Genomic DNA, 64,570 nt, shown 5'->3' on the forward strand with positions numbered 1-64,570 from the left:
CAAAATTCATTTACTCTCCAAACTCCCATATTCTCAGATCACACTAGATCTCCACATATGTGGACATCCACATATGTATACAAATCACCATATTCTTAAATCCTAATATGTATTAATCCCCCAATCTATCAATCCACAATCTTCCTACAAGTAATTCTATATTTTCAAAATGTATCTACTCTCTAAATTCCCATATTCCTAGATCATCATGAATCCTCACATGTGTGGACATCCTCATATGTATACAAATGACCATATTCTTAAATCCTAGTATCTATTAAACCCCAATCTATCAATTCACAATCTTCCTACATGTAATTCTATATTTTCAAAATTCATCTACTCTTACTCTTCTATATTCCTAGATCTCCCTAGATCCCCACATATGTGAACATCCACATATCCACATCTCCATACTTTTAAATCCTCATATCTATTAAACCCCCAATCAATCCATCATCCAACAAATAACCCTATATTTCCACAATTCATCTACTCAAAAATCCCCAAATTTCTAAATCCCTAGATCCCAAAATTTGTCAACCCTCAAGATTCAACTCTGATTTCAAAATTTCCATAAATCAAGATCTACGAATCCCAAATATCGAACAACCCTAGAATGAAGAAATGAAAATAACGAAAGGAAGAAATAAAATTCGGTCGACTGAATATTCTTCCTAGGGAAATTAGATTTGTCCCTGACTGTACACCTGCAGCAGGTCCGCTAACAATCGTCGGTTATTGATTCACCGTACCACGTCGTGGCATTACGTTGACGAGAGTTAAAGTGATACGCGTGACGTTTAAACAACGGACACGACGCGACGCAACGGAATTATGAACCGACGCGTCTTCTTTGTCCCTCGTCTCCTTTGGCCGCAGTTTAATCAAGTCTAGTAGAAAACAGGATTGCACGACCCATTGTCCCCGTGACGATTAATCGAACACCGGTGATTTAATTAAACGCAAACAGACGAACAGAGGCTTGTTTGCGGGGTGAAAAAGTGATGCTCGAATATCGCCGATCATCGTTCGAACTTTTCGGTATTTCAGAACTGTGGTTCACAACTGTTGTTCCCAATGATTTTTTCTTTCGAATCATTTTAAAACACTAGCTGATATATTTTTTGGTTGATAATTAATGAAAGTACTAGGAGAGTAAACTTGCAGATCTATCAATTATTAAATATTTAAATTCGATGGAATACAATTGGTGACGTTGATAAATAAATAGTTTTAGATAAATGAAAAATTGGTTAAAAAATTAAATTGTAAACTTTTAAACTTGTAAACTCTTAGAACTCAAACCTTGAAATTTTCTTAACCTAACCTTGAATTTTTATACTTATATTAAATTTTTGGAGGGTGGAAAAGAATTATTTTGAGCCACTAAGTACTTGTTTCTACTCAAGATTGTACAGAATAATATGATGAATCACCGCAAATTTCCAACACTATAATCAATTTCCGTCATCAGAGCTTTCAAATAATTCTATACCAACGATACACAGCATATTCTATCAAATTAAAGGCAGATCGAACGCAATGGTTATCCGATATTTCGTATTCCATCGAAGCATTACAGAAACACGGTGGAGTATTCAGCGAATCGAGTTCCATGAAAAATGTATAATAATGTCGCGTAATGTCACGAGCCCTGTCAAAAGGGCTGAAAGGAATCGTGTTGCAAGATCAATCGTTCCGCCGAAATGTTTTAAATTAACGAAAATTCATCGTGATTTTGCAATTTGTTGCTATTCACTTTTTCGCCGAACCATTTTCCATCATCGTCAAAATAAATAAAATATTTCGTGCGAGTTTAATCCGCGATCGATACGGACGCTTCGAACGTGCTTTTTTTTACCGCGATTTTTTTTTTATTTTCATTTTAATAAATTTCCAACTTCTTGCGCGAGATAGAAACGCATGGCGGAAGCACGGTTGACGCGATTAAAGCAAGTTGTCCGCAGGGAAATTAAGCATTCGCCTAGCAGCGAAGATTTTCCTGATAAAAAATAAGCGCTTTATTTTTATTCGAAACGACCGCCATTTCGGGTCGACCACCGTGACCACGCTTTTTATTCAATTCATTAAATTTCAATAGAATCCGTCGTGGAATCATTTCGTAAAAATTGGGGCGAAAATTTCGTTTTGCGATGTTACCGGATAATTAGGCATCGATAACGAGCGATTAAGATTATAGAGAAGTAATACGAAAATTTAATATTTTTGCTGAAAGTAAAAATAAATAACAAAAGATTATATGATTGAAGATCACACAATGTAATAATACTATAGGTTATCCAACCTTGTGTTACCTAACCTCAAAATATTTCACCTAAAGCGCTCAGGACTAAGGGTGTCAACAGTAGATTACATGATGACAACGACAGAAATCACAATATTCATGAAAACGGTGTGAACAACGATCATAAAACCTGTAACAGTCATGACAGAACTGACAGTAACGATGATAGAAACCATTGCAGTAATTCTGGTAATGATAATGGTGGTAATAATGATGATCACCATGAAAGTGACGTGTTAATAACAATACTAGTACTGATAACAGTAGTAATAATAATAACGATGATAGTAAAATAGTTATGATTACAGCAAAAGTAAGGGTGACATAGATTTACGGAACCCATCAAGATCTCAGATTTCTTATTTCAAATTATGAAAATTATTAAAAAGCTTTCGTCAAAATGTGTAATAACTTTCATCGAGATGAAGAATCATTGTGTAAGCTAGTTTGAGTATTATCTACTATTTATTTATTTTTATAGTTTCGTTTCAGTTCAAACATAAGTAGTCATTAAACGTCCGTAAATCTAAGGTTATTGCGGTACTGTTGACGCATCGGCGTGTTAAATCGTCGCGAATATTCTTTTTATACTGTAAAGATGGCGGGACGTCGCAGGCACCGATGTCAACCTACGAGTTGGCGTGACACAGATATTCAGAAGAGATTGCTCAGAATCCTATTCAAATTTTCAAATTTCTAATAGGTTTTGTACATTTCTGAATGTCTACATTTTCCAATTTCCAAGAGCCTGTCTACACTGTCATTATTCTGTAACTATGAAATGTACTATGAAATGTAACTATGTTCACGTTAGACTTCTTTGAGTCACCAACTCGTGGGTTGACATCTTTACCTTTTTTTGCGCGGCAGAACCCACGTCAGAGCCCCACTGTTTATACAACAGATTTAATTAATTAAAAGTTTTGCGCCGTCCTAAATCTTGCGAGCTGAACATATAACAGTTCATTTACTTAAATACATGTAATGATAAATAAAGGATCCAGCAAGTTCTCTTCGCGTACATTCGTATCTTGGAGGTTGATTTATAACATTATTTTAACTTGCACAGTTTCCCCTTGCATTTCGTGCAACTTTAATATTTACGACAGCTACGTAAAACGCTTCGCTTAATTTCGAGTGTACGAACATTTCAGATACGTCGTTTTATATTTTAATCAAATTGATCGACTAAATTTGAATATTTCTGTCGGTGGGATCTGTGTATAGATATATTCGTCGCGATGAAAATCTTGCTACGTGAAATCAAATTTCCAAAGGTAGAAAATTATAAACTTGTTACATTAATAATTCAAATAAATGGTAGAAGATAGAAAGTTTATAAATTGACCTTTTTGGAAAAGAAAAATAATTTTTCAATTTTTAGATTAGAATTTTTCTTTAAGGTTAAGTGAAGGTTACTTAAATAACCGTTACTTAAATAACCGCTATTTAAATGACCGTTACTTAAATATAATTATCAAATTTTCTTAATTTCTAAATATTTCACAGCTATTTCTGTATTATTAAATCTCGAAATATCTTAAATTGAATGAATTCAACCAGTTGAAAATCAGTGTAGGTATTTAATAAAAGCATCGATCCAATCCCAGGAACATAATACCCCGGATCGATACAATTAGTCGTCGGTTGTCTATGCATCTACAGCTGTTCGATGTACACGATAGCAACTCGAGAACCATCCGAATTAATGCAAGTACCAAATTCCGTTCGCCGCGTAAATAAATCACTCGAGCTAATGTCGCTGTTAGAGTACACTTATGAGCATTAGGGATCATCCTCTCGAAGCACGGCAAACTTCTCGTCTCTGTTCCGAGCGTTCCACGAAGACTACTTACTTCGCTCCTAAACCTCCGGCTGTCGGGGCTCTTGATTGAAACATCTTCAAAACTAACCCTGCCCCCTTCCTGGAAACTAGCGCCGGATGTCGAAACGGGGGCGTATTACGCATCAAGGATGGATGGGGACCGAGTTCTCCCTGGACTATTTCAAAATTGATCGAACGAACTCGGTGACAAGTAGATCTATGTGACGTATAAATTATCCTCTCGTGGCTGCGGGATCGTCGTAAACCGATTTTGCATTTTGTTAAGAAGATCAGGTACTTTCGATAGCTTTCTTTTAAATGTGACATGCGTTCCCGCCATTTTCCTGTGGCGTAGACTTCAATATTATTTATTTACTGAATGGTTCGTTCATTCACTTTTTTAATAATTTTTGAAGATGTTACAAATTACTTATTTTTGCGATAAACACGTAAATTCAACGCATTGAAAAAATCCTCTACTAAAAACATCTAACACCACACGCTATTGAATTTCCCACATTAAAAAGTTTCTATCAAAAATGAACAGTGTCAAACAAGCGTGAATTCGATTAGCAATCTGATAAGGCAGCCCATATTTCAATGTAACGTTTTATGAATTTTTTTTTGAGTCTCCCTTTTGTGACCCACTTTCCAGTTAATCCGATTTAAGTTCAACGTTACGTTCTTCACATTTTGTGCCATCGAAAAATACGTCAAAATCAAGTTTGACGAAATTCGTTTACCGCACGACTAAAAAAGGGTAAATAATACTCTGAATCCTGTTGCAAACATTTTTGTGACTCACAGGAATATTTTTTAATTAAAACTCGAAATTATAGAAAGAGAATAAATTGAGGAATAAAAATAACGAGGGATAATGTATTGTTGGATTTTTCATTTGCGAAAGCACGTTTTAAAAGGTTTAGTTCCCTGTACAGTAGGTAAGTTATGGTTTTGTCGAATCCGTTTGCACAGAGGAATAAATTTCAATTTCACGAGCCTCACCTCGAACTTCTGCACATGAAAATTGCGGTGCAATCGCTTGCGTTGCGGCCATTTTGCATACTATGAAACAAGTTTTTTAATATCGACTTTCGATTCGTATAGGGGGTTTTCGAAATAAAGTAAACTATAATCGATACTTGCTTTAACGAATTTTACTTCGATGTTTGCTATGTGCTTTTTGATTGAAATTCGACAAATATTTTATGGCTGAAAAAATCTTCACGGTTCGAATATTTTAATTTTACCAATTTGTTTATTTTCAAGATTTTTGTGTAAAATACGTATTTTTTTAAATATGAGAATTTTTGAAATTTCTAAGGAAATTTGAAATTTTTAATTTTGGAGGATTTCATTTTTGTAGAATTTTAGTCTGTGAGACAATAATCCACATTTGTGCAATTTGCTAACAAAAGCAAACGTGAAACTTGTTAATTACCTTAAACACGAACGTTTCAAATTAAAGACTATTTACGAGGCTCGGGCAATTATCCTGATACCTTTAAAAGTGGAGCGAAAACTTTTTTTATTAACAATTTTAAGTAGAGACATTCTTTGGTTAAAACAAAAATTATTAATATTGTTATAGGTTATCTGTCGTTTACTATTAAATATTTAAGAAGTTTTAATTTGCAGCATCAACTGTTAGACATAATCTGTATGACGAATCATTTATCTGCATTTCTAGTCAGCCATCTTGTATTTTAACCATGAATCTCAAAGCTACATTCACCAAATCATAAGCTTTAAATTAACATAATAAGATTTTACCATAAAATGTAACAAAATCTTGCTATATTCATGAACCAATCCATTATGATAACCTAACCTCAAATTACTTCAAAAGATGGCGACCTAAAATGGTTAAAATTTAAAACAAAAATTGTTATAATTTATCTGTGTTATCATTGAATATTTAAGAAGTTTTAATATAAAATATTAGCCTTTACTAATCTTTATTAGAAAGTAATTTATTGTTTTGTTTATATTAACAAGTATTAAAAATTATTAAAATTTAATTTAGATCACCAATCTTACATCAATACAAAAATTAAATTTCGTTAATAATAGAATATACAATAATGTAGAATAAATGTCACAAAATGTATGTAAAGTAAAACAAAATGGAAGAAAGTAATTTATTGTTTTGTTTAAATTAATAAGTATTAAAAATTATTAAAATTTAATTTAGATCACCAATCTTACATCAATACAAAAATTAAATTTCGTTAATAATAGAATATACAATAATGTAGAATACATGTCACAAAATGTATGTAAAGTAAAACAAAATGGAAGAAAGTAATTTATTGTTTTGTTTAAATTAACAAGTATTAAAAATTATTAAAATTTAATTCAGATCACCAATCTTACATCAATACAAAAATTAAATTTCGTTAATAATAGAATATACAATAATGTAGAATAAATGTCACAAAATGTATGTAAAGTAAAACAAAATGGAAGAAAGTAATTTATTGTTTTGTTTAAATTAACAAGTATTAAAAATTATTAAAATTTAATTTAGATCACCAATCTTACATCAATACAAAAATTAAATTTCGTTAATAATAGAATATACAATAATGCAGAATACATGTCACAAAATGTATGTAAAGTAAAACAAAATGGAAGAAAGTAAAAGATCGAAATGTTGGCGCACAAGTAAAATAACGATTGAAGAACGTTGAATAATGCATTAGATAAGTTCGCAATGATAACTATAGACGTCGCAAATAAATGCTTGCAAACTAAAGCATAAATCTATTCCCAACGGTGCATAACACAAAGAGGATTCCGAGTTTTGTCACACACTCTTGGGGCCTGCTGCCTCGTCGCGCGATAAACTGAGATTCTGACTTTATCCCTTGATGCAACCAGTGCCAGAGAGAGAATAGATTTTCTAAACTGATGGCCTCCATAATTTATATGGACAAAAACAACCCGAGCAAACACATTTTCGTCCTACGCAAAAACGAAATATTCAAATCGTTCCGCGGAAACAACTTGGCTGAAATTCAGACATGAATGTTGCACCCGAAGTTTTATAGGTTATGTTACGGTTAATACCTGCTAACTTCCTTTTGAGTTAAAAATCATGTTCAAAGATAAGTAAGTTCGTATTAATTCTTTAGAAAAGAAGTTCAAAAAACATTTGGACAAATTTTTTAATTTGGGAAGAGAGAATCATTTGACTTTGGTAGTTTCAGTGTTAAAGAATAATTTTTATTATAGAAGGTTGTTGTTATAAATTGTTTAAGAGGTATTAAATATTGAGTTTTATTCAGAATATATTATTTTCATGGAAGCACTAAATTGTTCTCAGTGAATCATTCTAAAACTGACATAACCTAACTTTCCGTCGCCATCTTGAGTCAGTATAGCTTGACCATAAATTAAGAACCATAATTTAATATTCACAATACAATGTAATAATTGCATTATTTAAGCTTGTGTAAATATTCCTCATAAAATAATTATTTTACCATCTTTTTAAATTAGTTTTCAAGGAATGGAAATGAGAGAATAAACGGGTATGCGTAACGTAAACGTATCAATCAGATGATATCAATAATTAATGAACAATGCTTGTTTGGCACTTCCCCGGTTTGCTAATTATGCCAAATTTCGTCTGTATAATCTGAACCGTGCGTTCCAGCTTTGTCGACATTACGATGCTGTATCAACGATTATCGCGTTAGATTCGTACTAAACCGTGTGCATGTGTGCTGTAATCAAAAGCCAGAGTTATGTTACGATTTTGATAGAAGTTAAAATATGATGTTGTCAGTGTGTACGGATTACGGAATATTAGGTTAATCAAGTAGTTTATGTAATACCATTTCGTACCTGCGATTAAACTAATATTATACTACAGTAGTTTATAACTTTTGTCGAGCTGACGCAAATTCTGTTTGCAGTTATAAAGTAACTTTATCGATCGGGTCAAATTGTTTATTGCCATATTTCAAACTTAAATTATTATCGAGTAAAATTAAAGAGGGACAGGTAATAATGGGTTAGTTAAACCAATAAACAAATCATAATTAAATAGATATTTTTAGTATGTTAGAAATAGGCAAATAAATAATTTGTATTATTGCAAAAATCGATTTAAAAAGTTGGGTGAAAGAGCTATCTAATAAATCTGACCTGACCTAACCAATAAATAAATCACAATTAAATAGACATTTTTAGAATGTCAAAAGTAGACAAATAAATAACTTGTATTATGTGAAAAATTGATTTAAAAAATTGGGTGAATGAGCTATCTAATAAATTTAATCTAACCTAACCAATAAATAAATCACAATTAAATAGACATTTTTAGAATGTCAAAAGTAGACAAATAAATAACTTGTATTATGTCTAAAATCGATTTAAAAAAATTGGGTGAATGAGATATCTAATAAATTTAATCTAACCTAACCAATAAATAAATCACAATTAAATAGACATTTTTAGAATGTCAAAAGTAGGCAAATAAATAACTTGTATTATTGCAAAAATCGATTTAAAAAATTGGGTGAATGAACCATCTAATAAATTTAATCTAACCTAACCAATAAATAAATCATAGTTAAATAGACATTTTTAGAATGTCAAAAGTAGACAAATAAATAACTTGTATTATGTCAAAAATCGATTTAAAAAATTGGGTGAATGAGCTATCTAATAAATCTAACCTAACCTAACCAATAAATAAATCACAATTAAACAGACATTTTTGGTATATCAAAAGTAGGCAAAACTAACCTAACCAATAAATACATCATATTTAAATTAAGAAATTTTAAAAATGTATGTGTATATATGAATATATGTAAATAAATGAATACGTATATGTATATAAATAATCAAGACAATCAGGAAAATCAAGAAAATCAAGAAAATCAAGAAAATCCAGAAAATCAAGAAAATCAAGAAAATCAAGAAAATCGACAAAATTTAAGAAACTCAAGAAAACTAAGAAACCCAAGAAATTCAATAAAATCCAAAAAATTCAAGAAAATCCAGAAAATCAAGAAAATCCAGAAAATCAAGAAAATCCAGAAAATCCAGAAAATCAAGAAAATTTAAGAAACTCAAGAAAACCAAGAAAACCAAGAAATTCAATAAAATCAAGAAAAACAAAAAATTCAAGAAAATTCGAAAGATCAAAATATCAAGAAAAACAAGAACTTCAATAAAATAATGAAAATAAATAAAAAAGATAAATACATTAATGGACCATAAACCAAGCTGTATTAACAACTGCCCTAATAACTATCTTAATAAACTACCCCAAATAATTTTTACATCAATAATCACCTTTCCCCAAATTCCCATAAATAATACTTCTACCACCCTATTTAACAACTAAACACTTTACAACACAACTGTACAACGTTCACATCAGAAATAAAACCACGAATCACAGTCGTTGAAAAAAGGGTGAAATATGATTTTCGAGAAAGAATTTTTTATCCGACCAGAGGTAGCGAACGTGTCGATCGATTCAGTCACAAGTTTACCGACAATCACGTTTCCATTTTCCCGGGCAGGTTCATCTTCGATCCGACAGAAAGAAGACATTAACCCAAAATCCCCCGGAGAAAGAGTTCAGCACTTCGTTCCACCCCCCGGAAAAACAGACGAAAAGGATAGAAACGAAGTGAATCTCTCGGTTAGATGGTGTCTACACAATATCCAGTGGAACGTACGCACGTGCACGGGCCACGAGCATGGTGAATGCTTTCCATGAATTTCATTCGTCGCTTCGTCACGCTGCCGGCTCCCATTCCGGCCAAAAATTTCCGGCCAGGCGAGGACGGGGCGAACGATGGGCACGGGCAAATGCAAATTCCGCGACAACTTTAATAGCCCAGATTATAAAATAGATCCGAATTCAAATTTCGAGCGAGTGCGTGCCCTCCGCTTGAAAATTTAAATCCTCCATTATGGCCAGAGGCAGATACGGCGGGAATTGGATCTGTGGACGAAATAAGAATGTGCTTTGAGGGATGTGGATTAGGATAGTTTTCATTCATTGTTGATTTTGTTATTGTGATGTAATAATTTATGAGTTTCATGTCTTAAAAAGTCTTAGGGAATTTTAAGTTTCACAAAATTCAAATTTATAGAAATCCTGAGTTGTCGAAGTTTTAAATTCTTCAAATACAAAAGTTCCAAACTATCTGAAATATTAAAATGTCACTGTAAGTTCGAATGTAAGTTACAATGTTCTTGAAATTCCTAAGAAAAATTCCCTAGGATCCTAAATATCAAAATTTCTTGGGTTACTAAGTTTCAAGGTTCCTTAAGTTTCAAAGTTCCCTAAGTTCCTAAATCCCTAAATCCTTAAGTCTCTAAGTTCCTAAATTACTAAGTCCCTAAGTCTTTAAGTCCCAAAGTCCCTAAGTCCTAAAGTCCCTAAGTCCTAAAGTCCCTAAGTCCCAAAGTCCCTAACTCCTTAAGTGCATGAGTCCCAAAGTCCCAAAATCCCTAAGTTCTTAAATTTCAAAGTTCCCTAAATCTCTAAGTCTTTAAGTCCTTAAGTTCCCAAGTCCCCAAGTCCCTAAGTCCTTAAGTTCCTACGTCCCTAAGTCCCTAAGTCCTTAAGTCTTCAAGTACATAAGTTCTCAAATCTGAAAGTTCCCTAAGTCCCTAAGACTTTAAATCCTTAAGTATCTAAGTCTCAAAGTCCCAAAATCCCTAAGTCCCAAAGTCCCAAAGTCCCAAAGTCCCAAAGTCCCTAAGTCCCAAAGTCCTTAACTCCCTAAGTGCATAAGTCCCAAAGTTCCCAAATTCCAAAATCTCTACCCTTCCAAGGTCCCAATAACCTTCAGTCCTAAAGTCCCAATATCACAAATTCCCAAATTTCTATCGCTCCAAAGACCCAATATCCTATAGTCCCAAAATCCCAAATTTCTATCCTCCCAAGGTTCTAATATCCTTCAGTCCCAAAGTCTTTATATCCCAAATTCCCAAATCTCTTTCCTTCCAAGGACCCAATATCCTTCATTCCCAAATTTACAATGTTCCAAATTCTCAAATTTCCATCACTCCAAAGTCCCAATATTCTTTAGTCCCAAACTTCCAATATCCCAAATCCCCAAATTTCCATCACTCTAAAGTTCCAATATTCTTTAGTCCCAATATCCCAAATTTCCACCACTCCAAAGTCCCAATATTCTTTAGTCCCAAAATCCCAAATTTCCATCACTCCAAAGTCTCAATATTCTTTAGTCCCAAAGTCCCAAATTTTCATCACTCTTAAGTCCCAATATCCTTCAGTCCCAAAGTCCCAATATCCCAAAATCCCAAATTTCCATCACTCCAAAGTCCTAATATTCCTTAGTCCCAAAATCCCACTATCCCAAATCCCCAAATTTCCATCACTCCAAAGTCCCAATATCCTTCAGTCCCAAACTTCCAATATTCCAAATCCCCAAATTTCCATCACTCTAAAGTCCCAATATCCTTCAGTCCCAAACTCCCAATATCTCAAATCCCTAAATTTCCATCACTCTAAAGTCCCAACATCCTTAAGTCCCAAACTCCCAAACGAAAATACCCTAAACTGACCACTTCATACCACATCCCAAATCTCACATTCCCAGCAACCCTTACCAAAGTCCCTCAACCGTACTGGGTCCACAGGGGTCTGAAAAGCGGCCCTGGCCAGAACCCAGCTTATTATGTGCCGGAAGGGTTAAAAGAGGCTTTGCAACACTGGGAATGCCCTCCGTGGCCCATTCGAGATGAAAGGCACCGTAACGAGTATGCAGACTGCATAATAAATCGAAACAATAAATTTCGAGTCCTTTGAGGCAGCCTCGCTGAATCTCATAGAAATTCCGGTTAATTGCTCCGCTGGCCGGTTAATGGAAGAGTGGCTTGAAACAACGTCCTGGGCTACAATTAGCCCTGGATTTGGAAATGACGACGATGGGGAATGGGATGTTCAACGGCCAACGAAAATGTCGCATTTCGCGGATCAAAGGAGTCAACGTTAATGTCAGACGACAGCACCATTTGCACCACGGGACGGGCAACGGCCTGTTACAGGGACATCCGTTTGTTTCGCGCCCTGTTCGACTGTCACTGAAATACTCCAAACGTTTTCATTTATCGTTTGTCCCATGTAAATTCGTCAAGTGATTGCCGGAATGCTTTCTGGGTATATTTGTGATGCAATGGTTGAAACCATTTGGTCGCCATCTTTTGGAGTAATTTGAGGTTAGGTTATCATAATGGATTCGTTCATTAATATAACAAGATTTTATTACATTTTATGGTAAAATAGCTATGTTATTACGTTAATTTAAAGCTTATGATTTTGTGAATGCAGCTACAATGAGCTTCATGGTTAGGTGCAATACAAAATGGCTGACTAGGAATGTAGATCAAATGATTTGTTAAAAAATATACAGGTTATGTCTGACATGAATTGATGATGTAAAATTGCTACAAAGTAGTACTACTACTTTATTAATTTACAGTTTGTAGTTTGATGAAAGTAGCCATTTAAGCTTCATCAACAGCTGCAATACAAAATGGCTGACAACAAATGTATATCAAAGGATGATGCATTCAGACATGTACTTTCAAGTCTAATATAATTGAATAACATAAAACTGTCTCAAGAATAGAATTTATACAACAGTTTAAGATATGTGCCTTGACTGAAGTGTTTCATCGACAGCTGCATTACAAAATGGCTGACAACAAATGTGTATCAAAGGATGAGGCATTCAGAAATGTACTTTCAAGTTTAATATGATTGAATAACATAAAACTGTCTCAAAAATAGAATTTATACAACAGTTTAAGATATGTGCCTTGACTGAAGTGTTTCATCGACAGCTGCATTACAAAATGGCTCACAACAAATGTGTATCAAAGGATGAGGCATTCAGAAATGTACTTTCAAGTTTAATATGATTGAATAACATAAAACTGTCTCAAGAATAGAATTTATACAACAGTTTAAGATATGTGCCTTGACTGAAGTGTTTCATGGACAGCTACATTACAAAATGGCTGACAACAAATGTATATCAAAGGATGAGGCATTCAGAAATGTACTTTCAAGTCTAATATGATTGAATAACATAAAACTATCTCAAAAATGGCATTTATACAACAGTTTAAGATATGTGCCTTGACTGAAATGTTTCATCGACAGCTACATTACAAAATGGCTGACAACAAATGTATATCAAAGGATGATGCATTCAGAAATGTACTTTCAAGTTTAATATGATTGAATAACATAAAACTGTCTCAAGAATAGAATTTATACAACAGTTTAAGATATGTGCCTTGACTGAAGTGTTTCATTGACAGCTGCATTACAAAATGGCTGCCAGCGAACTTATATCAAAGATGATGCATTCAGAAATGTACTTTCAAGTCTAATATAATTGAATAACATAAAACTGTCCCAAAAATAACATTTATACAATAGTTTAAGATATATGTCTTGACTGAAGTGTTTCATCGACAGCTGCATTACAAAATGGCTGCCAGCGAACTTATATCAAAGATGATGCATTCAGAAATATACTTTCAAGTCTAATATGATTGGCAACATAAAATTGTTGCAAAATAGTATTCATAGTATGTCAACTCAAAGCTCATTGTTTAACAAAGGTTGCTATCTAAATATTTCAATAGTTCCAATACAAAATGGCTGACCAATGTAATAATATAACAGTAGTCACTAAAATAATTGTACAAAAAAAGAGTGACGAAAGATTGTATTTATTAGAGAAGTAAAAAGAAATTGATGGGTATTATTTCGTAGTAGCTTGACATCACGAAATTGTATCAGAATTTCTGTGTTAGTAAAAGCTGCGTCTCGACCGGAGGCAACCGTCTATCTACCAGGTGACGTTTCATTCTTTTGCTCTTGTAACGCGTTCGCAAAGTAAAGCGGAACGGAGTTTTTTAACCGCAGAGGAAATCCACGGAAACTTCGGCTATGCGATGCTTAAAATTTTAGAAATTCCGCGATTTTCGTCGGGATCGCTTCTCCCTTTGAAAGAATCATAGTCCCGTAAACGCGGCAGAGAAAAACAAACGATCCCTCTGTGAAAAATCTACGGTTGGGTATATACGGACAGCAACGAAACAAACAGCGCTTTAGGAGTAGCAATGTTTCTTTTATTTCTACTTGGTTGTCATGCAACGACTGCACGGTACCATGAGTGAAAAAGAAGAAGATTGTTCTGTATATTTTATATGAAAGCACGATCTTCCATGGAATCTTTTAAATATGAGAAAACGGGCGAATTTTCCGGGACGAAGTTTTGTCCTATAACTTATTAATATATAAATATGAACGCGTTCGTTACGGTCATATAACCTCTCTCTAAACTCTAGCTGCAAAATACTTTTATATCTTGGGGAAAGTATTTGCAAATATTATTCTAACTTGGTAATTACTGTTTTGATATGGACGCCATTTTGTTGCGTGTCGGTTTGACAGAAAAATTTATTGGAGGACGTAGCAAATGATATGACGTTTATTAACAATAAAATGATACGTGTACAATATAAAAATAATATTAATCCTTCTACAAATAAATCGAGTTTAAATAAAGGAATGTACAATAAAAAGTATCGTGAGCTATGACGAACATGCGCCATTACGCAGTGAGTGATTGCGCATGCGCAGTAAAAGAGAAGGCGCTAGCGGTTATTTATCAAGCAGTCATTCACGACGCGCTCTGCAAGAAACGAATCCACAATTAATGATTAGAGGCATTCTAAGTAAAAGAACCGCACAATAAATATCCATAATCCATTCAGAACAAGGTAATGCGAAAGTAGTTCCTCCCAGCAGAGTGCAAGGTGTTAATAAAAGAAACGTATCCATAACAAGGTCTTCCATTATTTCGTTGAAACTCTGTATCGCAGAGCCATAAGGTGGAAACCAGGCCAAAGTAAGTTTACGTCCTACGTGAAAGATATCGTCGCGATAAAAACTCGAGGGACACCGGATGTAGGCGGAGAAGGAGGAGGAGAAACGAGAAATCCGTGCCGTGAGACAAAGAACAGAAGGGGTTGAAACTCGTGCTGGCGGATCTCGAAAGTAAATGTAGACGGTGGCCAGTAGGCAAAAATAATTAGAAAACGAGTCATTTATTTCGGGCATTTCTCGAGCAGCTCGGCACTCGCAATTAGTCTTTAATTCACGTTAGTTTTCTCGTGCAGCGGTTCGTTCGTTCGCTCTTTCGGCACCGCGTGGATGGCAGCCGTGGTTCACCGTTAATTGAACCCTGGATCTACTTGCAACGAACGAAGGAAAACCGCCGACAGAGAATTATTCCGTCAGAATCGAGACCGTGATTTCGGTCGAGACAGGATCGATTTTCGCCCCGACATCTTCGCAGAAATTTTCGCGAATTTTGCCGTATTTAGCGACGGATCACGTTAAGCTGTTCGCGCTCCATTTTATTTAATCGCGGTTTTATTCTGTTCAGATTTAATGCTGGATCATCGGGTAATTTGCTTTTACCGCTTGTGGACAGCTTTGCGATTCTTCTCATTATAAATGAGCTCTTTTGGGAAATTCTAACTTGATTTCCAGGTGACTGACAAGTTCGCTTGAAAAGTTTATTAGGTATTTCTATTTTGGATTTTTACCGAATATTTTCATAATAAATTGTTTATCCGGTTCAAATAGATCATACGAAGATTAGGTTATCCTTGATAGCAGATGGATTCGTATGAATGTTTAAACGTCATTTGAGAGTGACATGTCAGTATCTAGTTTTATATTTCTGGACTTCTATATTTTCATATTTCTAACCTTATATATGCACAACAAAAGAACAAACATTTTAGCAAATTTTATTAGTCAAAAATAAACTTATGTGGTCGTACATTGGACACATTTGATAATTTTTATAAGGAGTCACAGTGAAATGTTAGCAACTGTCCTATGACCTCTGACCAAGGTTATATACACACACCAAAAGAACAGTCATCTTAGCAATCTTTATTAGTCAAAAATAAACGTATGTGACAGTACATTGGACACATTTGATAATTTTTATATGAAGTCACAGTGAAATGTTAGCAAGTGTCCGATGACCTCTGACCAAGGTTATTATACACACACCAAAAGAACAGTCATCTTAGCAATCTTTATTAGTCAAAAGTAAGCTTATGTGACCATACATTGAACACATTTGATAATTTTTATATGAAGTTGCAATGAAATGTTAGCAGGTGTCCTATGACCTCTGACCAAGGTTATATACTCACTACAAAAGAACAACCATCTTGGCAATCTTTATTAGTCAAAAGTAAACTTATGTGACGGTACATTGGACACATTTGATAATTATTATAAGGAGTCACAGTGAAATGTTAGCAGGTGTCCTATGACCTCTGACCAAGGTTATATACACACACCAAAAGAACAGTCATCTTAGCAATCTTTATTAGTCAAAAATAAACTTATGTGGTCGTACATTGGACACATTTGATAATTTTTATAAGGAGTCACAGTGAAATGTTAGCAAATGTCCTATGACCTCTGACCAAGGTTATATACACATACCAAAAGAACAGTCATCTTAGCAATCTTTATTAGTCAAAAATAAACTTATGTGGTCGTACATTGGACACATTTGATAATTTTTATAAGGAGTCACAGTAAAATGTTAGCAAATGTCCTATGACCTCTGACCAAGGTTATATACACACAACAAAAGAACAACAATCTTGGCAATCTTTATTGGTCAAAAATAAACTTATGTGACAGTACATTGGACACATTTGATAATTTTTATATGGAGTCACAGTGAAATGTTAACAAATGTCCTATGACCTCTGACCAAGGTTATATACTCACTACAAAAGAACAACCATCTTAGCAATCTTTATTAGTCAAAAGTAAACTTATGTGACAGTACATTGGACACAATTGATAATTTTTATATGAAGTCACAATGAAATGTTGGCAAGTGTCCTATGACCTCTGAACTTCCTATAACCTCTGTTATATAATCAACGAAAAATCTTACCAAATTTTATTATTCAAAACTTGTCTGACCAATTTGACCAATTTGATAATTTCAGTGTGAAGTTGCAATGAAAAGTTATCTGTTGTCCTATGACCCCTGAACAAGGTTATGCTAACAACGAAAAATCTTGCCAAATTGTATTATTCAAAAGTAAACTTGTCTGACCAATTAGACCAATTTGATAATTTCAGTGTGAAGTTGCAATGAAACGTTAGCAGGTGTCCTATGACCTCTGAACAAGGTTGTACACACACGGTATACAAGTGACTGTACCCACACCTGGCAACATGCTCCGTTATCAAAGTTGTTACCTAATTTCGCGAAGCGTACCGTGTTACAGCTGCGTCGGACGAATTACTCGCTCGTGTTCCCCCTTCGTCGATATAAATTTCCCTTTAAATCGTTGTTAACTAGCCGCCACGATCGCTTCGTTATCGCGAGCGAGATTATACCCCACGGCGTTTTCTTCTCCACCGGCCTTTTGCTCGCCTCCTTATCGTCTCTTCTTTTTTCTTCATTGGATACTTTCCTCCCGAACTTTCTTTCGTTCTTACCCTCTTCGTGGTGCAAAGTTGTTTACACTTTAGATAGTTGCCGCTGCATCGCGATCCGCCGAGAAATTAGGTGGTGGTTGATATCGTGGAACAGCCAGACAAGCGTGCAAAGTGATTTTTTTTGGAGGAATATCTTTCTTAAATCTTTTACTTTATTGTCGTCTGGCAGATATTACAAATTTTTCTGTGTAACTTAAATTGAATATTATTTAGTTATGTTAATGACACTGCAATACTTCTTGTACAGAGGGGATCATATTTATTTACAAATACAAAAACATAAATTATTTATTGCAGACTGAAAATATATTAATCTCTTTTTGACTGCAAAGTGGGGTTATGTAAGGTAAAATGTTAAAGAAACTACAATTTTAATATTTTGTTCAAATTAACTCGTTTTGTGTAAAACAAGTGTAGGAATAGCACTGTTCGAATATTAATGTAACTTCGAATGATTAATGTAATTTCAAAGAGGTTAGGATTTTGTTAAATTCGTGTTGTTTAACATTTTATTCAAGTTTATAGGAATTTTATAATAGCCTCTGTGTAGTATTTATTGTAGAATTATTAACTAGCATAGTAATTGGATAATTTAAAAGAAAAATATTATAAAAACTTCTGAAATGCATGTATTAACGTATCTGCGGGCTCCCGCCATTTTGACGAACTTGTGGCGCTCAAGCAGCCATTTTGACGAACTCGTGGCGCTCAAGCAGCCATTTTGACAAACTCGTGGCGCGTAAGCAGCCATTTTGACGAACTCGCGGCGCGTAAGCAGCCATTTTGACGATCTCGTGGCGCTCAAGCAGCCATTATGGATTCATAATACATTAAATCTCTTTATTAATCTTTATTTTTGATGTACTGTCATAAAGTTATATTAATTACTGTATTATAATGTGTTATTATCTTCATTAAACTCTATATGTATACTACATTATAATATATTATTATACTTATTATATCATATGTTATTATATCTATTACTACATTATGTTTTATCCCTATATTACAATACTCAATTACATTAAATAATTCAGTATTAACAGCCCTTATTTTCACAAAAGCACTAACAATTCATATCACATGAATTAACATTCCTAAATATCTTGCATACCAGTCAGTTTACACAATCACCTAAAAATAAAACTTTTGAGTGTCATTTGCACACAAAGACATGTTATCTACAATATCATAAATTTTAATCAGGATACAATTATCAGAAGATTCTTCCACTTCTTACGATCGATCAATCATCTTAGAATAATTTAGAACGATAGATGAGGACCCATCTGGTATACACTGAAATTGTGGTGTTGTTTTCCCAAAATTGGGAACAGGTGCAGCATTTCAGCGTCATATACATGGGATTCCCATACATCATGACTCCAAAAAATCGCATAAAAATTTTATGATACTGCGTGGGAAATACTATCAACCTTTTTACAGTTTTCCATTTACCGGAAACCACGTCTTTTTACGCCCTTGTAGCATTAAATATCTGCAATGTTTTACGAACGGTCGTATTTTTTTTAATGAGTTTTTAACGAATACATTTTTTCAGGCAATTTAAGAGGTCGGTTAAATAAAATTAAATTAATATATTATTTTACTAATTTGTGTGTTTTATCCGTATAGTACTTGAATGTAATGTTACAGAGTTTTGAATAATTAAATGAAGTGAAATGAAATTAAATAAAAATATTGAAAGAAAAAATAAAACTATTGATTGCAAAGAAAATAGTAAATGAATATCTGAAGCATAAAATGTCAGATAAAATAACTTATAAAATTACAGAAATATTACATTTTATATCGAATACCGATTGCAAGTATTAAATACAAAGTACAGACACTAAATAAAATCAAACACTGCATAGTCAAAAATTATTGATACGTTAAGCTCCCGTAACACTTCTATCGCACATTTATCTGTAATTAATTAATTTTTCGAGTACTAGAAGATCGGTATCTGTACACTTCAAGTGTCTCGAAATCGAATTTTCCAAGAATAACAATTACAAAAAGATATGAAACTATAGCAGTTATAAAGCATCGACAAATATTTGTAGACACATATAAAATTGCATGTTATAACAATGTCACTGCACATATTAATCGTGTACGATAAAATATAGTTTGCGTTTTCAAAGAAAAGTTCCGATAACAGAAAGAACTGCTATCGCGTACAAAGCAAGATAACGAGACGAATAATCTCGATAGAAATTTTGATCACGCTGGAGTACGAGCGATCGATATCTTTGATACCGCTGTTGACCCTTTGAATTCTTTCAAAACATCAGAACTACGTGCGTCGATCGTATTGCAGTATATCACGCGTTCAATTCTCCTTTGAACGCTTTTCTAAATTCTTTCGTCTGAAAATTTGAAAATTTTTACTTTTGGGTCGAGGATTTTTGATTGTGCATTTCAGATGTCAGTTTAGTTTCTTTATTTTATTTAATTTACAAGGTTACAGGATGATAAATTCATGAATTTGAAAATGTTACATCAAGATTTTAAAGTACTCGAATTTTAATATTTCGAAAATGTCAAAATTTCACATATCTCAGAATTAAATCTCAGCATTTCTCTAAATCTATAAAATTCCCAGATCAATCATTTAAGATTTGCTAAATATTAAAATTTTCGAAATCTCAATATTCTTATATGAGTATCAAGATATTTCAAATCTTAACATTAACTCGATGCACTTAAAATCTGCTATACAGAGATGACGCACCAAAAGTGGATTCGTGACGCACTTCAAATCGACCTACGATGTACTTAAAATTAATTTGTGACGCATCGAAAATCGGCTCATGACGCACTTGAAGTACAATCGTGACGCACCTGAAATGCAATCGTGACGCACCTGAAATGTAATCGTGACGCACCTAAAATTGACCTGTGACGCACATAAAATTAATTTGTGACGCATCTAAAATCGGCTCATGACGCACATGAAATACAATCTTGACGCACTTGAAATGCAATCGTGACGCAACTGAAATGTAATCGTGACGCACCTAAAATTGACCTGTGACGCACATAGAAGTCAGCGTTTGGCGTACTTAAAATTGATTTGTGACGCATCGAAAATCGACTCACGACGCATCTGAAATAGAATCGTGACGCACCTGAAATAGAATCGTGATGCACCTTAAATTGACTTGTGACGCACACAAAAGTCAGCGCTTGACGCACCTAAAATTGATCTGTGACGCATCTAAAATCGACTCACGACGCATCTGAAATAAAATCGTGACGCACCTAAACTTAGCTCACGACGCACCAACAATCGACTCATGACGCACCTAAAATCAGCTTGTGACGCACCAAAAATCAGCTCGTGACGCATCTATTATCATCTCACTGTACATCTAACCTCAGTAGACGACGCACCATATGCGTCAAGACCCACACTGTCTGTCATAAAACAGCCATATTGACAAGCAATTACAGTACCCACTAAGTTGTCATCCTGGAGAGTAATATCGATGCTATCGTTCGACGAGGCAAACTTCCGAGTCCACGTACTTACAGCATTCGACAAGGAAGGAAAGAACCGATAGCTCCACGTGACGGTGTCACGGCGATCTTATAAAAATGCATGGAACGGATAATTCAGGATCGAGACGCAATTTAGCGGAGCCATATTCGGCGCAGAAGAAAAAAGCTGATCGATCGGCGGGGAGACGCGTGTCGCAGTGAATTGCTGGGAGACCGAGTGAAATTCTCATTAGCGCGGAGCGCAAGCCGCACTCTCGTCGCCTCCGCATTCCCCATAAGACGCGGTACAAGCTCCGTAGACGGCCGCACGATATTGCGACGGGACACGGAATTCCTCGTACCGGAGATGTTCCATCGCATTAATTAGAAGGTAACACGGGATTGTAGCCGCTACATTCGCCACTTTTCCGTGGGCAGACATGTACCCGATAATCAGAACGCGAGCCTTGTCGCGCTGATGTCCACGCGGTCTGTTACGCTGCGCGGAAATTCGACCCTGTGGAAATTTGGCTGGTTTCGAATTTTGGGTCTTCTGAAGTCATCAGTGCTCTGCAACACGGTACTCGTTTTACGTTTTACGGTTAAGCCAGTTATATGCGGAACGTTATGCCCGAACCAGAGGAGCAGAAGAAAAAAGTGGCTCTTCGAGGATGAAATCGCGGGCGGGTTACTGGACGACCGATCGGTGGCTTATTGTTAGATGACGATCAGAATAAATTCCAAAGCAGGAAGTGTCGGTTTTATTTAACAGAAAAAGGATCTTTGATGTCAAAGTTGGACCACGAGGGTAGGCCTGGCGCAACATTCTTCTGGGGACCTTAACGCAAACTTTGCTATTCAGGATTGCGGGCCCATGAACGTTGGTTATTCGATCTGATGGCCTATGGAAACCTGTAGGAACTGACCACACCTTCTGTTCGATATCGAGTGTCAGAATGTAATAATTTGAGTCGCCAGCCTCTGCTGAATGGTCTGATAAAGTTATACCAAGTGACGAGTCACTTCAAGTTCCTTGTTGCAACTTCAAAAATTATCAAATCTATTTTATTATAATGTTGAAGAGTCCTGTTTCTGGATGCGGCAGAACAGAGGATGTGACTTTTCTAGGACAAATTTGGCAACCGTGCAAGGTTTTTCGCTGATACTTTAGAGATACAGTGATCATGGGTTGGGTTAAGAATTTTAGAACGGATTGAAAAGTTGAGAATTTAGGAATTAGAATTGAGAATTTAGGTTTATGAATTTGGAGATGGATGAAGTCTTTGGATATCATTTTTTGGGAAAGTCTTCATCAGCTGTTCACAATTTAAAAATTGACAAAATATTAAATAAAAATAAAAGTCTGACACATAGTGTTACTTTTATAGTATATCTCTGTAACTTTGAAGATTATGCTTCTCAACCCTTAATTTATAACGTGACGCACTTCTGACGCACAGTACAATTCAGCTACAATAAATTAAAATTATATAGCAAGATCAAGAATCCGAATGAAAAGAGCAGCGAAGCGAATTTCGTTAAAAAATTCCGAGTTAATTGCCACCCTCATATTACCGTAGTTATCCTTGGTCGAAAGTTAAAACATTACTTCGAACCGTTGTTCGCGCGGTATTAATTTAAAAAGTTGAGAGAACGAAAAGGTAGTTCGCAGTTGTTACAAGGTGTATTGGAAAATATGAAATCGTAGCTCTTCGTTCTCCACTTATTCACCCGGGCAAGCTTCCCCGAAACTTCCATGCTGAAACTCTTAATTGTTACTCGAGTTAGTTCGAACCGAGTGAATAGAAAATGCGTTCATAAAGCTCGCGTATGGCGGGAAAATCAGGATGCAGTGTTTACAGGGGAAACATTTAAACTTTAAAGCCAAGAAATTAACACGTTCGCTACCGGCGTTCGTTTTAAGAAGTTCATCTAGCAACGTCAAACAACATTGTTCACGCCATACATGATTTATTATTATACTCTTTTTCAGACATTTTAGGTTACGTCTTTCGAGTTAGGTTAGGTTTACAATATTATTCTTTTTAGAGATATTTGCAATGTTTTTAGGTTAGAATATTATTAATTTCGTGGGTGATTTAGTATTACAGTTTGTCCACCATTTTAGGTTCGATTTTAACTCTTTGAAGGTTAGGTTTGTAGTATTATTTTCTTCAGAGATATTTGCAATGTTTTTAGGTTAGAATATTATTAATTTTGTGGATGATTTAGTATTACATTGTTTGTCCACCATTTTAGGTTAGATTTTGACTCTTTGAAGGTTAGGTTTGTAGTATTATTTTCATCAGAGATATTTGCAATGTTTTTAGGTTAGAATATTATTAATTTCGTGGGTGATTTAGTATTACACAGTTTGTCCACCATTTTAGGTTAGATTTTGACTCTTTGAAGGTTAGGTTTACAGTATTATTTTTATCAGAGATATTTGCAATGTTTTTAGGTTAGAATATTATTAATTTTGTGGATGATTTAGTATTACACTGTTTGCCCACCATTTTAGGTTATATTTTGACTCTTTGAAGATTAGGTTTGTAGTATTATTTTCATCAGAGATATTTGCAATGTTTTTAGGTTAGAATATTATTAATTTTATGGATGATTTAGTATTACACAGTTTATCCTCCATTTTAGGTTATATTTTGACTCTTTGAAGGTTAGGTTTATAGTATTATTTTCATCAGAGATATTTGCAATGTTTTTAGGTTAGAATATTATTAATTTTATGGATGATTTAGTATTAGATTACTTATCCACCATTTTAGGTTACATTTTAAGTCTCTGATGTCTGAAGGTTGATGTTAGATTAAAATGGTTTTAAGGTTAAGTGAGATTAAGTTTATGCCAGATTAGATTTATAAAATATCCGTATCATAATTTATCAGCACAGTATTCATCGACTTCACATTAATCCTTTCCGCAAAAAAAATTTTTGCAGATTATATCTAAGCACCTAACACCGATAGCGAACGTGCCAATATCCGAAACAGAATATTGTGTAAAACCATATAAAATAATTTTATTGAGTTTAACAAACTCTCGCCTTTTGTCTCACGTCGCTTGTTCGTTTTTGACGGTCGCCGTAAAGGGGTCCTCGTTGTCCGCATTTTTCCCGACGGCCGGTCCCCACGTCTTCGCGGGTCGAAACAAACTCCGGTCCCACTGCGGACAATTAAACCGAAAGTCAGATTCTTTGAACAATCGCCGGGTCGGGTTTATGCAAACAGATAGAGTAAACGTTTCAGCGTTTTATTTGAACTACGCTGTAGAACCGTAAACTCGATGAAAGATTCCACGGAGAACGGTGAATTGTTCGCGGACCTCCTGATCGATCGAATGCTTTTTCGAATCCATTCGTCAACTCGTTCCATAAATAATAAATTACTCGACTAATTTATGACCGGGGAGAAACCGGTCATAAAAATCCTTTACTACTTATCGATTCATAATTAATTCTGATCTGCAAACTTATCGTACTCTATTGATAAGGGACACTTGTAAGTTACTATGTATTTGTGTAATACATAGAGATGGTACCAAAAAAATATGAAATGTATAAAAAAAATAAGATCACAGTATGTATTCCTTCATGACGCAACAGGTGCGTCACCTTGTGCTTGATGGCTGCTCATAAATCTGTATTTCCTTGTATTATGTATTCATATAATATGTGCAAGTGATACTAGCAGAAAAATATACAAAAAAAAAAAATTACATGACAGTATGTGTAAATCAGTGTCGCACCTGGTGTGTCATCTTATATTCGTTGGCTCCTCATAAATTTGTATTTCCCTGTATTATGTACCTGTATATATACCAGTGATGCTACTAGAAAAATATACGTATAAAAAAAATAAGATCACAGTATGTGTGCTTCGATGACGCACCTGGTGCGTCAGCTTTATTCAATGACTACTCATCAATCAATGAATTTTCTTGTGTTAGGCATTTGTATAATGTATACCAGTGACACTACCATAAAAATATGTAATATATAACAAACATAAGATCAAAGTAGGTGTACTTCAATGACACACCTGGTGCGTCATCATATATTGATGACTGTTCGTGAATTTAAATTTTCCAGTATTTATTAAAGAAGAGTTTAAGCTAATGTAACATACCAAATAGTGAAATAAGAAGATAAGGAATGTAAAAAAAACGATAACCTTTGGAATAGGGTATTTGCGATCTCCTCGAAAGGCAATCCAAAAAACGATAAGAAAAGATAGGAATTGAAATGATCGTAGCTGTATTTGTTGAAAATTTTCCGCAAGAGAAAGACGATTAAAGATCCGAAATGAAAGCAACACGATAACGTTAACCGTTTATCGAAGAAGATCGGTGTATCGAGAAAGGCGAAGTTTCTTTCGGGCTATCCTCACAGGTGATTCTCTTTTCTTTCCCGTTGGCCTGGGTCATATCTCCGCGAACCGCACAACTAGTTTCGAAACTGTGCGGGCAGTCGAAAACAGGAGGGAAGAAGATAAGAGTAATAGTAAATTTATCGGCTAACACAAAGCGGAAACGGTCAAGGGAGAACAGAAGTAACGGTAGAAATAGTAGGTTCGATCCGAACGATGGAGCGTGAACGAAACTTTTCGTTTCAAAGTACGATTACCTACGTACCGTGGAAAAACTTGTATTAAGACGTTGAAAGTTCGCGAGATTTTTACGGTTGAGGGAGCGCAACTTTTTAAAACGGTGCACGCCTCCCGAGGCTACCGCAACTCGAACCTATGCAGTTCCTTAAAAAATTCCCGATTCGTCGACGCCCGGAATTATTATCGAGATATCTTGAAATGCTCTCTACTATTTCCCTAGCGATGAGAATTTACCGCCGTGAACAACCAACTCGCATTACGTTTATTCGCAAAGAAATTCGCTTTCGTCTTTCAAGATTTCATTCCTATGATTTCCATACGTTTTTATTATTCTACTAATATCTTTACGTGAAAAAACTGAGAAGTCTATTGCAATTCTATCTACCGAAGTCACGTGACTACTCTTCACAAAATGGCTGCCGCAAGATGCAGTTCAGCGAAGAAAAATTTCATTGACTTCTAAATACGATGATAGGACAAATAGATTAAAATAAAATTTTATTAATTTGCTTTGTTAGTATTATTGTGCTAATATTCTTATATACACAAGGAGTAACTAAACAAGTTTTACTTCAATAACCTCTTACAGTTCTATCTACCGAAGTCACGTGACCACTCTTCTTAAAATGGCTGCCGCAAGATGCAGTTCAGCGAAGAAAAATTTCTTTAACTTCTAAGTATTATGATAGCAGACAAATAGATTAGAATAAACTTACTTTGTTAATTTGTGTTGTTACTATTATTATGCTAATACTCTTATATACACAAGGAGTAAGTAAACAAGTTTTACTTCAATAACCTCTTACAGTTCTATGTACCGAAGTCACGTGACCACTCTTCTCAAAATGGCTGCCGCGAGATGCACTTCAGCAAATGAAACTTTTTACTGATTACCACATATACATACTGAGACATTTACTGATATTGTTGCTGTAACAAATCGATATGTACAATGCTATAGGAATGTAAAAGACATAACTGATTTCTCCGTACGAAGACAACCGAAATGAAGATGTGCGTCGGTACTCGGAGCTATCTATTAAATTTCACGGCAAAACTTCGTGATGAGAATCTTACCATGGGGAACCGTTGAGTTAGGATACCCACGTGTACGATTCACGGAAGAGGTTCGTCTAATAATATAATTCCACACATGTGCACGGTCTGGTAAAAAGAACGAAATAGCGCGGTCTTGAATTGTAAGCAAACATTTACTTTTGCGATTCTCCCCGCATTGTACGAAATTTAGGAACGATGTATTGAAAGTATTTTATACGATTTTCGAAACTGCGTCAACAAAAATTTATTGTAGGAAATATTCTTTCTTGCTACCTCTATTTTTTCTTCGTGATTGTTAAATGTGATTTAACTTGTACACTATTTTTGTTGACTGTTATTTTCTTTCTTGTATTTATACTTTTTTTTTATATTTGTGATTGACACTGTAATGGCCGCTCACACATGTCCGCCAACATGGCCGCTCTTTGACTGACTTTGACTTTGAGGAACTTCTGACTTTCTTATGGAATCGCAATTTTTTTTACTTTGGAGAGCCTGGAGTTTGATGTTCATACTTAAAGCACGAAGTCTCATTTTGATTCCAATAATGATTGCTGTGTTTTGTAAAGGAAGTATACTGTTTTCAGATAACATGTTTTAATAAATGGCGCTTTTCGTTAAATTTTAAACATACTGTGAATATAGAGACAAGGTTACATGTAGTATTGCCGAATATAGTAAAAAGGAAAGATGGAGGCGTAAACGAACGATAAAATTATAACAGGCTGCCTGTAAAGCGAGCAGTAAAAACTTGAAACGTTCTCGTTACGTTCCTGAACATTTCCAAAGAGAAAGAAGAAAAAATGTAGCACTGAGCAGTAATAGGTTATTACAGTCGGGATCGTAAACACTAAACACTACGGCGCTTTAAGCAGCGAGTATCGTAAAAACTGGCAGCAGTTTGCATAATAATTGCCGGTTTGTCGAGCATTATTCCGGCTGATATCTCGATTCGGCTTGTAACCGTCCATTCCCGGCGTAACTGCGCGATTTGATATCGCGCAATTCTGGGTAATCGGTCAACGAATTAATGCGCTTACACTATCGTTCGTACGACAGAAATTCACCAAGAGGCATTCGACCGTTCGATTATTGCAAATCATGACAAACTTACCGGATCCCTCCAGAGCCGATGCAGGAAAAAGAAGAGCAGGGGCGCCAGGGTCGACAAACCGATTAGTATTCCAATCACATTCGCCCAAACTGGGAATACGTATTCGCCGTACGATGCTAACTCGTACGTGTACATTTGATACACGAACACTGCCTGCGCACAGAAAAAAGAGTAAAAAATGGATTTTTGTTCGTTGCATAAATATCTCGGGGATCTAGGGAGATTGCGATATAACGGATATGGATCCAAAATTTCGAATTGGGGTGTTGGAGGAATTTTATGGGGGATACGTATGGATTCGTACGGGGTTGACGTTAATCGTCAGAGAAAATTGGTCATTTTTTAAGGTGTGTGTTGTACGTTCGACGTTTCAAATATTTAGGTTTTTTATTTGTTAAGTTAGCAAAGATATTTCTATATTTCTAAATAGAAATTTGGGTTTCTAAATAGAAACCCATAGAGGGTGATAACATTACTTGTATCAATGTTTGGTCATATTTTTAGGGTACATATACCTTCAAGATTTCGAATTTTTAAGTTTTTTAATTCGTAAGAAACTTGCAATTTTTGTGATTCTAAACTTGTAATTTTTTTTCAATTTCTCCTAATAAGAAATTTCAATGACGCACCAGATGCGTCCCACTCTACTTACCCTATTGACTGCTTATGAATGTCATACAAATCTTGCATTGATTTCGTGTGTTTTCCGAAATATAATTGCATTAACTATGACATGTATAGATTTTAAAAACTTGACTATTATTATACTGAATTATGGTGACGCACCAGGTGCGTCTTACTCTTCTGCCCCTATTAACAGTTTATACATGTCATACAAATTTTACATCAAATTTGTAAATTGCATGTTTTTAAATTCTCTTTAAATTCTTCGAGTTTTAATAATAAATTTGAATGACGCACAAGGTGCGTCTTACTGAAACAGCTTATACACGTTATATAAATTTTACATTAATTTTATGTTTCTTTCGAAATGTAATCGTATTAACTATGACATGTATACATTTAAAAGACTTGGCTATTATTATACTGAATAACAGTGACGCACCACGTGCGTCTTACTCTTCTGCCCCTATTAACAATTTATACATGTCATACAAATTTTACATTAATTTTGTAGATTTGCAAATTGCATATTTTTAAATTCTCTTGCAAATTCTTCGAGTTTTAATAACAAATTTCAATGACGCACCATGTGCGTCTTACTCTTCTGCTCCTATTAACAGTTTATACATGTCATACAAATTTTACATCAATTTTACAAATTTGCAAATTGCATGTTTTTAAATTCTCTTGTAAATTCTTCGAGTTTTAATAACAAATTTCAATGACGCACCAGGTGCGTCTTACTAAACTTACACTATTAACAGCTGATACAGGTCGTACAAATTTTACATTGATTTTGTGTTTCTTCCGAAATATAACCGCATTAGCTACAACATGTATATATTTAAGAAACTATTACTTGCCTATTATACCGAATAACAGTGACGCACCAGGTGCGTCTTACTGAACTTACTCTATTAACAGCTTGTACACCTCATACAAATTTTACATTGATTTAGTGTTTCTTCCGAAATATAACCGCATTAGCTACAACATGTATATATTTAAGAAACTATTACTTGCCTATTATACCGAATAACAGTGACGCACCAGGTGCGTCTTACTGAACTTCCCCTATTAACAGCTCATACATGTCATACAAATTTCACATCCATTTTGTTCTTCTTCCAAAATGATACATAAGTACATTAACTAGAACTTGAGAACATTTAAAAAACTTCACTATTTTCATTACAAAATAAAAATCAAACTTGAAACGTGTTCGAATCCACAACAGTTTCGTACCCTAATTTTGTACACGACCGTAAATAACCCAAATCGAACGAAGAAATCGAAGAACACGAAAGCGTAGAACATTCAATAATCCCAAAAACGCTTGGAGCTAATGGCAGCGAATTGACGACGTGTATGATTCAAGACGTCGAGCCAGATAGCAAGCAACCCTCATCCAAAGTTCGTAATGGGCGTTAAAACGCTCCCCTCGAGAACTCGATCCCTTCTACGAGACTGTTACTTTCGCCCACGCATTCCTGTCCGTCGAAAATCAAGAGAATAATTAATCGACGAAACGATTGACCGAGAAACAAAACTGGGCGACGAGAAAGAAGAGCGAACTTTTTTACGACGAATCGATGTGCGGTACACGGGCTATCGATTCGATCTGTTGTTTTAAATCAGCCCCATAGAGAAGACCGATAATCGACTGGGGAAGGAAAGGCCGGACGATCGAGTGGCGAGATCATTTATTTCGCCACGATTGCCGATCGATAAAATGGAACGTGACAGGAGTTTGAGCAACCACTCTTTCCCAAATGGGAATTCGCCGAGGGAACAGACTGGCCCGCGTATTTTCGCGGACGTATATAATAACTGTACAGGGTGTTCCGCTTAAAATGTTTCTCGTGCTTTCAACGTTTCCGGGAAAAATTCCCTTTGTGCGCGGCTCCTCGGGATTTATAGGGGAAGTGATACAGGGGCCTCCCGTAACCGGGAAAACGATGATTCTACCCGCGAAACCAAGTCGAAGAACGAGAGGACGAAATTGTATCGTGTCAGCTTACATTTTCGAGCAAAATAAGTGCCCGCTTGTTCACGGGCTGCTATAAATTTGCCCGGACGGCCGGATGCAAAGGAGGGTCAACCTGGATAAGTGTACAGATGTAAACTCGGAAATTGGTTAATTCATGAACCGGCCTGGATTTTCACGTCGGTAAATTTTCGTTTTTTTACGGTTTTCTTAATTATTTCATTTTCTGCATTTTCTTCATTTTGTGGATTTTCTCAATTTTATGATTTTGTGGATTTTCTGAATTTTCTTAATTTTGTGGATTCTCTGAATTTTCTGAATTTTCTGAATTTTCTGAATTTTCTCAATCTTCTCAATTTTTTTGAATGTCATCAATTTTCTTAATCTTTTGAAGCTTCTGAAAGTATCTCAATTTTCTGAATATCTGAATTTTCTGAATTTCTTAAGTGTCCAAATTTTCAAGCTTCCCAAATACAAAAAACGATAAAACCAAAAATCCACAAAAATGAAACGTACAAAATCTACAATGATTCTTATACAACCCATACAACCTAACCTAACCGAACCCATACAATCATTCCTCTTTCCTCCCTCATCCAAACGCAGTAATAGAAGGAGAGTCTACTGTACCGTAGAGTCCCGTATCACTGTTCGATATTCGCAAAAATGCTTTCCACTGTTCTAAAGGTGCAAGTATTTCCCTGTAACGAAGTTAGAGAGGACACCATGTAGAAAAGCACAGCAAAACGTAAAGGAAGAAACGAGTGTTCGTTCCTCCTCGTTAAAGCGATCATCCCCTCGAGCTAGTGTCATTCTACGCTCACATACGCTAAAGCTAGCACTGTAATTTTGCATTTACAGTCGCCGTAGAAAGAAAAAGAAGAAACACGTACCGATGTCAAACCATGAGTTGGCGCGTGAATAGGTCACATGTCTCAATTTTTAAGTTTCTAATACGTTTTCTACATTTCTGAATTTTGCAATTTGCAAAAGGAAAATTTCTATACCTCTGAATATCTGAATTTGTTAAGAAGGCATTTTCAACTTTTCGTGAATGAAGATCACACAATGTAATAATACTATAACAGCTTATCCAGCCTTGTGTTACCTAACCTCAAAATATTTCAACTAAAGCGCTCAGGACTAAAGGCGTCAACACTAAATTAGATGATGATAAGACAGAAATCACAATATTCATGAAAACGGTGTGAACCACGATCATAAAACCTGTAACAGTCATGACAGAACTGACAGTAACGACGATAGAAACCATAGCAGTAATTCTGGTAATGATAATGGTGGTAATAATGATGATCATCATGAAAGTGACGTGTTAATAACAATACTAGTACCGATAACAGTAGTAATAATAATAACGATGATAGTAAAATAGTTATGATTACAGCAAAAGTAAGGGTGACATAGATTTACGGAACCCATCAAGATCTCAGATTTCTTATTTCAAATTATGAAAATTATTAAAAAGCTTTCGTCAAAATGTGTAATAACTTTCATCGAGATGAAGAATCATTGTGTAAGCTAGTTTGAGTATTATCTACTATTTATTTATTTTTATAGTTTCGTTTCAGTTCAAACATAAGTGGTCATTAAACGTCCGTAAATCTAAGGTTATTGCGGTACTGTTGACGCATCGGCGTGTTAAATCGTCGCGAATATTCTTTTTATACTGTAAAGATGGCGGGACGTCGCAGGCACCGATGTCAACCTACGAGTTGGCGTGACACAGATATTCAGAAGAGATTGCTCAGAATCCTATTCAAATTTTCAAATTTCTAATAGGTTTTGTACATTTCTGAATGTCTACATTTTCCAATTTCCAAGAGCCTGTCTACACTGCCATTATTCTGTAACTATGAAATGTAACTATGTTCACGTTGAACTTCTTTGCATCCCCAACTCGTGGGTAGACACCAGTACAGTCGGAGATCACCTTTTGTCCACGTTTATACAACATCTGTAATCAAGTTTCCCCTTTAATCGACGAAAAGATTGCCGGTTGAAGTCCGCGTTAAAATTACTGCACAAAAGAAACTGCAATCTCGCGCGTGATCTTCCGTTTTTCTTTGTTTGGCAACAAGTATCGCGGACCAGAAGAAATTTAACGCGAAACAGAAAGAAAACGAACGCTCGTTGTCTCCTGCACAGTTTTGCCGGCTGAATGTAACCGAGTTGTGTTGCCAAGACGCGAAAAAAAGGAAAATATTGTGCATATTTTATGCACCAGAACGAAGGAAAACACAGGAGCTGTGTTTACAGCAAACCTTAGCGGTAAATATTTTGTCGTATGTTTTTGTTGCGGAGATATTCGCGTTTAAACGTGCGCTACTTTTAATGTGGATTTAGCGAGATTAGGGCGGTGGTCGAAATATTATGTCGTTATGTTTTAGTAGTCTGTTCGATGCTAGAATACTTTGATTGCTTAATTTTTGGTAGTTAAAGTATTTCGAGTGCAAAATTTTCTATTATTTTTTTGTTAGGTTAGGTTTCTAACCTAACTAACGTAACTTTGTATTATTTTCTGGTTAGGTTAGGTTTCTAACCTAACTAATGCAACTTTCTATTATTTTTTAGTCAGTTTGCTATTTTCTTGAAGTAATTTTTTTTTAAGTAATTTTTTGTTTAGTAAACGTATTTTTATTACTAAATTTTAATCTTCAGTTATTAAATTTTTAGTATCATAAATAGTAAAAATTTACGTAGCACAATTCGATATCTAAAAATTGTATCCCCAATAATTCCTGAAAAATTAATAAAATTGAAAGTAATTCAATAAACAATCTTCAGTTTCAGATAAAATAGAAAGTGTGTATAAATTTTATTCCGTAGCCACTAAAGAGCTACGATTTATTTGAAATATCGTGAAATTTTATTCGACTGTAGATTATTTACGACGCGAAAGATTCATGGTACCGCAATTGAAACAATAAAAGAAACGACAGGGTCATCCTCAAATATTTATTGCCGATACTAGAAAAGATAACGAATTATGGCACGATAGAATATTTATATATAATTCCCCTTTTATATAACGTTTATGAATATCAATAACATTGCTCGGGTATTATTCTATCTTTACGTCTGCTTCATTTCGATTGATTTCCTTTATTGTTCTAAATTTCAGGAGTTCGGAATTCACAGATTCTAGGATTTTATAGTTCTAAAATTATTAGAAATCTAAATTGCAAGATTTTTAGAGTTGGGGGTTAAAATATTGAAAAATTTTAGGGCAAAAAATTTCACAAAATTTCTATGTTTCTGCATTCCCAAATTTTTAGATTCCAAAATTAGTAAATTATAGCCTTGCAAAATTCTCAAACTCCAAAGTTCCAAAATAACAAAATTACAAAGTTCCTAAATTCCAAAATTCCAAATTTCCAGTCCCTAAATTCCACCACTTCAAAACTCCCAAAATTCCAAAATTCCAAAATAACAAAATTACAAAGTTCCAAAATTCAAAAATTCCAAATTTCCAAAGTCCCTAAATTCCACCACTTCAAAACTCCCAAAATTCCAAAATTCCAAAATAACAAAATTACAAAGTTCCTAAATTCGAAAATTCCAAATTTCCAGTCCCTAAATTTCACCACTTCAAAACTCCCAAAATTCCAAAATAACAAAATTACAAAGTTCCAAAATTCAAAAATTCCAAATTTCCAAAGTCCCTAAATTCCACCACTTCAAAACTCCCAAAATTCCAAAATTCCAAAATAACAAAATTACAAAGTTCCTAAATTCGAAAATTCCAAATTTCCAGTCCCTAAATTTCACCACTTCAAAACTCCCAAAATTCCAAAATAACAAAATTACAAAGTTCCAAAATTCCAAAATTCCAAAATTCCAAATTTCCAAATTTCCAAATTTCCAAAGTCCCTAAATTCCACCACTTCAAAACTCCCAAAATTCCAAAATTCCAAAATAACAAAATTACAAAGTTCCTAAATTCCAAAATTCCAAATTTCCAGTCCCTAAATTCCACCACTTCAAAACTCCCAAAATTCCAAAATTCCAAAATAACAAAATTCCAAAATTCCAAATTTCCAAAGTCGCTAAATTCCACCACTTCAAAACTCCCAAAATTCCAAAATCCCCTAATTCAAAAATTCCTAAATCTCCCTACAATTCAACATCCACATCTAACCTCCCAATGCTCCCCAAAACCTTACATCAACCAACCTAACCTGTCAAAGCCAACATAACCTGTCAAAGGCAACGTAACCTAACCACACAAAGCAACCAAGTAAAATTAAAAGCGAATGAATATGTATGAAGCGTACTTGGAAGATGGACGGGATTTTTATCGGCGTTAGAATAACGATAAACGTTCAAGCGGTGCCAAAAATGTCACGCTTAATATAATAGTCGATCGATCAACGAGTTGACCCAGGTCTGGATGTCGAGAGTCTCGAGCCGAGGACAGAGATCGAGTAGGATAAGCATCGTTGTGCTTGATACGGCGGAACGGGGTAAGAAATCTTAATGATGAAAATCGCGACGCTGTCTTGGGAGAATAATGATCATTACTCGGTTCTTCGTGCACTTTTCCGTGTTGTTCACCAGCTACAAATTCGCGAATTTGTCAGGAGTTTAACCTAATCAGAAACACCTGGCGAGACCACTCCAAAGAAGAGACAAAGAACGGCGGAAAGAACAGCGTCATAGAATCGCAGACGTCCTCGAATCTCCGAAGGAACAGAATTTCCAATCAACCGTACAAACGAAGCTCCGCGGATTTCGGTTTACCGTTGTTTCCGCAGAGTACACAAGCTCTCGCTTCGTTGAATGGCTTCGCTTGCGTGTCTCCGAAATCAAAATACCGCGTGTACCATGTAACGCGACGCACGTAAAAGAACAAAGTTTCTTATCCGTGTTCGCAGCTCGGATTATCAGTCCGGAACGTCGAAGCGCGTCTGGTGACGAAACCGAGAAGCTCCGGATCTCAGTCTCTCCTGCGAAAATGGACGAGACAGCAACAATTTCGCCGACGCTGATTTTCGCGCGAACAAGCAACATTTTCCCGCGCTTTCTTTCCCGAAGTGTTCTTCGCATAATCGCGCGGCTCGATACGGCGCCCGATCCCGCGACTTGGCCCTCGAAACGTTGTAAAAATATATTTTCATTTTTAATAAAATGTCGAGGGGCGAGCCGCAAAATCGGGTCGATGGCGCGAGGAATATTTTGGGAAAGTAGGAGAAAATGTTGCTTCTCGAAAATCTTGCGTCGAAACTGTCCTCGTCTCGCCATAGAAGGGGAGACCTATGAGGGTCTTGGGTGGTGAGGGTCTTTGTGAAGGGAAAGGGTGGTTCTCGAAACTCTTAAGAGAAGTGGTACATAATTATTTGATCCGTGATTTTTTTCAACGACCCTAAACCAACGGAGACAGTCAGGTGATTTGCTGAACCCGGAAAAAGAAGGCGAAAACGAGGAAGAGTCTACGATAAACTGAAAATCAATAACCACCGTGCAAAATACTCGAGGACCGAGGAACAAAACCGCGTTAATACCGTCAGCGAAAATACCACGGAAATAGAAAGGATTAACGTCTTAACCATAAGCTGCGCGACCGGGGAAAGAAGAGAGTAACGAAAGAACAAACGTTTAGCTACTGAACACGGATCCCTTGTTTAAGAGGTTAGACTACTCTCGACGACTTAAAAAATTATACATTTTTTTTTAATTTTTATAATTCTCGGTGACGCTAAGCTTCTTTCGGTTTTTTTTTTAAAGGAGACGAATTAGTAAAGCAGAGATTTTCAGTTCCTGCTGTAATAATTAAATGAGGAAAAGATGTAATTAAAACTGTGAAATACAGATCTTTTCTGGGACTGTTTTGTTTGTACGCGAGAACTTTTGTGTGAAGTTCTTAATTTTAATAAATAAATTTTATAGGAAATGTTGTCAGGTTGAGAACCTCTGTAAAAGAAAATTAAAAAGCTAAACTGAATGTGTTGTCTTTTGTGGAATGACTTAAATTAGATATTTGCAAGAAATATAGAATAATTCCTCAGGTCCGAAATTCAGGGTCGTAAAATTACATTAATTTGTTTAAATTATGCTGCGGTGCTTGACATTCTAAAGAGAAGCTTCGTTATTTACAAAAGTATTCATTTAATATAAAAAACACTGTTGCGAGTACTCGACGGACAGAAGTGCTCGTTATATGACTAATAAAGTGGGAATAACTTGACCCAGTTGGGAAAGAAACGAAAAAATAATAAGTACCTTCATTTCTCCTACTTTACTAGTTTATAACTAAAGATATTGATCACTATAATTTATTATAGCCTGTAATTCAACAGAGTCGAAATTAATGTGACAATTACTGAAACAATAAAAATAAGACAAAATATCACTCATACAAAATAATAGAAAGTGTTAATAAAAAATAATAAAATGTACAAATGTAATAATATAATAAAAAAGTAATAATAATATAATAGTAAATATCAGAATAAAGAAAGAATGTATTAATAAAAAATGAGAGACAATAATAAAGAAAAGAATGTAACTCTTGTTCCCAATATGGCGTCAGTAAACTTTTTAAGCTTCGATTGTTGTTCTCGAAGTTCACCTAAATTTAGGGATATAACTTATGTTTATTAGGAAATTTACTTGAAGACTACAATGTTAGTAAGCTCTCAAACTCCACGTTAAAGTTTGTTGCGATGTTTGTACAGCGATAGAATAAATTCCCTTCTAGATACTGTTGAAACTTTCGACATTAATATAAAATATAAATTGTAATAAACGTTTTAATATTTTTGTATAACAAGCTACATATTTTGTAAACATTACGTTAAGAATCTAAACTTTTGTGAATGTCAAGCTTTGCAGGAATAATTAGTTTCAATCTGTAGAGTCTTGAAAAAACGACCGCCATTTTGCAGCGAAACCGCGCGAAATTCAATTCGTAAATAATGGTGCAGCTTAACTACAAGACAGAAATTACCTACACAATAAATTTTAATAATAATAATAATTACAAATATATTCCAAATTATTAAAATTTAAAAATGAAATTTTAAAGTTTTAAAAAGTGGCTTAAATTGCTGACCTAAACTTATTATTTCTGCCTGTGATTAGATCTCCGGATTTAACAAAGGAAATCAATCATGGTTATAACAAAGTCTCGCTTTAAGACCCATGAATCTACTAATTAACATCCACGACTTCTAAAATAATGAATGAGAACTGTGATTACTAAAAAAAATTGATGTGTTCACGATAATGTAGTTGAAGAAGTAAAACGTTATCTCCCGAATCAGTTCTTAAATAAATATAAAATAACCATTTGAAAATCAATCAAAGTGAAGGGTACTTAACTAAAACTCGATTTAATGAACTCCGTTGTACACCCTTATCGTGTTACTGTACAAAGAAATTATAGATTAATATAGTTCATTACACGTAAAACTTTACTGATCGAATCAGTTACACGCGAACAGTTACCAACGTTATTTTTAACTGATCAGGATTTACAGTAACTCATTTAATTAATTTCCTTCAGAAACTCGAGGATAATTTATCAAGCACCGACTGAAATTTCGCGGAGCCGGTATTACGCCATTTATAGAAGTGAGCATTCGTATTTTATATTTGCTTGATATTTATTGTTGTTTTAAGGCGGGAGAGATTACAATTTTCAAATTTAATTAGAAATTAATTTTGCAGGTTTCAAATTCTAAAATTGGTAAAGTGGATTTTGTAAATTTTTGAATTGATAGACTTATTAATTTTTTATTTCTCAAATTTCTCCAATTTCTCGAGATTCTTAAATTTTTCTAATTTCTCAAGATTCAAAATTTTTTAATTTCCCAAATTCCCCAAATTCCCTAAATTCTGAAAATTCCCCCGATTTCTAAAATCCCAACATTCCTCAATTTTCCCCAATTTCTAAAACCCCCAAATTTTCCAGATTCCCAAATTTCCAAATTCTCCAACTCCCAAAAATTCCCCAGATTCCCAAAGTTCCAAATTCCCAAATTCCCCAACTTCCTCAAATTCCCCAGATTCCCAAAGTTCCAAATTTCCAAATTTCCAAATTTCCAAATTCTCCAACTCCCAAAAATTACCCATATTCCCAAAGTTCCAAATTCCCAAATTCCCCAACATCCTCAAATTCCCCATATTCCCAAAGTTCCAAATTCCCAAATTCCCCAACTTCCTCAAATTCCCCAGATTCCCAAAGTTCCAAATTCCCAAATTCCCCAACTCTCTAAAATTCCCCAGATTCCCAAAGTTCCAAATTCCCAAATTCTCCAACTCTCTAAAATTCCCCAGATTCCCAAAGTTCCAAATTCCCAAATTCTCCAACTCTCTAAAATTCCCCAGATTTCCAAAGTTCCAAATTTCCAAAATTCCCCAGATTCCTAAATTCCCAAAATTCTTAAAATTCCCACAAATTTCCCAAATTCCTAAATTTTCCAAATTCCTAAATCCCACGGTATCAAGACTATTTCCCCAAATTCTAAACTCCAAATCCCAAAATCCTTAATCTTGAAATCGCCAAACGTCGAAAATCCACCGAACCGAATCCCCTAATCCGACTATCACGTTCGCCGAAGCATAGATTTGCCATGGACTGTACATGCCACGTCCCCCAGGATATTCCCAACATTTCACGCCGTTGCTTTCCGCTCGGTAGGCGCAAAATGCCCTCCCGTCGTTATCCGGCATCCGTAAAACAAACAGTGCATCACGCCGGTTAATTATCGGCGAATAACTGCGGCATAGTTTCGGCTTATCGAGAACGAAACAGATCGAACAGGCGTCAGAAGACGCGGCAAGGAGTAGGGTATCAGCAATGCACTTACCAGACAGGTGACGGGCGCGAGCACGACCCAGCTGAGCCACCAATAGCAACGCAGGAAAAGGCCGAACCGCATTTGCATTTCGGCGATGTTACGCAGGAATTTGTTGCAGCCGTAACACCAGGATACCGCGCCAACCTCGGCGATGCCGATCAATAGTATCGCCCAAGAAGCGGTGTTCCAGTCCATCAGCGTGAACAGGTAAATACCGCCGTCGAACAGCATCGGTATAGCCAACAGCCAACAAGTGACGCATATACCGAGCACCACGTAGCTCTCGTGTTTCCGTAAATCCGGCCGTTGGTCCAATATGGCGGTGTTTATCGCTTGCACGCCTGCGAACTGTGCGTATCGTAAAAAGCAACGACCGGCTTGCGCGACCAGGCCGATGCTCGCCCGCCGGGTATTCTCGTTACCCTTTCGTGTATTTTCATTTTTCTTTCTCCTCCTCTTCTTCGTTCTACCGTTACATTTTTTCTTTCCTCTCTCTTCTTTTTTTTTTTTTGACGCGGTCCGTCTTAATTACCCTTCAGCGCACTGGCTGCGGAGAGGACAGAGAAAGCATAGAGAAAACAAAGGCTCTTTCGCTCGGTTCCCCGTGAGCTCTGTCTGTCCCTGTTCTCCGCTTTCGTTTCCGTCTTGTTCGTTTACCTTTCCACGGCTCTCTCATTCGAAGGAAAAAGGCAGGAAGAAAGGTGTGGATTTCAGTGGGACGGCAAACCATAACTCTCTCCATGATATACGAGCCCCGAGGCGGACAGAGGGCCAGGCGATGCAAAAGTAACACGGCACGATCGTCTGGCTACTTGCGAGCGCATTCTCGCCCCGCAGCTCTTTTGACGAGCGCGCCCGAAACTGCCGAGGCTCACTTGAATGGCGCCCTTCTTACGGGCCGGGGATCGCCAGGACGAAAAATATTTTGCGTTCTGATTCGCAGAGGATAAGGCTCGAAACACCCTCCACGCGAACAACAACACTCTTCAAACTTTTCAACAGCATCGTGATACGATCGGGCTTGGAAGCGCTTGTGGACGGAAGGGTTGAGAATCTTCGCGCTTGGGATATTCGGATATTTTGAAATTCGAGCTTTTGGAAATGTGGAGATTTGGGATGATTTGTGGATTTGGACATTTTGAGATTTAGCCAAAATCAAAAAAATCAGAAGTACTAATATCACTATTCAAAAATTGATTTCCACCTACGTAACGCATAAATGATCAACTAATAGAATTAATTTAACCATGGAAAGGTAAATAAAAGTCGAACAACTTGTGGACAGGTTTGTACATTCAAGTAGCTTTTTGCGCGGTGTCCCTTTGCAATTGAAACCTATCTACTCTTTTTTTAACGAGCCTTTGAGAACCAAGCTCACAGTTGAATTCTCCGGATCGATCGTTACGTTTTCGAGAGAGAGGTGAAAGAGAGAAAGAAGAGAGAGAGAGAGAGCAATATAGTGTCGTTTAATGTACTTACTTGGCTACCGATACCGAGAATGAACAGCATGGCGAAGAATAGAACAGCCCAGACGTTGGGCCAAGGCATCCGTACCACTGCTTCCGGGTACGCGATAAAAGCCAGCCCGGTGCCGCTTTTGATTACTTGGCCTATCGGTAACCCCATTTGCTTAGAGAGGAATCCCATGATGGAGAATATCACGAAGCCAGCGAATATCGAGGTGAGCAGGTTCGTAATAGTCACGAAAATCGCGTCCCTGAGGACAGAAATTATGGCCGTACCAATATCTTTGAATTATCGAATAAATATGGGTGATCACGAATTTAGTGCGTTTTTGATATGATGATTGTGTTAGAAGATCAAAGGATGGTCATATGTGTAATAAGTGTGGGTACTTAGAATGGTAAGATGTACTTAAAATTTGAATAAGATTGTACATTAAGAAGTATGTAATTTTTTCGAAAATGTAGAAAGTAGTGATGGGTTGGTGACATAGGTATTGGACTTCAAATTCAATGACCAATGTTCGTTCTAATCAAATTTGGAGGGATGATGGTCATACATGAAATAAGTGGATACTTAGAATGGTAAGATGTACTTAAAACTTGAATAAGATTGTACATTAAGAAGGATATAATTTTTACAAAAATGTAGAAAGTAGTGATGGGTTAGTGACAGAGGTATTGGACTTCAAATTCGGTGACCGGGGTTTGTTCAAATCAAATTTGGAGCAATGATGGACATACATGGTATGAGTGTGGGTACTTAGAATGGTAAGGGATATACTTAAAATTTGAATAAGATTGTACATTAAGAAGGATATAATTTTTACAAAAATGCAAAAAGTAGTGATGGGTTGGTGACGCAAGTATTAGACTTCAAATTCGACGACCAGTGTTCAAATCTCGTTGAATCAGAAATTTTTTTTATTTTAATTTTCTAACAAACTGTGACACACATGCTCCTTATTTCTCCATAATTATCCACCTAAAATAATTAAGTACATTTTCAAATTTTAAGTACAGGTGTCAACCCACGATTGAAGAGACCCAGATGTTCAGACATGGGTACATCCACATATCATCACAACGTGAGGATACAGAAGTATGTCAGATTCTGACAGATCAGTATTCATATCAGGATGACGATGTTCAGAAGAACGAAGAAGAAAGATCAAAGCTGTGAAACAGAAAATGTGTGCGATAAGGAACGAATGGGTGTAAGGTGACGTGTAAGAGCAATTAATAGCGAACGGTAAAACTTGAGCCAACCGGCGCTGGGAATTATGCTAGCCTGGTGGCGTTTGCTCATTCGACTTGCGCCATACTGATATAATTTATGCGCGATGCAACGTGCAACGAATTGTAGTCGGCCGCGAGGGGAAGTTCAGCGTCGGATAATCATGCTAATTACGACTTCGAGCAATATTTCGAGAACGTGAACCGTTCTGTCCCGGCTAGTATGATTTTACTTTAGAGGCAACGGCCGCCGCGACGGGTTTGCCTCACGAACGGCATCGTGCAAAATGAAATAGCTGACAGACGCTTTGAGCGTGTGCACAACGGTTAGATTCCCCGGTCGAAAATACCTGACCAAGCCCGGAAGCTGTAGCTTAAGCATTATGCGAGAGAATTACATTATTAGAAACTCGCCGCTGTTTGTTCGGTGCACGGAATTCCGTTCCTTGGATACGTTTCCGTTCGGAACGACCGTTAGGGAATATTAAATAGGCCTTGAATCAAAGGTTATTACTGTTGCGTGTCTTTTATCGAAAGCGGGATTAATTGATACTTGATGACTTTTGGGGCGATTGCGGTCGGAAATGATCAAGGGATGATCTTGATAACCTAACCTTGTATCTTCACATCTGGATAGTTCCTTTAGATATAAAAAGCTTAAGCTAATTTATTTTCAGCTACATAGTTCTTGTTATTAAAGATGTCATAAGTCTTTATATGACTTAGATCACCTAACATCACCTAAGTTAGTTCACCTAACATAATCGAACCTAAGTTAGACCACCTAACATCATCTATGTTAATACACCTAATATAACCTAACTTCTGTTAGATCACCTGACCTAACATAAGTTAGCTCACTTAACATAACCTAACTTAAGTTAGATCACCTTACCTAACCTAACTTAAGTTAGGCTATTCTAACAATTACATCTGTAGACAGTTACCCAAACCCTACTATTAGATTTAGAACCTAACCTAACCTAAAGCACTAACTACACAAACCCTATATCAGATGATACCCTAACCTAATCTTGACATACTTCCTCTATTTTATATATTAAATACAAAAATTGTAATAAACAAAGCATTGAGGTTTTCACCTAAATATTTTTCGACGTATTTTTGTATACAGGATGCGTATACATTGCACATAATTCTTTCAGCAGTCAAATGTTTCATTTGATACTATTTCATGAAGCTTTGATGAAGCAATTTCGGCTCTACGCACAAATCTCGGTGGGATAGAGTACTATCGATCGAAAATGATATCCTAAAAAAATATTGGCTAAAAATCCCCGATAAAGAAACCCGATAACTGCATGAAATACTGCACATCGTTATGATCCTATTGAAAATGCATGAAATAGCATCAGTTTAATACCTCGGACAAAATGATACTGGGTACTAACATATTCGATAGATATTAATAGTGGTTTATATAAATAAATACAGAAAATTGTTATATCATATTTGTGAGAGTTGTTTTTTATTATGAACGAGGTTAAAATTATGAAGTATGACATGAGGTATTAACCTCTTGCTCTATTTGAACTTATCTGAACTTATCTTACACTCGTACTTCAGCTGCAATCAATTTTACTCAAATTTTTAATACACTTCAATTTGGATATCAAGTCTAATTTTAACAATAAACTTTTTTACTAAAAATTTTACCATTAACATAATACAACTTGACCCACATAAACTCAATGTCCAAATTGACATAACTATCTTTGTTTTAATACAGTAGCTGTAGAGTGACAAATAAGTAGTGTGAAGGATTCACTATGAGAGATGGACTCACCTGTGACAGTTGTTGCTGAATTTACTGTAGCTTGAAAGGGTGATCAGTGAGCCACAACCGATTCCAAGCGAGTAGAACACTTGAGAGGCAGCTTGTCCCCAGATGGTGGTGGATGCTAGGTTGGACCAGTTGAATGTGATGAACCAAAGTGCACCCTCTCCGGCTCCGTCTAATGTCACACCTGTTTCCATGATCATATGATATATTAATATCGTACTTTTAATATATATTTGGGAATTTGGACATGTGGAGACTTGGACATGTGGAGATTTGGACATGTGGAGATTTGGACATGTGGAGATTTGGACATATGGAGATTTGGAAATGTGGAGATTTGGAAATGTGGAGATTTGGACATATGGAGATTTGGACATGTGGAGATTTGGACATGTGGAGACTTCAACATGTGGAGACTTGGACATGTGGAGATTTGAACATGTGGAGATTTGGACATGTGGAGATTTGGGCATGTGGAGATTTGGGCATGTGGAAATTTGGACATGTGGAGATTTGGGCATGTGGAGATTTGGACATGTAGAGATTTGGACATGTGAAGATTTGGACATGTGAAGATTTGGACATGTGGAAATTTGGACATGTGAAGATTTGGACATGTGGAGATTTGGACATGTGAAGATTTGGACATGTGGAGATTTGGGCATGTGGAGATTTGGACATGTAGAGATTTGGACATGTGAAGATTTGGACATGTGAAGATTTGGACATGTGGAAATTTGGACATATGAAGATTTGGACATGTGGAGATTTGGGCATGTGGATATGTGAACATGTCAACATTTGAACATGTGGACATGTGGACATTTGCACATGCAGATATTTAGACATTCAAAAATAGGAAAATTTAGAAATTATAACAATTTGGTAGTTTTGTAAATTTGGAAAGTAAATCACCAAACGCCAATCATTCTCACAACAACCATAAGTTCGATTATATTTCATGTACCGTTGAGATTTCACATAACGTTGCGAAGGAGCAGGATATTTAATCGTATCGATCTTGAATTTTCTATTACACGAAAAGCGTTTCTAGCTGCCTCTTACCTCGTATCAGTAACGCCGTGAGCATGACGTAAGGGAAAAGGGCGGTGAAGTAGACGACTTTCCCGATGGACTGGACACCACGCATCAGGCACAGGAAGCAGATTATCCAGGCGAGGGTGAGACATCCCAACAATTCCCATCTTATGCCTCCGAAATGTTCCCACGTGGCTCCCCGTACACCCAGCACATAGTCGCTGGATTCGATCAACGATAACATCCGATCACGATTACATGTTTTACCTTTCTCCGCGATTTTCTTGTTTAGCGCCGTCCATCTTGTTTAGCGCCGAACGGTGCTCAGACGGCCAACAATATAGACACGGAGCTTGTCATCCGATTACTGAGAGTCGCTGCGCGAAACGAATCAATCCGAGACACGAATAAATTCATGTACTCGTTTCGGGGAACGGAGTTAGGTTAGATAGGTGGAAAATTTGGGGATTTTGGGGAATTTTGGAATTTAGAGATTTTGGGAATTCAGGAATTTGGGGAATTTGGGAAATTTAGGGATTTGGGCAATTTGGAGAATTTGGAGAACTTGGAGAATTTGGGGAATTTTGAGAATTTTGAGAATTTTGAGAATTTGGAGAATTTAGGGAATTTGGGGCACTTGGGAAATTTAGGGAATTTAGAGATTTTGGAAATTTAGGAATTTGGGGGATTTGGGGAATTTAGAGATTTGGGGGATTTGGGGGATTTGGGGAATTTGGAGAATTTGGGGATTTGAGAATTTGGGGCACTTGGAGAATTTGGGAAATTTTGAGAATTTAGGGAATTTGGGGCACTTGGGAAATTTAGGGAATTTAGAGATTTTGGAAATTTAGGAATTTGGGGGATTTGGGGAATTTGGGGATTTGGGGGATTTGGGGGATTTGGGGAATTTGGAGGATTTGGGGATTTGAGAATTTGGGGCACTTGGAGAATTTGGGAAATTTTGAGAATTTAGAAAATTTGAGGCACTTGGGAAATTTAGGGAATTTAGAGATTTTGGAAATTTAGGAATTTGGGGGATTTGGGGGATTTGGGGGATTTGGGGAATTTGGAGAATTTGGGGATTTGAGAATTTGGGGCACTTGGAGAATTTGGGAAATTTTGAGAATTTAGGGAATTTGGGGCACTTGGGAAATTTAGGGAATTTAGAGATTTTGGAAATTTAGGAATTTGGGGGATTTGGGGAATTTAGGGATTTGGGGGATTTGGGGGATTTGGGGAATTTGGAGAATTTGGGGATTTGAGAATTTGGGGCACTTGGGGAATTTGGGAAATTTTGAGAATTTAGAAAATTTGGGGCACTTGGGAAATTTAGGGAATTTAGACATTTTGGAAATTTAGGAATTTGGGAATTTGGGAAATTTAGGCATTTTGGGGATTTGAGGAATTTGGAGAATTTGGGGAACTTGGAGAATTTGGAACATTTAGGGAATTTTGGGCACTTGGGGAATTTAGGGAATTCGGAGAATTTGGAAAATTTGGGGAATTTTAGTACTTTGGGGAATTAGTTTTAGGGAATTAATTTTGAGGGATTACTTTGCAAAACAGAAACGAAAAATCCTTAACCTTCCTAATTTTTATCCAACCTCAATTTATAAATAAACTAATTAATAAAAGTGTATCTTACTTGTAATATTCTTCCGAAGACAGTACCCGTTTATAAAGTTGTCGAAGCGGTTCAACCCTGTCGCCATCGAAACAATACGTAACATTACCTCCATGAAAACCAAGACTCTGGCAGACATCTTTCGCAGGCAAACAAGTTCTGTTATAAAATATCATCCCCGAGTCGATTTGTTGACACTCGATCTCCTGCAGTCCGCTATAACAATCTGTAAAATTCGATATTATGATCCTATATCTGAGATCTAATATCGTTTAACTCGGTTTCGCGATAATTACGAGGCAGCCATAAAACCTTCTTTAAAGGCTGCTGTTGATTAAAACGAAATGGCTGTCGTTCGCGGAATATGACGTATTATAAAACTGATACTCTTCGGTTTAATATTAAACACTACAGCTACGCGAGTGTACGTATACAGGCTGTTAAAAGAGGTTATGTCTTTGAGGATGTGATACGAGTATATTTTCTCTTCCATTTTTTTCATATTTTTCGTTCCTGCTTTTCGTGTAGAAACTCTATTTCAAGGGATGAAATTTTTGTGGTGTATGAATAGGAGAAATAGTACATTTTTATAAATATTATATGTGTGTAGTTGTATTAGTGACTGTGTATTTTAATAATATTTTAATAACAATCAATGTATGTGTAATGACAGATGTATGTATAATTCATATTTATAATAATGAATATATGTTATGGAATGTAATAAAATAATGTGGATTTTCCTCTTTGTTTTGATTATTTTTGTATGTCACTTTTGAAACGTCCTGTACTTCTTTGCTTTGACGATTTCTGTATAATTTTGGGAATGATCTGAACTTTTCCTATGTTAAGACAATTTTAAAACGTCACTTGAACATGATTTTCTTTGTCTTCATAATTTGTAGACATGACTTTTGAAACGTCCTGTACTTCCTCGTTGTTGTAACAATTTTTATATGTCAATTTTGTGAACGATCTGTATTTTTCCTATGTTAAGACAATTTTAACTTGTCACTTGAACATGTTTTTCTTTGTCTTCATAATTTGTAGACATGACTTTTGAAACGTCCTGTACTTCCTCGTTGTTGTAACAATTTTTATACGTCAATTTTGTGAACGATCTGTATTTTTCTTATGTTAAGACAATTTTAACTTGTCACTTGAACATGTTTTTCTTTGTCTTCATAATTTGTAGACATGACTTTTGAAACGACCTGTACTTCCTCGTTGTTGTAACAATTTTTATACGTCAATTTTGTGAACAATCTGTATCTTTCCTATGTTAAGACAATTTTAACTTGTCACTTGAACATGTTTCTCTTTGTCTTCATAATTTGTAGACATGACTTTTGAAACGTCCTGTACATCTTCTTTATTGTAACAATTCGTATTCATGAATTTTGTGAATAACCTGTATTTTTCCTACGTTAAGACAATTTTAATATGTCTCTTAAACATGCTTTTCTTCGTCTTCATAATTTGCAGACATAACTTTTGAAACGTCCTGTATTTTTCCTTCACTTGAACAATTTTTATACATCAATTTTTTTAAACGTCCTGTATTTTTCCTTCCCTTGAACATCTTTCATACATCAATTTTTTGAAACGTCCTCTATTTTTTCTTTGTTTTAACAATTATAACCCACCACATTTTGAACGTCCTGTACTTCTACCTTTGCCCTGACAATATTAACGCGACAACTTTTTAAACGTCCTGTACACATTCACGAGAATACTTTGTTACGATCGTCAGGAGACCAGGACTAATTATACTAGCGCTTTGTTGCCCTCCATCGTTTATTTTAGAGCTACCTCGTTCTACAAGGGATTTCCGGTTTCAAGAGCTCTCTTATGCGTTCGCACGTGCTCACGTTTTAATGATAATGTCATTAAACGTGGCAATAAGCGGCTCGAAACGCTCCTTTGTTAGTCAAACCAAGAAAAATAGAGAGACTGTCCTCGACTATTATTACAATTCTACTAATTACAACATTTAGATGCTTTCGTTTATCAACGGACTATTTTTCATAATTAACGCTTGAAATCCACCTTCATTTTCTCATGTGTGGATTTATTTTCTTCACGGGTGTTTAATTTTTGTATTTTGTAAGCGACAAAATTTTTACACTTCGAATTAACAAATATTTGTATTAACTGTGACTTTGTTTATAATCAAAGGAACTGTACAATAAAATATATGACCAATTATTTATATTTCTGTTTTAACCTAAAAATAAATAATTTTGCTGTTGATTTCAGGAATTAATGAAGAGGAAATAGTCTAACAAGAAAACAATATTTGATACCGTAGATTAGTTTAATTAGCAGCGTGCCTGTGTGAATCTAATTCGGGGATTAATGAGGCATAGAATATCGATAACATAATACGAAATAGGTAGGTATTATTCGCTATTAATACTGTACATCCCAACCCACAGCTTTCAGATCTATAACCATGTGCACAAAAACTTGTTCATTCAAAATGACAACTATTTTTTAGATAACATTCATTATGAAAAATAGTGATGATGAATAAAACCGTATTATCATTCTTTAATGACTTCTATATCTCACTACAAGTACTCAAGTTTTTTCCTTATATTATAAAGTTGCGATCTACCCTTTAACAAAATTAATATTTCGGACGTACTTCATAAGTGTACCAAGTTTGAACAAAATCGGTGAGTTCAAAGTTTCCATAAATCGCACTTACCGTTAGTATTAAAATCGTTGTCGCAGTAGGCCCACTTCAGCTTCGGCATGAACGAAACGAAAGTGTAGAAGAGAGTCCAAGCCACGATCACCATGTAGTAAACCATTACCAACAAAATGACGACGAGGGTGCCGTAACCGACACCCTGAAAAGCTGGTGCTATTCGGGTGAACGCTTTGTTAGGCCCGAGTCCGGAATACTGTCCAATTGCCAGTTCCAGAAAGAATATTGGTAGTCCCATTGTTATTAACATTAAGATGAACGGTATTAAGAAGATGCCTGTAAATGTTCAGTATGATGTTAGGTACATGTCATCAATATGACAGAGTAAAACAGAGGCGACTTTCCCTTTTGCAAAAATGGGGTTTGATTTATCGTTTCTGAATCATGAAGGTTTGATCATTTCTAAATCTTGAGTTACTGGGTTTAATCATGAAGTCTTCAAGTCCAACTTCCCAAATTAAAAAATTCAGAACTGTAAAAGTACTTAAACCCATCACTACCAAGTTGAAAAATTTAGAAATGTTAAAGTACTTAAACCCATCACTATCAAGTTGAAAAATTCAGAAATGTTAAAGTACTTAAACCCATCACTATCAAGTTGAAAAATTCAGAAATGTTAAAGTACTTAAATCCATCACTACCAAGCTGAAAAATTCAGAACTGTAAAAGTACTTAAACCCATCACTACCATGTTGAAAAATTCAGAAATGTTAAAGTACTTAAACCCATCACTATCAAGTTGAAAAATTCAGAAATGTTAAAGTACTTAAGCCCATCACTATCAAGTTGAAGAATTCAGAAATGTTAAAGTACTTAAACCCATCACTACCAAGTTGAAAAATTCGGAACTGTAAAAGTACTTAAACCCATCACTACCAAGTTGAATAATTCAGAACTATAAAAGTGCTACCACCCATCACTACCAAGTTGAAAAATTTGAAACTATAAAAGTACTTAAACCCATCACTACCAAGTTGAATAATTCGGAACTATAAAAGTACTTAAATCCATCACTACCAAGTTGAAAAATTCAGAACTACAAAAGTACCCAAACCCAATACTCCTGAATTAAAAAATTGCAAACTACAAAAACATTCAAGATTCCCAAATTGTTGAACCTGAATTTCAACGTGTCAAAATTTGACTCTAAAATCCCAAATTCCGAAAGTCGCAAAGCCGTGAGCAATACATCAATTTAAAAACGATTACAAAACTCGTTGTGCGCCGCGGCGATTTCGGCTTTCATCGATGACCGCACAGATAAACGTTCGCGGCGAATCGTTGAAATTTATCGCGTACCGGCAACGGATGTTAATTAAAATTTATCAGAGCTCTGATTAACGCATTGAAATAACGTTACAATGGAGAGGTTAAAGCGGCTCTGTGGTGCCTCTGTTTCTCTGTTCCCCCATCTTTCGTTCGAGGCTGCCGGCGAAACAATGAAGAGCGGGTCTGCGTAAACAGAAAAGAACAAAACGGCCGGAGTGGAAGTAAAATAGAATAATTAAAAGCCAAGTGTTCTCTGGATGCTGGGTCGTCTCTCTTTTTCATCGTTTAGCAAATAAACCGACGCGTCGCGACGCCCAGCGTCGGGGGACGCGACCGCGTCAACAGGCACAACCGCACGCACGCAGTCACGAAAGATTTATTAAATTTTCCCCGAACGACCCGGTCACGATCTGCCAAACTACGCTTAATTATTCGAATTAACCGCTTCGTCGCGTCGACAACGAGCGACGTGTCGCGTCTGCTCTCCTTTAGGCTCCTGCTTCCTCTTTTCGGGGAAGCTTATATGAAAAGAAAGTTTATGACATATCGACGTGGTAACATAGATTAGGTTGTAGGTCAGTGTAGAATAAGATAATTTAATATAGGGTTGTATTGACAATTTGTAGTCTAAGGGCGATTTAAGAAATGTCTAAGGGATGTTTAAGAGATTCAATCATTTCAAATCTATCACTTTGCACAATTCAATCATTTCAAAATCAACTTCCAAATTTCTAACCTACAAACTCAACTATTTCCATCAACTCAAGAATTTCAAAAGGTAGCTCAAATCTGGGACCATCAGAAAATCCATATACTTCAAATTTAATTACTTGACAAATCCAGAACCACAAAATTCACAAATTCATCGATATACTTCAGTAACAAACAAACTAAAATATCATCGAAATTCCCCCTGCAATAGTTCACGTCCCCGTTACATAATGTTCCTACACTGCTCATAATTCAGCCTGGCATCTCTCCCTATATGGCCACCCGCTGTGATACACCCTGTATGTACAAACACGTATGTATACGTACCGCCGTCATTAAGATATACGAGGTAAGGGAAACGCCAAACATTGCCAATGCCAACGGCATACCCGATGCAGGATAAAACAAACTCGATGGGGTTGGCCCAGCTACCCCGTTCAGGATCCTCTGGCAGCTGCACCAAGGCACCACCGACCCCTAGCGAAATCCTCTTTACCTGCCAATAACACGGGCCACGTCATATTTGCGTCATAGAAATTATCGCGGCGGTATACAAAGGGAAGAAGCCTGGAAATCGTGAGCTCGGAAGAGAAGATCGCGAGAGCCTCGAAGCGAATCTGAAGAGGATCCGCGAGGCGTGCGAAGCGGAAACGGGGGGTTATAGAATATGCGAGACAATACGGATGGAACGTGGATAATGCAGAAAGTGGGAAAGCGAAAGCGCTTCCGGAAGGACCGTTCAAGGTATTTACGTAACGAGATTAGAGGAACGCTCGAATCGAGCGAATTTATCTCGGAAGTCTAAGCGACTGCGAACATCCATGGTTTAAGAATATACTAGAACGGTGGACCGATACTGAGTCGACTTCCGGGGCCTCTTGCGGCGAAATACGAGAAACGGTCCCTTCTATGGCGAGACGAGGACAGTTTCAACGTAAGATTTTCGAGAAGCAACATTTTCCCGTACTTTCCAAAATATTCCTCGCGCCATCGAGCCCGATTTTGCGGCTCGCCCCTCGACATTTTATTAAAAATGAAAATATATTTTTACAACGTTTCGAGGGCCAAGTCGCGGGATCGGGCGCCGTATCGAGCCGCGCGATTATGCGAAGAATACTTCGGGAAAGAAAGCGCGGGAAAATGTTGCTTGTTCGCGCGAAAATCAGCGTCGGCGAAATTGTTGCTGTCTCGTCCATTTTCGCAGGAGAGACAGAGATCCGGAGCTTCTCGGTTTCGTCACCAGACGCGCTTCGACGTTCCGGACTGATAATCCAAGCTGCGAACACGGATAAGAAACTTTGTTCTTTTACGTGCGTCGCGTTACATGGCACACGCGGTATTTTGATTTCGGAGCCACGCAAGCGAAGCCATTCAACGAAGCGAGAGCTTGTGTACTCTGCGGAAACAACGGTAAACCGAAATCCGCGGAGCTTCGTTTGTACGGTTGATTGGAAATTCTGTTCCTTCGGAGATTCGAGGACGTCTGCGATTCTATGACGCTGTTCTTTCCGAAAGCGGGAACGAGGAAACTTGAAGCAGATTCTGGTTGAGTGGCGGGAGTGTGATTGCTGCGTAGCGATAAAAGGAGTAGGCAGTATATGTCGGTTTGAGGATGGGTTTTGGAGGTTGATTTGGGGAATTGAAGGGTGGGGATTTGAGGATTTGGAAATTTGGAGATAGAGAATGTAGAAATTTAGGAATGTAAAAATATCCAAATTTGAGAATTTGTTTATTTCAATTCAAATTATTTAAATTTGACATGTATTAAAAATTGCTAACTATGAGACAGCTAATAATAACCCGATCTATCTAGATGCAAAAGCTTGTACTGTGACATATTGCAACGTGGATTAACATAAAAACGTCGACCAGAAGACCGAAGCAGACATGCTGATAACGTTAGTGACAATGTTCGTTTCTTATCTTTGTTGTGGAATATTAAAGAGTGCATAAATGGCGCTTCTATAGTGAAGGTCGTTCAAAACAGTACCTCTATTCATAATAGTAAAATGCATATATGATTGATTTCTTATAGACTAGAGGTATTTATCTAGGGATAGTAATTAGGGATTGTAGTTATAGATATTTGGGGATGTAGAAATTCGGAATTATAAAGATTTAGAAACATAGAGATTTGACAATTGTAAAATTTAAGGATACAGTGATTTGAGATTTGTGTAATTTGGGAATACATAAATTTGAACATATAATAATTTGCCAACATAAAAATTTGAGGACATAAAAGTTCAAAAATATATGGATTCGTAGATACAAAGGTTCAAGAATAAATCAGCCTATAATAACCAAATCCACTGAGTCAAACACTACATCACAGGAAAATAGTACATAAATCTACGAATACACATATGGAATCCAAAACTGACATACAATGCACTCACACGTCTCGCGTCCCAAATATTTGAAGACCATACTAATAACACCCCACTCCGCACGACATTACCATGGCGGCGTGTCAATATAATACCCGGTAACACTGTACGCGTGAAGGATTAAGCATAACGGCAAATAAACAAATGCCGGTAGCAATCGTCGGTGCCGGTTGAATGACGCATCCAGCAACAGTACCCCAGCCTCCAAAGCTCCGCACTCAAAGGGTTGACGAGCTGCCATCACACCGTTTTCACGAGAGGACACAGGTTTTAGCGAACGGGATTTTAGCACGATAGGTATATCGCCGGTATCGAACGCGTCCCAACGGAGGGATACTCGTCCGTACGCGTGACACCTGACAGACCATTGTCCAACGACGAGTTTCCACGTTGTTGCTGCTGCAGTTTGTTGCTCTCGTATCGCAATGCCAGCTTACCTTCGGTGCGTTTTCCTTGACACTCGTCATGACAAGCGGCGTTGGAAAGGGGCGAAAAAAACGTGTTTCACAGTCGAGACGAGGTTTTCACGGGATGTGCGAGATATCGCGGTGCGTTCGACACCGCGAGCGCGATCGTCTGAACAGGTCTCGCTCTTAGACAACTATATAACGCTCAGATAATCGAGATAATCAGGCATTATCGAGAACGTGGTCGCAATTGATAAAGGTGATAGTTTGAAAACCATTAAGACTGGATTTACGAGATGCGTCATTTTCACTCATCTCGAATTTTTTGACAAAAATTACGGAAACCATTCGCACTTTTATTGCGAATTATTGTCTTGTACTGATTTTTATCGAGTGAACGAGGTAAATTTTGAAGTCTACTTTCTTTGAAAGCTTTGAAATATTGAAATTTGCTATGCGGTATACTTGTCTCTGGTGATTAGAGGAAATAGTGGTACATCGGGTAGTTTCGGGCGCGCTCGGCTTGAGTCGTGCTTCGCGGTCCGTGCTGTACTTATATAAACGGTGAGATGAATGTTCAATCAGAAGTGAATGAACCACTGTCTTTGCACCGTATATGAAGATAAATGAAGACGAATAAAAGAGATAATAGAAACTGTAAGAAATAAACAGAACAGAATATAAGTAAATGGGTAAATTAAATAAAGCAAACAGAAGACAAGGTTTATGCAAATTGGAAAACAAAAAATTTTTGTAATGTACATAAATAAAAAAATACGAATAAATGAATGAAATATGTGAATTATATATTATATATTTTTTCGGTTTCTTTTTAATTTTTGTTAAATAATTTTGTTTGTATTTTTTGTAAATAATCGAAAACTGTTATATACGTACACTTTACATATTTTATTTATTTATTTATTTATATCTGTTTGTACTAACAAGAGTCTTTAGTCTTTCCTATAATTTTACACATGTACAATGCACATTACATATTTTATTTATTTATATTTATATTTATGTATTATTAACAAATTTCTTATTTTTACAATTAACGCAAGCTTGTCTTTTAATTACAATGCAGAAACTTGCTTAAATAACGTTTAAATATTTTGGTGCTACATAAGACCATGCTGCCGTGTCACGTGATCCGAATAGTAGCGGAGAGAACCGAAGACACCCGAAGTACCACTACTCTGTTTACCGCGAAACTTATTGCCTTGACATTTACACTCTTCCACCAAATAAAATAGTGTTTTAGTCGGTAAACGGTACGGAAATGTTTGTCCCTAGCTCGATTTCGTTCGGACACGATTTGGTAATGCGATATTAAAAGCGTGGTCGAGCGTCGAATCGATCTAGCATCGTTCGCGACGCGACAGGTGTTCGAGAACGGTTTAACATCGACCGCCACGTTCTCGCCGAGATTTTGTTTGATTATCGGCGTGGTACAGTCGAGTGCAAATTTGGGGAAATGTGACAATGGGAAGGGAGGTTTACTCTGTTTTTGTATGAATTTTAAGGAATTTGAAGTGAAAGGAGTGGGTTAGGAGTTTGGAGATGTTGGAAGTTGAGGAATTAGAGTCTTAGAGATTTAGACCTAGAAATTTGAAGACATGGAAACTTATGGACCTAGGGATTTGAAGACATAGATATTTATAGATCTGGATTCTACAAACGTAGTAGTTTGTTGATCTAGGGACTTGGAGATGTAGAAGCTTGTAAATCTAGGGATTTGAAGACGTAGATGTTTATGGACTTAGAGATTTGGGGACGTAGAAAGTGGATCCAGGAATTTGGGATTTGACGATATGGAAATTTGATATTTTAGAAAATTTAGAGATTTGGAGATCTGAAAATACATTTTCAGTAAACATTTGCAAATTTAAAAATTGTGTAAAATTTTAAAATTCAGACATTGAAAAATTGAAAAATTAAAAAATCCAACAATTTGAAGCCTTCAGCCCTTGTTACTTGTGCAAATTAAAAAATTGTCCAGTTTACAAATGCATCTTTATTCAGAGGAAATCTACGTTGCAGTCGAGTACACGAAAGCCGCTAAACCGCGGCATAAGAACAATAATCAACGCGTGGCACGATAAAACTGTAACAGCGATTGTTTGAAGAGTTTCCTTAACAGCGATAAAGATCGATTCGGTGCTGATAAGACGACGCGATATGATTAGACGTTTATGAATTTGATCGTAGATTTTTTATACAATCAAATTTGTGTACCACATTGTGTATCACTTACTGTGCGTGTCTCGAAAGAAGTCTCATGGAAAGAATATCGGATTAGTTGGTCAAAATGAAAGAAATACTATTCACATCAAACCTATAACTGCACAATGTATACATTCATTCTTGTATATATTCTAAATAAACAAAAATAAATAAATAACTGAGTGAACATAAAATTAGTGTACGCAATTAGATTAATAATCGAACAAAGTTTAATTGTGTATTTAAAGAGAAACTCTTCTTAATAAATTTAAAATAAATTTGTGAAACAATTATTTAAATCATTCAGTACTTTTAATTAGTATCTATTAAGAACTTCAAGTAAATAATCGCAGAATATTTGTTTTAGTCCTGTATAGTTTCACGAGACTTCTTGTGAGGCACACACAGTTCATCGGAATTGAATTTATGAAATTGATCGTTCGAAATGTCCGATTACGTTGACGTTCGAGATTGATGACGAATCGTGGTTTTATTTCGTTGATTTCAGAGAACTGAGGAGGAGGGGATGGTAGATAAGGCGATATGAATAAAGTATATTTGATCATGAATGTTGATACACGAGTGCGTAATATGCATTCGAGTACTGGATTATTTCGAATGTATTTAGCACAATTTCTTTTGTTACGCATTATTGGACTTTAGATACACATTATTGCAAAATTCAGCAACTCACTATTTTATATATTTTTTTTATTTGTTAGGGATGCACTTGTTTACGAATTTTTGTATTTATTTTTTGCAGATTTATGAATTTACAAGTTTATGCATTTTTTTTTATTTTTTTTAACAAACTTAATTTATGAATTTTTCAATATTTCTTACAAATTTACAAAGTTACGAATTTTTCTATTTATTTTTTTACAAACTTACAAACTTACAAATTTATGAATTCTTTTTTTATTTTGTTTACGAACTTAATTTATAAATTTTTCAATATTTTTTGCAAACCTACAAAGCTATGAATTTTTCTATTTATTTTTTTACAAACTTACAAATTTATTAATTCTTTTTTTATTTTGTTTACGAACTTAATTTATGAATTTTTCAATATTTTTTGCAAACCTACAAAGTTATGAATTTTTCTATTTATTTTTTTACAAACTTACAAACTTACAAATTTATTAATTCTTTTTTTATTTTGTTTACGAACTTAATTTATGAATTTTTCAATATTTTTTACAAACTTACAAAGTTACGAATTTTTCTATTTATTTTTTTACAAACTTACAAACTTACAAATTTATGAATTCTCTTTTATTTTGTTTACGAACTTAATTTATGAATTTTTCAATTTTTTTGCAAACTTACAAAGTTATGAATTTTTCTATTTATTTTTTTACAAATTTACAAACTTACAAATTTATGAATTCTCTTTTATTTTGTTTACAAGCTTAATTTATGAATTTTTCAATATTTTTACAGACTTAAAAAGTTATGCATTTTTTTATTTTTTTACAAATTTACAAACTTACAAAGTTATGAATTTTTCTATTTATTTTTTTACAAACTTACAAACTTACAAAGTTATGAATTTTTCTATTTATTTTTTTACAAAGTTATAAATTTCTCACAACATTTAAAAATATGCAATTTGACCTTTTCCCCAATTAATTCATTTTTCTCAAAATGATACAAAATTTCATTTTGTATAAAATGAACATAAAATACGAAATGAAATTTTTTCATTAATACAAAATGAAATTTTGTATCACACACACAAAATGAAATTTTACATCATTTTATCAAATGATACAAAAATGTATCATGCAAAAGGGATTTAAAAAACCGACTTAATCAGGGGAACCCCTGTACATTCCCCAACCTTATCACCCAACAGGAAAAAACAATTTTTGTCAAATAACTTCCGTTGTATTAATATCTACTTTCATTGACTCACTTGTTTTAATATCACCGATTATTACTTTCGATAAAATAATCAGCCCCGATGTTTCAGCGAATCGATAATGGGATAATGAATACGAACTGTCGGATATCAACATGCTTATTCGTTATCGAATAATGAACATCAACGTCAAAATTTCGTTAGAATGAATGGAAACTTTGCGGGGAAGAAATACGTCACATTATCGATGAATCGATCGCTTAAATGACTGGTTTTATAATGTTGAAGTATTTGAAACGTGAATTGCGGAGAATATTTTGTAGCACTCTCAGAAATGTATTTCAATATTTCAATGTTTAACGTAACGTCGCATAGCTCCGGCTCCATTTACGTCAAACTATCGAGATTTTTCAATATTCCTGTATATTATTTCAAATCTCTTTGAGGAAAGACATTTATCATATTTAGTGGACTTTTTTTTAAATGTTATGTGGTACAAATTTTTGAAGTTATAGTTTAGAGATCTAAAAATTTAGGAATTTTCAAATTGAAAATTGAAAAATTGAAAAATTGAAACGTTGAGAAAATTGAAAAAAATGAAAAATTCACATTAATTTCCTTGAAGAAAGAGATTTATCAAGGAAAATTTAGAAGACCTTTTTTAAAACGTTACATGATATCAATTTTTGAAGTTGCAATTTAGAAATTTAAAAAGTTAAGAATTTTTAAATTGAAAATTGAAAATTTGAAACATTGAAAAATTTAATAATTGTAATTTCTTTGAAGAAAGAGATTTATCAGAGAAAATTTACTAGTCTCTTTTTAAATGTTACATGACACAAATTTTTGAAGTTTAGAAATTAAAAAATTTAGGAATTGAAAAATTGAAAAGTTGGAAAATTGATAAATTGGAATATTGAAAAATTAAATAATTGGAGAATGAAATAATTAAAAAATTGAATAATTGAAGAATTGAAGAATTGAAGAGTTGAAAAATTGGAAAATTGGAAAATTGGGAAACTGAAGAATTGAAGAATGGAAGAGTTGCAAAATTAAAGAATGGAAGAATTGAAGTGTTGAAAAATTGGAAAATTGGGAAACTGAAGAATTGAAAAGTTGGGAAATTGGAAGACTGAGAAATTGAAGAATTGAAGAGTTGAAAAATTGGAAAATTGGAAAGTTGAAGAATTGAAAAATTGAAGAGTTGAAAAATTAAAGAATGGAAGAACTGAAGAGTTGAAAAATTGAAATAATAAAAAATTGAAGAATTGAAGAGTTGAAAAATTAAAGAATGGAAGAACTGAAGAGTTGAAATATTGAAATAATAAAAAATTGAAGAACTGAAGAGTTGAAAAATTAAAGAATGGAAGAACTGAAGAGTTGAAAAATTGAAATAATAGAAAATTGAAGAATTGAAGAGTTGAAAAATTAAAGAATGGAGGAACTGAAGAGTTGAAAAATTAAAGAATGGAGGAACTGAAGAGTTGAAAAATTGAAAAATTGAAAAATTGAAAAATTGAAAAATTGAAAAATTGAAAAATTGAAAAATTGAAAAATTGAAAAACTAAAAAATTGAATAACTGAAAAATTGAAAAATTCACTAATATTAATAAATATCCCTATACATAACATTTCACATAACATAATCGTAAAAGGTCGCCCATACATTTTAATTTCACATCCCAACACACATACTTCAATCTAAAGTTCACGTTTATTTGCATGAAAAACAGAGATTAAAATGATATTTAATTCGGGTGAAAACACGTTTTAGCGTACGGGGTAGCAAAATGTTAACGATTTGATATTTTCGAAAATATTGATGATACTAAAGTACGTCAGCCGATAAAATTGAAAGGTTTTAAAATACAGATTTTACCGACGCGTTTATTTATTTGTCCCGCTTGCGCTTCGCGACAACGTCCTTTATCAGCGCACACGCAGCAGCATTACACTCTGCGTGTTGTGCCCATATTTTAATTTGAATAATTTCTATGTTTTCAAACATGACAAATATTTCTCGGAAATATTCACTCGTTGCACTCTTGATACGTGTTTACACGGTGTACTTTCAAAAATTGCATTTCGAGTCAGATGGAACTTTGTGCCAACAGCGTTTAGTTCGCGTTGCATTCACGTCAAGATGATTTAACTTTCGAGATTCGTTCTAGCGTAACAACGAAAAATACTTGTTCAAACGCTTGTTATTTATTAATAACTTACTATTCGCTATTGTGGATAAGATCATTGAAATTTTATGTTTTTTAAGGTTGGAGGTAGAATACGAGGATGTACGCTTTTCAATGGATATATTATTTCAATAGTATTATATTAGTAATTAATTCTTTTATTATATTTATTTTGTTATATTATTTTATTATATTATATTATATATTGTTATAATATTAATGATTAAAATTATATCTGGTATATATTTCTTTTACTGATACATTAATACTCATATGTGCTCATATGTGGATATAGACTCACATGTACATATGTGTATTATGACGTATAATTATTACTCATAATAAATATGTGAATGAATATAATTGTTATAGTTACTGTTTATTGGTATATTATTAAATTTATATTTTACAGGAGTCACGTTACATATATTACTACTCATAATTATATGTTACATGTGTTACTTATAATCACATATGTATGTACATGAATTGTGCAGCTGTTACATTGTTTCTTTTTATCTCATTAAAATTATATCATTATTGCATGATTTACATTACATACGAACTTACAACCATATGTTACATATGTTATTTATAATTTATTTATGCAAGTAAATAATTTTTCACAACAATCCTAACCCAAATTACACTCGCCAATTTTTTCTTTATCATCAATGTACCATCCTGTACAGAATGTTCTTTTTTATTAACAATACAGTGTTCTCATTCATCGCGAACGAGAAACCCGTTGATTAGGTGGGATAAAAGTAGCGATCCAGCGTCGCATAGAATAATCTCGGGTGATTTCCCAGACGATTTACGGGCCGGCGGCTGTTTGAAATTCCGAAAGTTGAATTCCGAGACGAAAGAACGCCGAAAGGAAAAACGGTGCGGTATATTTTATAGCGAGTACGCTCACCGTAGGAAGAAAAAAAGGTGGTTTTATATCCGAGCGAACAAGCAAAGGATGATCACGGTATCTCTCGATCATGTATGCAGGAACATCCCTGATGGTGGGCTAGCTTTTTGAATTGAGAAAGCGGACAAATCTGTTCTATGGGTTTCGGATAAAATGGACGATTTGCTAAGTTGTTGACGGCCGCTTGTGTGAAGCTGTGATACACGGATATTGAAGAACTAACTATTATATTAATACATATATACATATATATGCTTTTCTGTCGATTTTCGTCGATTTCCGTAGGATTTCTTTGGTTTCTGTAGGTTTTCATTGGTTTCCGTAGGTTTTCGTTGGTTTTCGTAGGTTTTCGTTGGTTTTCGTTGTTTTCCGTAGGTTCTCGGAGGTTTCCGTAGGATTTCGTCGGTTTCCGTCGATCTTCGTTAGTTTCTGTAGGTTCTCGACGGTTTCCGTAGGTTTTCATTGGTTTCCGTCGATCTTCGTCGATTTCCGTCGGTCTTCGTCGATTTCCGTCGATCTTCGTCGATTTCCGTCGGTCTTCGTTGGCTTTCGTAGGTTTTCGTCGGTTTCCATCGGTTTTCGTTAGTTCCTGTCGGTTTTCGTTGGTTTTCGTTGTTTTCCGTAGGTTCTCGGAGGTTTTCGTAGGTTTTCGTCGGTTTCCGTCGATCTTCGTTAGTTTCTGTAGGTTCTCGACGGTTTCCGTAGGTTTTCATTGGTTTCCGTCGATCTTCGTCGGTTTTCGTCGGTCTTCGTCGATTTCCGTCGGTCTTCGTTGGCTTTCGTAGGTTTTCGTCGGTTTCCGTCGGTTTTCGTTAGTTTCTGCCGGTTTTCGTAGGTTTTCGTTCGTTTCCGTAGGTTCTCGGAGGTTTCCGTAGGTTTTCGTTGGTTTTCGTCGATCTTCGTCGGTTTTCGTAGGTTTTCGTTGGTTTCCGTAGGTTTTCGTCGGTTTCCGTCGGTCTTCGTTAGTTTCCGTAGGTTTTCGTTGGTTTCCGTCGGTCTTCGTTGGTTTCCGTAGATCTTCGTTGGTTTCCGTAGGTTCTCGTTGATTTCCGTAGGTTCTCGGCAATTTCCGTAGGTTTTCATCAGTTTCTATCAATTTCTGCTGACTCTTAACTTCAGATTCACATCAATTTCTACCAAACTGTCACTGATTTTAACATCAACTAAATAACCAGTCACCAGAACCAGTTACAACATAAATACCTTACCATATCTTCCTACAGTTCACTAATACGCTAAACGTCACATATTGCATTGCTCTCGAATTCTAAACGCGTCCCATCGTTTTGTCGCAAAGCATTGATAACGTTATCGAACGAAAAGCACCCCCAAGCTTTCACCCAGGCCACGGTACAAAAGCATCGAAAATCGTAGTGAAAGCAGCCACTTTCGAATATTAAGCTTAGCAGGAAAGAATCTGTCGACGCGCTGAATAACTCAATCGGCAGAGAAGTCGCCCGACAAACAGAAGAAGGATCCGGGTTCGAATCACAGTCGCTGTAATCCGATCAATCGATCCTTCTCTTCCCTTAGGCTGCAACGTAACCACGGTATCCAACAAAAGAATACCGAGACCATTCGCGTACCTCGGATGTCTCTCCGGGATGGACAAAATCCCCGAGCTTTACCGAACGTTGTCGACTGTCGACGCAACCTACTCCTAACTAAATGACTTTTGCAAAAATCATGTACATTCGCAATTTTTTAATTTTCAAAATTTAGTGCGAAAATTTTACTTCGAAATTTTTGAAGTTTCAGAAATTTTTTATGTCAAAGTTCAGAAATAAGGCTAGTAAAAGGGACTCGAAAATTTCAGAGGTTCTTGGAATTGATTGAATGAATTTTTGATTGATAGAATGAATTTGAGATTGAAATTAATGAATTTTTGAAATTTTTAGAAAAACATTAAGTCATCGAAGAAATTTTGAATATCTTTTACCCCTAAAAATTGGCAAATGTATGATTTGACATATTCGATAGGAAAATTGCAGCATCGAACGCATTAAACATATCAGTGAAACAGTAGCAGTTCATCAATTTGAAATACGGCGTATTGTTCGACTGTGTCATAATCATTCGCCTAGTCGGATTTACCACCTGTCTGATCTGTTCGGGAATTGTGTTGCGCGATATAGAGTACACGATCAGTCGCAATAAAGCTTGCCACAATAAACTAACAGCGTCTATTGACACAAAGAGCCGGCAGGACTCGTTTTTGTCCTTGGAGTATTACATCGTTTCGTGTTGCAATAACGACCTCGTGGCTACGATTTTTGTTCGTTTGCCCGTTTGTTTGATTGGCGGTTTGCTTGTTTGTTTGTTTGCTTGTTTGTCTAGCGTTGTTTTCTCCACCGTGGTCGATTGCTCCTTTCGAAATTAACCGATTGCCATGCAAAACCGGAACGTATGCTTGATCGTGAAAGAAATTTCTGGTGGTCTTATTTCGTCGGCCATGGTTATTGCTCGGGTTATCGACTCACGGAAACTGGGGCGAGATTTTACGCTTCGTGTCTTGATATCGAATAGCGATGGACAAATATGATGGGAAAGATGTAGGAAGATGGTGGGTTTATTTATTGACTTGATATTTAGAGATTTTTGAAAATTTCGAAGTTTTCTAGTTTTCAAGTTTCAGGTTTCAGGCTTCAGGTTTCAGGTTTCAGGTTTCAGGTTTCAGGTTTCAGGTTTCAGGTTTTAGGATTCAAGTTTCAGGTTTCAGTTTTCAGGTTTCAGTTTTCAAGTTTCAGGATTCAGGATTCAGGTTTCAGGTTTTAGATTTCAGGTTTCAAGTTTCAGGTTTCAAGTTTCAGGTTTCAAGTTTCTGGTTTCAGTATCAGGTTTCAGTATCAGGTTTCAGGTTTCAGGGATCAAGTTTCAGGTATCTGGTTTCACGTTTCAGGTTTCAAGTTTTAAGTTTCAAGTGTCAAGTTTCAGGTTTCAGGTTTCAACTTTCAGGCTTCAGGTATCAGGTATCAGATTTCAGGTTTCAAGTTTCAACTTTCAGATTTCAGGTTTCAAGTTTTTGGTTTCAGTATCAGGTTTCAGGTTTCAAGTTTCAGGTATCTGGTTTCACGTTTCAAGTTTCAGGTTTCAGGTGTCAAGTTTCAGGTTTCAGTATCAGATTTCAGGTTTCAAGTTTCAGGCTTCAAGTATCAGGTTTCAAGTTTCAAGTTTCAGGTTTCAAGTTTCAAGTTTTCAAGCTTTCAAGTTTTGATGTTTTTAAGATTTCACATTTTTTAATGATCTCTTCAGCTATCTTTCTTTTCCTTTTTTCTTCACAAT

The 64,570-nt window shown here is 35.6% G+C and overlaps 1 protein-coding gene across 3 annotated transcripts; it reads right to left on the bottom strand.

The window, feature by feature from the left end:
- Positions 1-24,216: 24,216 nt before the first annotated feature.
- LOC100880575 (sodium- and chloride-dependent glycine transporter 1) lies at positions 24,217-54,878 on the bottom strand. Of its 3 annotated transcripts, none has more exons than XM_076538804.1 (10): positions 54,121-54,878; positions 51,621-51,789; positions 49,311-49,589; positions 46,619-46,823; positions 45,001-45,194; positions 43,939-44,119; positions 40,912-41,149; positions 39,442-39,780; positions 28,000-28,152; positions 24,217-24,384 (listed from the first exon to the last, which is right to left on the bottom strand). In XM_076538804.1, the coding sequence occupies exons 1-10, from the start codon at positions 54,148-54,150 to the stop codon at positions 24,274-24,276; spliced, it is 1,899 nt and encodes a 632-aa protein (XP_076394919.1). In that variant the 5' UTR covers positions 54,151-54,878; the 3' UTR covers positions 24,217-24,273. The 3 variants fall into 3 exon arrangements, with proteins under 3 accessions (XP_076394919.1, XP_076394920.1, XP_012145414.1); XM_076538805.1 differs by having other exon boundaries at positions 53,693-54,874; XM_012290024.2 differs by lacking the exons at positions 51,621-51,789; positions 54,121-54,878 and adding an exon at positions 50,674-51,003.
- Positions 54,879-64,570: the final 9,692 nt, after the last annotated feature.

This window comes from Megachile rotundata, chromosome 13, assembly GCF_050947335.1.
Source record: "Megachile rotundata isolate GNS110a chromosome 13, iyMegRotu1, whole genome shotgun sequence".
Lineage (NCBI taxonomy): Eukaryota > Metazoa > Arthropoda > Insecta > Hymenoptera > Megachilidae > Megachile > Megachile rotundata.

Coding starts and splice junctions, on each gene's coding strand:
- LOC100880575 (XM_076538804.1), bottom strand. CDS start 54,150: ATGACGAGTGTCAAGGAAAACGCACCGAAG. Junction 41,150..43,938: donor TTCAGCAACAACTGTCACAG/GTGAGTCCATCT, acceptor TTCTGTCCTCAG/GGACGCGATTTTCGTGACTA. Junction 24,385..27,999: donor ATCGGCTCTGGAGGGATCCG/GTAAGTTTGTCA, acceptor AATTGTCCGCAG/TGGGACCGGAGTTTGTTTCG.